The sequence below is a fragment of the Brassica napus genome, chromosome C3, assembly GCF_020379485.1.
Source record: "Brassica napus cultivar Da-Ae chromosome C3, Da-Ae, whole genome shotgun sequence".
NCBI lineage: Eukaryota > Viridiplantae > Streptophyta > Magnoliopsida > Brassicales > Brassicaceae > Brassica > Brassica napus.
This window is the reverse complement of record NC_063446.1, coordinates 44,758,963-44,830,102: the sequence shown is the minus strand read 5'-3', so window position 1 is coordinate 44,830,102 and position 71,140 is coordinate 44,758,963. Positions and strand designations below refer to the sequence as shown.

Below are 71,140 nucleotides of genomic sequence, written 5' to 3'. Positions count from 1 at the left end.
TGCTTATTGGATATTCCGCATCTCAAAAGGGATACAAGTGCTTTGATCCCACTGCTAGAAGAGTCTTGGTGTCTAGGGATGTGAAGTTCATGGAAGATAAAGGGTATTATGAAGAGAAGAATTGGGAGGAGCTTGAAGAACTTTCTCAACCATCAGATAGAGCTGCTAGTTTGAGAAACATACTAGAAGAACTCGGTATTGGCGTGTCCCAGGATCAGAGCAGGCGTGAAGAGCCTACTCAAGTGGCCGCTGAAGAACCATCCCACTTTGAACATGAGGGGGGAAGTGAATCTGAAGCTGAAGGGTTAAAAGATCAAGGCTCAGAAGAAGCTGGAGGTCTAGAAGATCAAGGCTCAGATTCTCCTGTCCAAAGTGGAGATGAATTAGTAAGAGAAGTTCAGAATGAAGGTCAGGAAGCTGGAGAAGAAATCCAGATACAAGAGGAAGCTGTTGAGGAACAAGTAGAAGTTCCTTTGAGAAGAAGCACACGGGTAAGGAGGGATGCTTCCGAGTGGGCAAACACGAGAAACTGGGTAAACACGAGAGTGTTATACAATGCCCAGGCTGTGGAACATCCTTCCCAAGCTGTGTGCTCCTTTGCTGAGTTTCCGGAAGAGCACTACTCCTTTATGGTAAGCTTAGATGAAAGCTATGTGCCAAGAAGCTATGAAGAAGCAATGCTGATTCAAGAGTGGAGGGATTCAGTCAATGATGAGGCTGATGCCATGATTAGAAATGATACATGGTATGAGAGTGAGTTGCCTAAGGGGAAGAGAGCTGTGTCATGCAAGTGGATCTTCACCATCAAGTATTTACCTAATGGGAAGATTGATAGGCGTAAGACAAGGCTGGTAGCAAGAGGTTTCACACAAACCTATGGAGAGGATTACATTGATACTTTTGCACCTGTTGCAAAGCTCCATACCATTAGGATTGTACTATCAGTTGCAACCAACCTTGGGTGGGATCTTTGGCAAATGGATGTGAAGAATGCTTTCCTCCAAGGAGAGCTAGAAGATGAAGTCTATATGCTACCACCTCCGAGTCTTTAAGGAATGGTGAAGCCATGAAATGTTCTTAGACTGAAGAAAGCCATCTATGGATTGAAACAATCACCTAGGGCATGGTACAATAAGCTAAGCACAACACTGAATGGTAGAGGCTTCAGGAAGTCCGAGCTTGATCACACTCTCTTTACTCTCAATACTCCCTCAGGCATCATTGTTTTGCTTGTGTATGTGGATGACATCATCATAACATGCAGTGATAAGGAAGGAATCCGAGCCACCAAGGAGTTTCTGAAATCAGTATTTGATATAAAGGATTTGGGAGAGATGAAGTACTTTCTTGGGATTGAGCTGTGCAGATCCAAGGAATGGTTGTTTATCTCTCAAAGGAAGTATGCATTGGATCTCTTGAAGGATGCTGGTGTGTATGGAGGAAGAACAGCCAAGACGCCCATGGAGGATGGGTACAAGGTTCCACGTGAGGGGGAGATTGAAGACATCAAGTTGTTCCATGATCCAAAGCTGTATAGGAAGCTTGTGGGGAAGCTGATATACTTGACCATCACTAGGCCATACATTTGTTTTGCTGTGAATCAAGTGAGCCAGCATATGCAAGCTCCAAAAGAGCATCACTGGCGCATGGTGGAGAGAGTTCTCATGTACCTGAATGGAACTCAAGGGCTTGGTATATGGATGGGCTGCAATAAAAGCGCTGAAGTTGTGGGTTATTGTGATGCTGATTGGGCAGGTGATAGAGCAGACAAAAGATCTACAACAGGCTACTGCACTTTCATTGGAGGAAACATAGTTACTTGGAAGAGTAAGAAGCAGAAGGTTGTATCATGCTCTAGTGCTGAAGCTGAGTATAGAGCTATGCTAAAGCTTACCAACGAGTTGGTATGGATCAAAGGGATTCTTAGGTACTTGGAGATTGAGCAAGCAACACCAATGACTATGCATTGTGACTATCAGGCAGCTATTCACATTGCTACAAACTCAGTGTTTCATGAGAGGACAAAGCACATTGAAGTAGACTGCCACAAGGTGAGGCAGATGATAGTCTTGGGAGTGATCTTGCCATGTTATACAAGAAGTGAAGATCAGTTGGCAGATGTGTTCACCAAGGCAGCTAGACAAAAGACTATGGAGTCCATCCACATCAGATTGGGACTCATAGATCTTGGGAAGAGAAGAAGCTGATCCCCTAAGTCATGAGGTCTTTACTCTTTTTCCCTCATCAAGGTTTTGTCCCAATGGGTTTTCCTTGGTGAGATTTTTAATGAGGAAGATCTCATGGCTATCCAAGCTTAGACTTTCACAAAGATAAGCTTGAGGGGGAGTGTTGAGATGAGATATATATATATATGGGAAGAGAAAGACATGAGGAGTTGAGTATGATAAAAGAGGCCGTACATGGCGTAGTAATACTAGTTACCCGAGTAACTTCCAAGGGTTAAACCAAAGTTACCCTAGTTATCCTAGTATACTAGTTATACTAGTTACCCGGGTAACTTTGGATGAAGAAGAGAAGCCATATTCCCTTTGCTAAGGCATCAGACCGTTGCAAGGGAAGAGGAGGCACGTGTGACAGGCTGGAGAAGAGCTGGATAAAGCAAAAGGAGCTTTATGCACAAGGAAGAAGCTCATTGGATGGTTTGAATTACCTTATCTCTTGTAATAGTGTCTCTTTATGAAACCCTCATCCTAGTGTTGCCTCCTCATATATATTGTAAACTCTGATCAGATTAATAATTAAGAAGTTTGGGATTATCTCTCTAAACTCTCTCTCTTGTTCATGATGATTCTTAAATACTCTTAAACATGATTACTACCTAATCTCTCTACAAATCTCCCATTAATCTTCTCTAATCTTCCTTTACTCTCTCAATACCTACTCTATTCTCTAAAATCATAAGAATGTCGATCGATATTTACGTAGACAGGGCTAGGCGGATGTGGGTGTTTTTCTGCGAACTCTGCGTGAGTCATGATCCTCACGGCTTTGTAAGATCCGGTTGATTCTGTAGGTGTTGTCGAGCGATGTCCAGGTGAGGACGTCGATCGATTTTGAATGACCTCGGTAGAGCGATGTTCGTGGCTTGGCGTCGGTCGACACCAATGTGATCCGCCAAAACTCATCAGACTTTCTACTTCGAAATCTACTTCTCTTCCTTCACCACTTGCCAGAAATCATCCTCAATGATGGCATTCACGTGGTGTCTCATCACATCAACTTCTACCCCTTTTGTTAAGGCTCCCTGCCTCTTAACAGCTTCTCCTGTCTGAACAACCTGCATCTCTAGCTTTTTCACATGAGTGCTCAAAGTTTCAAACTTTGTGTTTAGGTTGGTGTAGACAGAATCAATCTTCCCATTGAAGTCCACCGTCATGCGCTGCTGTCCCTCCAGGACTCTTTCAAGCATTTCCGCAATCTTGCTCTCTTGAGTTGGCGGTGGTGGCTTCTGGTAGTAGGAGCTTCCATAACCCCTGTTGTTGCTATAGTTGTTGTTGTAGTTGTTGCTGTAGGGTTTCTGGTACTGCGAACTCTGGTTGAAGTTACCCCTATTTCCATAGGAGTTTCTGTTTCCTCCCTGGTTCCCCGAACCTTGGAATCCGGTTCCACTGATGAAATTGACATCTGCTTCCTCTGCTCTACCCTCTGTGCCTACAGCCTCTGCTTCTTCAACCAAGCAGACCTACTTCCTGAGAAGCTTGTGAACACTGTCTAGCTTTGCCTTCACCTCATCCATCTGATCATTCCAAAGGATGATGGCAGATTTCTTCCTCTCAAAGTCAGTGTTCTTGGTGCTGCTGCTAGATGCTAGGTTCTCAATAGCCTTTATTGCCTCCTCAGGATTCCTGGTGTTGATGTTCCCATTGCTGGAACCATCAAGAGCCATCTGGTACTGCACCGCGATGCCTCTGTAAAAAGTACTGAACAGCTGTACTTCATTGAATCCATGGTGTTGACAGTCTCTCTGATAAGACTTGAATCTAATCCAGGAGCTTTTAAATGGCTCTGCAGGCTCCTGAGTGAATGTAGCAATCTTGCTCCTCAAGTCTCCAGCACGCGATTCATCGAAGAAGTTGCATAAGAATGCATTCTTGATGGCGCCCCAGGATGTTAGAGATCCTGGTGGTAACTGCTTAAGCCAATGCGAAACATCTCTAGCAAGTGAGTACTTGAAGAGCTTGTATATGAGGTAATCTTCAGAGACTCCCTCGACTTTAATAGCAGATATAAGATCCTCGAACCTCTCCAGATGGTACATAGGATGCTCGTGAGATAACCCATAGTAGGGTGTCTGTCCCACGAGTGTGTAGTATTGTCGCTTCAACTCGAAATCCCTCTTAATGGTGGGAGGACGAATGGCTGATCGGTTGGTGTATAACTGATCTGGATGGTTGTAGTCAGCCAACGTTCTAGTTCGAGCAGCCTCATCTACAGGTAGAGTGGCTCCTGTAGCATCAGTATCGGACTCAGAGATTGCAGCCCCCTGAGCATCTATCTTCTGACATGCTGCATTATGCAGATGACCCTCTTGGTCATGTAGGTTTCCTTTGTCATCTCGTACAAGTATCAAAGTAGCAACCATGTCTCGCGACTCAGTATCGATCGATGTTAGGATTTTAGTATCGATCGATGTCGGATGGAAGATGTCGGTCGACGGAAGATGAGTGTCTTCGGTCGATAATGGTGAGCGAGTATCGGTTGACGGGACTAGTGTCTGGGTCAATGATGGTTGACAGAAATCGATCAATGAGCAAGTGGTGTTATCGATCGATGTGGAGCGTGCCTTTTTGCGGATTAAATGCTCCAAACTTGCAGGATCTAGTGATAACAGTAGTTGAGTCTCCTTGTTGCTTCTAATACTGCTGGGCATGTACCTGAAAATCCAAGAAAATTTTTTATGTCAGAAACTTAATAAAAAATTAAATCAATAGGCGATCAAAGCTCCCCGGCAACGGCGCCAAATTTGATATCACTCAAATTACCATAAGGAGTGATTTATACTCTCTCAAATAAGAGGTCGAGTTGTAGTACTTAGGGATCAGATTCACAGGGAGCTAGGGAACCTAATGGATCTAATATGATTTGTTAAGTAAGAAGTTTTTAAGATTTAAAATGTAAATTTGCAGTTTTGGTTGACCAAGTAATAGCTCGATTGATTGGTTGAGGTTTTGGTGCTTAAAAGGAAATAGCTTGACTTAGGGTTTCTATTCAGGAAACTTGGAATTATAATCCTACAGATGCCTAATGAGTTGGATGCATGATAATGTAACATGTTTGAACTCGTCTATTAACTAGATCTAATGATCCAAACAAATGTGTTCGATCAATAGCAGTGTCGATCGATAATCCTATAGGGATATCGGTCGATACACCTTTCGCTCCATCGATCGATTATCCAATATGAATATCGATCGACGCGCTTCTAGTTAAGCTTTATGCGCGGGTTGAATGAATGCTTACTAAGCTCATTAGATCAGCTCTCGCCTTACTCTTAGCAAGAAACTCAGCTCAGTTAGAATGTTTTCAGGATGAGAATGAAGCTCTCACTTTTATCTATCAATCCTAGGGCAAGTTCTAGGTAGCTAATCTAGAAACATGCATTAATGAACAATCCTAATGACAATTACCACAACTCAGCAATCTATAGTTGGGGCTAATCCCTTATAACCTTTTAAACCCTAAATCTAACAGTGGAACTACTCAGACATGGCCAAGCAATTCATGGAAGCAATTAGGTTAGAAAACTTCATAGAATAGTAAAATAGATATTAATGGAGTTCCAATCACAAATTATAACTTTGGATATTCTCTTCAATCTATCACATTCCTAAAACCTTTTGCTGAAAGTAATAAAACTAAAAACACAAAAAACACACTTTGCCTCTAACATGGTGGCAAATTTTATATAGTTAGGTTAAAACTCGTCAGGGGTAATCTTGTAAATTGGTGAAAACTTGGGCTTCAAGTCGGCTGTGACCAAACGGGCTTTCTGCGCGCTTCGCTGTTGATCGATGTTCAAGTGTGAACATCGATCGATATTCTTCCTCAAATATCGACCGATGGTCGAGCTCGATGGTTATCTCGGGTGCTTACTCCAAATATCTCCAAAATGCTCAAAAATCACCACTTATTTCCAATTCACTCCTGATCTTATAAATATAATAAATAGACTTTATAATATAATATAGATAGTAAAAACACCTATAAACCATAGACGAAAATGAGTCAAATCCATGGTCTATCACTAGGGTTATGGCAGACCATCTGGGTTTGAAGGTGGAGCCTTCCAAGGAATCATTCACCTTTGTTGATTGTTCTTAGAGAAGCCCAGGAGGAATTGTAAGAAACCTGGAGGTGCAGATTGGTAATGCCCTAGTTCCAGTTGATTTCCATGTCTTGGATATCAAGCTGAACAGGAATTCTTCTCCGTTGGATGGGAGAGCCTTCTTGTCAACAGTAGGAGCAGTGTGCAATATGCAAACCAACCAGTTGTACCTGACGCTCATAGACCCACGTGTCTACTACGATCCTATTCCAGTCATGAAGCCACATGCGTCCTCCAGAAGAATTGATGATCCATGACTCATCGCAGCATGCCACTGTGAGGCAGAGTACGAGGCAGAGTACTCCGCGTCGATTGAAACTCACACCGCAACATCGATCGACAGTGCCAATCAAAAATTGATCGACATTCCCAAGGAAGAATTGATCGACATTCCCAAGGAAGAATCGATCGACAGTAGTCCATGCGATTGGGAGAACGACTACTACAATCCCATCATGGCAGTACACAATGCAACGCCTGAGATCCGCACTGCTATCTTCGATGAAGAATACAGAAGGGAAGGGATTCTCGTCTATAAATTCCGCCCTCTCAAACCAGAAGTTCAGGCACAAGCAGAAATAGATTCACTTCTTGCAGAAGACTGCGGGAAAGGAACTCGTTTCAGTCAAATAAGTGAAGCAGATAGACGCGCAGCGATCGACAGAGAAAAGCAATAATCGATTGCCAGAGTTCATCGACCGTTGATCGACGACAAACCTCCATCATCGATAGATATTCGTCAGAAACCACCATCCACTGTAAGCGAAAAAGCCAAATATGATAATAAGTATCTAACACAGGATGAGTTTGGTATTTTCAGGGACCAAGATGGCTATGCAAGAGCAATGGATGGACATGCACTGCAAATATCCAGAGAGGACATTGCAGACATTCTTTAGATGGCTAATGGAGCAGACAATCTTTTCATACAACAACGCAACAGTCCAAGACACCAGCAGAGGGTTAGAAACGAGTTCTGTGACACAGCTTGTGGAGTAGATGATCATTTCAAGCCGAAGTATCGACAGCATACTTGACCGTCGATCGACGTTGACAACCCAACATCGATTGATAGACGCCCAGAGTTTGGAAAAAGAGCATATGACCATTATGGCACTAGGAGATTCCACTGGGAGGAGAAAGATGAGTATGGAGTATACAGTGATGATTATGGACACGCCAGAGATGTAGATGGACACAACATCATAGTATCCAAGGATGATATCAGAAGTCTTCTGGAAAGAGCCTCAATGGATGAGCACAACTACCTATGTCTTCCAGAGCATGCTAGGTCATCCAAAAAGACCAAGCTAGTACCAGAGATCTACACCAAGGATGAGATCAATGAAATGTTTTATGGAGTATGTGGAGAACAAGAAAAGAATGAAGGTGACTTCCAGATGATGCTTGATGGTGTCTACTACCCACTGAATGATAGCATCAGTTGGTTGACTACATGCATGGAGGAGATTAGGCAAGACATAATGATATCACTCAAATTACCCTAAGGAGTGAATTACTCTCTCAAATAAGAGGTTTAGATGTAGTACTTAGGGATCAAATCCACATAGACTCTAGGATTACACAATAGATTTATAGTCTTCGAAATGAAGCCAGATTAATAGGTTTTAAGTTGCTCGATTGGTTTGATTTGAGGCTGTTAACGGTTGGGGAATTAGCTAGATTAAGGTATATTCTCAGGTATGATAAATAAATAACTTAATTTGTGGTTTTAGGGGTTTATTGATATTAAATGTTCTCGAACTCAAACTTAGCTATAATCAATTAGATTATCTAATCTGGATCTCGGATTTCAACTCTCGTATGTTAATCGCGAGAAAGTGTCGATCGATGATTCATAAAGAATATCAATCTATACACCTTTCAAAATATCGATCGACAAAACTATCGTTGCATCGATCGACGCTTCTTCTAGAAAGCTTTACGAACGGGTTTGATTAGTGTTCTCTAACTTACTTGACCAACTCTCGTGTGTATCTAGTCAGTTAGATCATACTAGTTATTTTCAGGTATTGAGTCAAGCAATGGCTTGATCTCAATTAATCATAAAATCTAAGTTTAAAGGGTGATCAATCCTAAACTTAGCTTTAAGAACAACTAGATGAAGAACTATATTTTTAAACACCTTAGTAAAAGTTTAAGTCATTGATACATTTATCAACCTATTGAGAAACCTAAATCTAACCGTAAGACTACTCAGACATATTCATAAGGCACAGGGTTATGATGGTCTAAATAATACTTAAATAAAATGAATAACAAGAGTATACAATAAAGTAAGTGAAAGCAAGGGAGTTCAAGATCTTCTACGTTTTGTAGTTCAGATCTATCTCTCCAATCCTAAGCTCTCTCTTCCTCCAATGGTGTGTTGCTTCTCTCCAAACTAGATCTCCCCAAAAAGGTATCTAGGCAAGTCTGCCTCTAAAATAATACAAAACCCTAATAATATAGCCTAACAGGCGGCCATGGGCTTAAAATGTAATTATTGGAACTTTTGTGAAACTTGCAATATTCTAATTTGTCATTAACTCTCGGGTGGCTTCGCCGTCGATCAATGATACAAGCCTTCCCTCGATCGATTGTTCTTGGTAATCGTCGGTCGACATTCTGATAAATAATCGGCTCTCTCTGTTTCCAGCAAAGCTCTCAATAAGTCTCCAAATTACTCCAAATACATCATTTTCGTCAAGTAAGTACATGAACCTGTAATTACTCTAAATAGACTCTATATCGTAGTAAATATACCTTAAAACACCTATATACCATGGCTAATAATAGGTAAAATCCATGGTCTATCACATAACCAGGATACAAACACAGCGTGCGGCGGAGGCAACCGCACCAGCATCGATCGACAGACACCTCTCAACATCGATAGACGACAACCCACCACATTCAAATCCGATGAATTCTCAACCAGATCCCTACACCAGAGCAGAGATTGATCAGTTTGTAGAAGAGATCTACAAAACTCTGGAAACAACAGAAGAGAAATTTGATAGGAGATGTGATGACATATATTTCCCAGTGGACCTTATAGTGAGTTCTTTGACTTCTCAGACAGAAGCAATACAGAGGGAGATAGTAGAGATTCAAAGATACATCGCTCATCGACCATAGGCATCAACATACAGACGCAAAAAAATATCGACCGACAGTCGCAGACGAACATTGATCGACGGAGCTACAACCCGAGGGAGGCTAGTACCAAAGGTGAAATCAGACATGTCTGATACAAACAACCATGAAGAGGAAATCTCAGATGATGCATACGTCACACTCATAAGGAATCAGTTCCAACTTGAGAGTCTTGGAGACAGATTGCAGAAGATAGAGAATGCAACTGCAACAATGAAGGACAAATGGCGCAGAGGAGATGAAGCAATGCGAGACTTCACTGGTACATGGTTCAACAAGCACAGAGAAGATATGGAGATTTGCTTCCCATAAAGTCCCAGCTTTCCACATTACTAGCCAAATCACCTCCAAAGTCAAGCTAAATGACTATAACAAAGCGCTGAGTGGGAGGCAACCCACTATTAGGTAATATCTAATTAATTTTTATTAGTTTAGTACTTATGTTAGTTTTTAAAATTATTGCAGGTCATAAAAAGAAAAACAAAATAAAAAGATCCGAGTACACGATTGCCGTGAGTATCGACCGACGAAACACTGCCGACATCAATTGACAGAACATCACCTGCCGCGACCGATGTCAACACAATTACATCGATCGACATCTAATCCGGTCTGGGATATCGTTCTAACTTGTTACATTGAGTCCTTATGCTTTAGTTATTCACATAACTCCGACTGAATTTACACTGGGGACAGTGTAGTTTAAGTCTGGCGGGATGTTTACTGATATTAGTTTATTCATGAGTCTTATTAAAATGTTTTCAAAAAAGTTTTTATTGAGTCAAGAAGGGGATAATGAACTTGTTTGATTTTTGCTTATTATCTAACCAGACCATTCTAGATTTACTAGTTGCAGATAGCACTAAAGATACCAAAGCGGACAACCTGTCAACTATGTTACACTTGCTGAGAATGTTTGAAGGAGCCAAAGCTGACCTCGAACCTAATTGAGCTCAACTCTGCTTGTCTTGGGGCTTGGTATACATGGGATCGGATTCTTCAAACAAGTCTGGAAGGTAAAGCCTTGTATAGAAATATCACCTCTCTCTCTCTCCCAATTTCGAATTTAGGTTTTTATATTAAAAAAAAAAATTATATTTATAATATAGTTAGAAATAGAAAAACTTAGGTGAAGGATTAGAACATGACTTGGTGGCTACAACCATTAAGGTTTGATTCACAAATAATCGTAGGATATAGGTCAAAAAGAAGTGAACATGATTTGGTGGCTAAAACTATTAAAGCTTGATTCATGGAATTGTCAATGATTTTGCAATATAAGCAGACTTTGAGTGAGAGAGAGATTTGTAGAGAGATAGAGGATATGAACTATTGTTTACCTGCAGTCCAGATACTTGTTTGAGCATCCTTGCATCCTGTGATCGATACCCTCAAGGTTAAGCCTACACTTTTATTTTATGCAAGAATTGAGGTTGGTAGAGGAGATTGTGAGACATGATTAGCTAAGTTGTTGACTGGATGAACTAAGTTGCTAGACTAGGATATGGTATAGTGTGCTTCTGAGACTAGGACTTTCTAAGGTGTTGATTATAAGTTTTTAAAATCTGTGAGTCCCTGCTGTTTTCAAACCTCTTTCAGAGAAACTGACTGTATGTTTTGCTTGAGGACAAGCAAAAGGTTAAGTCTGGGGGAGTTGATAGACTATGGATTTGACCCACTTTTACCCATGGTTTATAAGTGTTTTAACTATTATTTATTATATTCTTGAGTCTATTTAGTATATTTAGTATATTTATAGGATCATGAGTGATTTGGAAGAAAGTGATGATTTCAGAGCATTTTGGAGATATTTGGAGAAATCATCCGAGCTGACCATCGAGCACGACCATCGGTCGATATTGAAGAATAATAGTCGATCGATATTCACATCTTGACATTGATCGACAGCGAAGCACGCAGAAAGCCTGTTTGGACTCAGCCGACTTAGAGCCCAAGTCTTCACCAATTTACAAGATTACCCCTGACGAGTTTTAACCTAATTATATAAGCTTTGCCAACATGTTATAGGCAAAGTGGCTTTCTTGTTCTTACTATTTTCACAGCAAAAGGTTTTCTAGGATTTTTAGTAGATTGGAAAGAAGATCCAAAGAGATTTGTGATTGGAACTCCATTGATATCTATCTATTTATCTATGCAGTTTTTATACCTTATTGCTGTTATGAATTGTTTAGCCATGTCTGCGTAGTTCTCTTTGTTAGATTTAGGGTTTAAATAGGTTATGAAGAATTAGCCCCAACTATAGATTTCTAAGTTGTGATATTCATCTTTAGGATTGTCATTAATGTCTGCTTCTAGATTTGCTACCTAGAACTTGCTCTAGGAGTTGTAGACATAAGTGATAGCTTGCAACTCACCCTGAATCCATCCTAATTGAGCTAAGATTGCTAGAGTAAGGCGAGAGCTGATCAAGGAAGCTTAGTGAGCACATTCAAATCGCACGTTAAAGCTTGACCAAACACGTCGATCGATATTCCAATCGAATAATTGGTCGACGGTTCAACAAGTGTATCTATCGATATTCCTATAGAATCATCGATCGACACTGGTCAATAGAAAAACCTAGAAAGCGAGAGCCTAATGGTTTGGTTACAAGTGTTGAGCTCTATAATATCATGCATACAACTTGTTAGACATCGGTAGGATTATACTCCTGATTACCTGAATAAAAACCCTAAGTCTAGCGACTTTCATCTAAGTACCAAAACACCCAATCAATCAATCGAGCAACTGCCTTGCTCACAAACATTTCTTTTACATTTAATCATAATCAACATAGCTTTATCAATTTAATTAGATTTATTAGGTCCCCTAGATTCCCGAGAATTCGATCCCTAAGTACTAAAACTGAACCTCTTATTTGAGAGAGTAATTCACTCTTTAGGGTAATTTGAGTGAGATCACTTAGGAAGGCGAAATGCTGACATCCAAAAGTTTGCCAGACTATACAGGACAAAACCAATTAACTGTAAACGGCCCGCAAAGGAGAGATGCCGTACATTCCAAGGGACATAGTCTGTTACATACATCTTCTTTGACAGCAATGGCAATCCAAGATATCGAACTGGAAGTGAACCAGCTTCGAAGGGAAACTGATCCAGTATCTTAGCCATAACATCATAATTTACTCCTGCCAGAAATAGTGTCGACTTCTCCAAACTAATATACAGACCCGATATCTTAGCAAACTCCTTGAAAACCTCCAAAATACCTTCAATAGAACTCTTCTTCCCATCCGAGAACACAAGGACATCGTCGGCAAAACATAAGTGGGTGAGAGTTGCCTCCTTAAAGTAAGGATGATAACCTCTACGACTTTCTAATGTAGCTTTATCCAAGAGTTTTGTCAGCACTTGCATACAGATCACATACAGATAAGGCGAGGGAGAAGACCCCTGATGCAACCATCTCTTACTGTTAAAGTATCCTGCGAACTCTCCATTGATCCGAACAGAAGGAAGCAAGCTCAATGCATTTCTTTATCCACAATATGAATTTCTCTGGCAGGCTCATAGCTTCAAGGACAGATAATAAGAACGACCACTGGACTGAGTCGATAGAGATGTCTATTTTTACAGCACATCTTGCTGACAGAGGGTTTATGGTAGCTCTTCACAAGTTCTAAAGCAAATAATAAATTTTCCATAAGAAGTCTATCTTTAACGAATGCGGATTGATTCAAAGAGATGAAAGAAAGAAGCAATCTCTTCAAACATGAATCCATCAGGACAAGGAGCTTTGTTAGTCGGCGTTGCAAACTGAACTTTTTCACCGCTTCCACAGTGAACTCACTCTGTACAAAACTACACTCTTCTGCACTACAACGGAACTCTAGAAGTTCTCGTAGCTCAGCTATAGGCGTTTTTACATAATCACTTGGCTCATGGTTAAGAAAATCTGAGAAAAACTTAACTGCTTCCGTTTTGATCTCTTCCTGCTTATTCACTACCTCACCACTCACACATTGAAGCTCCGTGATCATATTTTGAACCTTCCTGGGCTTTACTTCATTACGAAAGAACTTATTATTTTTATCACCTAGCTCCAACGAGTGTACTTTGGATTTACGCTTATAAAAGTCCTCTTCGAGATTAGCAACGTGAGACCATTTTCCATAAGCCTCTATCTCCACATATTCTCCTCTGTGGGATTTTCCAATGTACTTTTTCTGCCTATCACATAGAGTAATGTGAGCCTCCTTTGCTCATTTTGGGAGACTCCCAGCTTCTCCTTCCCCAAACTTTGTATAACACGTTTTAGTGCTTTCAGCTTTTTGGAAAAGAGATGAAGAGCAGAAGTCGAATAAAACAGAACATCCGTATCCTCCCAATAGAACCTGACTTGCGGCAAGAACTCTGGTACATGACTCAAGGCATTCACATAAGTTGTATTTCCCTCAAATGTGATAAAGCGATTTTATTTTATCGCCGCTGTTCAGTGATTGGTTTGCGTGATTTCATTTATTTTATGAGGTTTGACACATGATTAATGTATCTTCTTTTGATGATATATCCTTTAAATATCCGTTTCTCTATGCAATTTGTAGCCTAATTTCCAATTCATTAGAATATGAGATTTTACTTAACTTTTGTTATTTACCATGTTATAAAAGCCTTCCCTTTGCTTATAATTGTAAAAATTTAGAAATAGAACAGTGTAATTTTTTTTTTGTCTAATTTATTTATTTCCTAAACAAGTTGAGAACTTTGAATTGGATCATAAGAATATCTTTAATACTACTCTCATTTTTATTTAACCCTATTTAAAATAAAATCATCTCCAATAATAGTTAATATTCTACTCTAAAATATGCGTGGACTATGCTTTGCTGCAACATATCACGCAAGCACCGCGCTCTTAGGAGTTGGATACAAACAGAAAACCCACTATTTGGATGTCTATTGGAAACAAGGGTTCGCGAAGGGAACTATCAGAAGTGCATGGAAGTAGCAATGCCGTCCTGGAATTCGATAACAAATTACGGGTACCATCAACTAGGTCGCATCTGGTTTTGTTGGTCAGATTGGGTGGCTGTCACACTGCTCCACAGAAGTGCGTAGATGATTACTTGTGTTTTTCAAATCCCAGCTACCGGCGAGCAGTTCATCTACTCGGCTATTTATGCATTTAATACAGCAGCAAAGATGACTCATTTGTGGAGTGATATTCGAGAAACCCAAGCTGTGTACGCTCATCTGAGATTGCCTTGGATTTTGATGGGCGATTATAATGTTACGCTGTCTTCTAGCGAGCACTCACGTAGTATGGATTACCGATCAGATCAGATCAGCATGCGGGCATTTCAGGAGGTTTTGACGGATTGTTCCCTTGTTGATCTGGTGTATGGAGGGGCTCTCTTTACTTTGTTGAATCTGAGATATGAGGACCCAATAGGCCAAAAGTTGGATAGAGCTTTAGTCAATGGCAATTGGCTGCGATTGTTTCCCAATTCCCTTGCTTATTTTGACGCAGGAGGAGTGTCAGATCATGCTCGGTGTCTGATCAAATTGTCTGACATCCATGATGAATCGAGGAAACCTTTTCGTTATTTCAACTTCCTGGCAGATAACGAGGAATTCATCCCATCCATCCGGGATTCATGGAAATCCTCAGCTCGTCTGCATCATTCCCGTACAGCCCTGTCAGATTTCCACATGAAACTTAAACTGCTTAAGCCGATCCTTAGAGTTATAAACCATTCGCACTATGGAGACATTACCAACAGAACGAAGCAAGCATTCGAGAAGTTATGTGAGTGCCAGAACAGAGTGCTGGTTTATTTTAGTTATGAGAATTTTGCGCAGGTGGCTGAAGCCTCTGATAAGTGGAATACTTGTTTCTTTCATAGATCGGTTCAGATCAGAGATGCTCGGAACTCGATTCGTAGACTGCTAACAGAGCAATGGGAAGTTCTCACTACATCAGGTGATGTTAAAAGAGAAGCAGTCGCTCACTTCCAACGATTCTTGCAGGCCCAAGAGCAAATGGAGGAGATCTCTGTTGCTTCTCTCCAGGATCTTTTCACATTCAGATGTTCTTTTGTTGCTTCGGCCTCACTGGTTTCCCTAGTCACTGCTCAGGAAATATATGAGGCACTTCTTTCTCTACCCAATGACAAAGTGTTGGGCCTGGATGGGTTTACTAAAGAGTTTTATGTGGCAACATGGAAAGTGATAGGACAGGATTTCGTCACAGCTATTCAATCCTTCTTCCTATTTGGGTTTCTTCCATCTGGTATCAATGCGACAATACTTTCTCTCATTCCAAAGACTGAGAACGTTGAGAAAATGAAAGATTTTCGCCCCATTGCCTGTTGTAATCTTCTGTATAAGGTTATCTCCAAGGTGCTTGCAAATAGACTAAGAGTCATTTTCCTAGACGCCATTGAACCAAATCAGAGCGCCTTCATCACCGACAGACTACTTTTGGAAAATGTGTTAATAGCATCATAGTTGGTTAATGGCTACCACAGCCTACCACTACGCAAAGAAGTGCTATCAAATTTGACATCTCAAAGGCTTTTGACACTGTCAAATGGTCTTTTATAACTTTTGTGCTGAAAGCTATGGGTCTGCCGCTTCAATTTGTTCATTGGATGGGTCTGTGCATATCCACTGCAGCATTCTCCGTCTCAGTTAATGGCAGTTTGTAGGGCTTCTTTACCAATGCAAGAGGTATCAGACATGGGTCCTCACTATCTCCCTATCTTTACGTCATACTTAGTAATATCTTGTCTAAGATTCTCAACAAGGCAGCAGCGGCAGGAGGGTTTAATTACCATCCTCAATGTCAGGGAGTTAAAATTACGCACCTGAGCTTACAGTATCTTCGCTAAAAGGGGTCATGGAGGTAATGAGGGATTTCATGACAATATCGGGCCTGCATATTAATGCAACTAAATCTACTATCTTTGCAGCAGGACCAGACTTGGACACCCTTCTAGCAGAAGCTACGTCTCTGGCAATCAGTGTTGGCACGCTCCGAATTTGTTACATGGGTATGCCGCTGACAACTAAGTCCCTCACATCGATTGATTATGAACAGTTGATTGACAAGGTGCGCCGTAAAACGCTAACTTGGTCCAACAGAAGCTTATCGTTTGTCGGCCGTCTTCAGCTTATAAATTCTGTGGTTATAAGTATTGTCAACTTTTGGAGTTCAAAATTCATTCTACCTGCAAAATGTCTCGATGCTATTGAAAGTATGTGTTGTGCCTTTCTTTGGTCAGGATCTCCCAACCAAACGCATAAGGCTAAGGTAAGCTGGGCAGATCTCTGTTACCCTAACGCTGAGGGAGGTTTGGGTGTAAGAAGACTGAGGGATTCATCTAAGGTATTTGCCTTAAATCCTATTTGACACCTCTTTACACAGTATATGTCATTGTGGGTCTGTTGGATCAAATTCTATTTGCTCAAGGGTAGCTCCTTCTGGGATGTGAGAGACACACAGAAAGGATCTTGGATGTGGAGGAAACTCCTCAAACTTTGAGATATTTCCTATGATTTTCTCAGGTTCGAGGTCAAGGATGGGAAATCAACCTTCTTCTGGTTTTATAATTGGCTGGATAAGGGGCGTTTGATCGATGTCACATGTGCAGCTGGTACTACCTACATTGGGTTGCCTCGACGTGCCACTGTTAGTGATGCGGTTAAACAGAACAAATAGGCAATTCGAGGACAGCGGAGGTGCCACTATCACGAGCTTCATGCTGCCATTACTGCTGAACCAGTGCCTGGAGCTCAGCATGGGAGAGATGTGGTCCTATGGAAGGTTGGAGATGACGACTATCAAGACAACTTCTCATCTGCGAAGACATGGCAACAAATTCGTTTGAGAAAGGAACCAGTGAGATGGAGTAAAGTTGTTTGGTTCACACAAGAGGTACCGCAGTTCTCGTTCATCACTTGGCTTGCAGTCAAGAATAGACTATAAACTAATGATAGGATGTGCTCATGGGGGATGATCCAAGGATGTATGTTGTGTGGAGAAGTCGACGAGACAAGGGATCATTTGTTCTTCGCGTGTCCATACTCCTTTACGGTTTGGCATGGGTTGGCAAATCACATTATTGGCTCTCATACTGATCCGGATTGGCAGCTCACGCTTGACTACATGGAGGAGCTTTGAGATGGGACATTGGATACTATTCTTATCAAAATGCTCTTTCAAACGACTATATATCATATTTGGAGCGAACAAAATACGAGGAGGCACCATACTAGTTGGATGACTGCAGAAGCTATGGGCAAGCTAATTGACAAAGCGATTCGGAATCGCATCTCATCTCTTAAGTACAAAGCAGGACACAAGCTTGAAGGACTGATGGGCCGGTGGTTTGTCCACACTATGTAGTCATGATTCTACTTGTTTTTCTCTGCTACTCATAGATTACACATATTCCAACATAGCATAGTAGTTAAAAGTAGATTCTTATTCTTTTGTAAATGTTAGTTCCCATAAAGGATGAATAAATTTGAAATTTCATCAAAAAAAATATTATACTCTAAAATAAAATGTAAAAAAATTATAAATCACTGTTTGATGAGTTTATTTTAAGATGGAAAATAGCATACATTAAATTAGACAATATAAAAATCAGAAATAATATATTAAAATAAGAAAAAATATATTAAAACCACATAATCAATAACCAACAATGAATATAAAATAAAAGAATTGTTGTTTCAAAAATAAAACTTAAGACAACATAAACTCGTCACTTAATTCTTTTGTAGATAGATTCCAAATGCATTTATTGTTCTATAGAAGTGGATGCAGAAGGTTCTTTTTGATCAACCCTTTTTCTTAATATTCTTTTTTGTTCACTTTGAACGTAAGCACGGATATTTGCATCTTGTATGGAATTCAAGTCTTGAAGTAAAAAAATATTTTCTTCCTTGAATTTTTTTAATGCAAAATTCTTACTTTGAATCTCCATGCAATGTTGTATGTGTGCACTTGTCTTCTTCAAATGTTCAAGAAGTTGTCTGTTTCCTTCTTTTAAAATCTTGATTATAGCCGATGTTCGATCATCGCTTCTTCTTTTCAGTGAAATTTTTTTTACTCCAATAGGTTGTTGAGATAAGGATCCACCAATAAGATCATCTTTGTCACCTAAGTTAAATGAACATGACGATACACTTGGAGATGCTTGTATCTCAGAATTTGTTGTTGGATTTTCTGAATCTGAATATGTAGACTCGAAACCGCAAGAATCTGATGGCTTTCTAGAATAAGTAACACCATGTTCAAACTTTTCAGAAGTCTTAATAATGTTCCACACATGATCAAATTTCCACCCAGATTTGTATTTTGGATCTTCCATTAACATTTCTTTAGCTTGATTGCACTATATACAATTTTAAAACAAAACCAGTAAATAATCAAATAACAACAAATAAGTTAAAGTTTATAATTTAATACTTACAATATTAACATTTGAAACACCATTTGAATGTTTGTTTTCGCATTGTTTGATGCATGCATGTAGTTTCTTTGTTGCTCTCTCGATTGTTTGAAATCGACATTGGAGAGATTTTTTTGAACGTTCACTCGAAGCTTTGGGTTTCCCATTCTTGAAAGCTTCTTCCACATGATCCCAAAACTGATCGGCTGTTTGATAAAAACCTTTGATCGGATTTTGATAAACTTTCATATAAACTTGACATAGAAGTTTATCTTCTTCTTTAGAATACCCAACAGAACGAGAACCATGTTTAGGCATTCTTGTAAAGAACATAGAAATATGGAGAGGTGTAGAGAAAATTATAGAATGATTCAATATTATGAATGAAAATAAAAATCCAATATTCTATTTATAGATGTTAACCAAAATTCACGTTTCTAAATCCAATATAAGATGATTTGACTGAGGAATTTGTTCAATAATTATCAAATTTCACAAATAATTAGGAGAATTTTAAAACAAAATGAAAGTGAACGCAAGGTTCTGATGTTTCTAAATTTATTTTTTTCAGATTTAACAATATATCGAGTGAATGATTCTAATACTGCAGTTACAAAAAATGATTCTAATACTGTTACATATTTTAGTGAAGCTATAGTTAGAAACGTCAAAGAAAAATATATAAATTATATGACTTAACCCACATATAAGAATTATTATTGGATCAAATTAAATTCACTTAGTTTTGAAATATTCTAAATTTAGTTTGACAATTGAAATTAATCATTAGAAATGGTCTAAGTTAAGGAAATGATCAAAAATTCGTTTCTTCCATGAATTTAAAGAAAATTTATGGAAAAATTAATTTAGATGATATTAATAGTTATATATATAGTTGCAATCACACTATTTTAATATTAGAATTTTTTTGTTTGATAAATATTTGCTAGACAAGTTATTCTTGAGGTATGGAACTCATCGGATCTCCCGACTAATGAAAACATAATGGAGCATATATCTTGTCACTTGGTATACCATGAATATTATTAATTTTCAGCCATTCTATATAATTGTTTAGAATCTATTTTAGGTGTTTTGGAGTCTTTTTTGAGTATTTTCAGGTCCATGTATGTTTTGAAGCAATGTGGAGATTATGGAGCATTTTGGAGCTAAAGATATAATAAACTCGAATACGTTCAAAAACCAGCCAAAGTCGACATTCGGATAGACTGTCGATCAATACAATCTCTGTAGTCGCTTGAAAATGACGCGCGTAGACGGGCTGACCGTCTTATTCGAGACGGACTTGAGCCTAGATGATCCACATAATTACAAGACTACCCCAAGTTGGACCTAATATTTATAGTGTTTGCCATTATTTGGGAAGAACACTACGCTTTTAATTTCTATCATTCACATCAAACACTTATAGGATTTTTAGTAGGGTTTGAGAGAAGATCCAAAACTCTTTCAGACCTTTGTAATGGAACTCCATTTTTTCTTACCTTATTCTTTTTATGCATTCTATTCAGTTTATTATCATGCTTTTCTTGATCATGCCTGAGTAGTTTCTCTTGTTAGACTTAGGGTTAATAGGGTTTTGATGGATTATCCAAACATATAGGACTGCTAGGGTGCATTCATAAAACATCTTTCATAAGAATTGTTTTTATTGCCGGTGTTCTAGATTAGCTAACTAGAACCTTGAACTAAAGATTTAAGACAACTACGACAGTAGGTTCCCTTCCTGCACTAATTTTGCTGAGTTAGGATTGCTAGAAATATGCGACAGCTAATCTGGTGAAACTAGTGAACAAATCGATCAGATCGGCAACTCTTGCCTAAGGCAGTGTGGATCAACACTCATTCGATAGCATCGATCGAACATTGAGTTCTAGGATTGTCATTCACACACCCTTATCTTTTATAATACTAGAATACAGATTGCTTGGAACCCTGGATCTAGGTATTTGATCTCATATTTGCAAACCAAACAACCAACTACTTTGTTCTGCTTTATTTATGCTTTTATAATTACTTGCCTAGCTTAATCGTTATTGCATTGAGTTTATTGTTTCCCCCATTTCCTGTGGATTTGATCCCTAAGTACTACAACTGAACCTCTTATTTGAGAGAGTAAATTCTCTCATTGGGTAATTTGAGTTATATTAAATTTGGCGCCGTTTACGAGGAGCATTGGATTGCTATTAGACTCAATTTATTTGATTTAGTCTAGGATATTTTTCTCATTTATTTTTACTTACGAATTTTTTTTCCTTAAATTTTCAGGTAAATGCCTATCAGTACCTGAAGCAACAAGGAAAAAAAATCACTTTTATTCTCAGATCCTGCACATTTGGAACGTTCAATCTGCAAAGAGAGACATGCAGTATCGATCGACATCAACTCAATTTCGTCGAAGGATACCTGTGAGCGACCGACTATCGACACTTCAACCTGAACATCAATCAACATCAACTCGCGAGCAGACATGGTTGCGACTCTAGTGCTGATACGTGATGAGATTGGCGACCTGCATGACCAGGATGGTCATCTGTGTAATGCAGCATGTTAGAGGTTAGATGATCATGGGGCTATAATCCCTGATCCTGAAGCAGCTAATCAACAAGCTGCTGATGTTGAGAATGCTGCAGCCAATACTCAGGCTGAAGAGAATGTCCAGGCCACTCTACCCAGATCTTTGGCTGACTACAACTACCCATATCAATACTACGCCAACAGATCTGCAATTCGTCATCCTACTTAACATGGGCACGATTCGAGCTGAAGCCTGCATACTTTGCACAAGTGGTATAGACACCATATCATGTTCTTCCACATGAGCACTGATATAACTCAAATTACCCCAAAGAGTGACTTTTACTCTCTCAAATAAGAGGATCAGTCGTAGTACTTAGGGATCGAATCCACAAGGAGCTAGGGCACACAATAGATCCTAATTAGTTTAGGATTAACCTAGGCAAACAGAGTAAATCAATAAACAGCAGAGGTGAACAAGATAGTTGTTCAGTTGATTGATTGATTGAGGTTGTAACAGTTATGAGAAAGCAGCTAGATCTAGAGTTTTAGGTAATCAGGATTATAATGATATAGAATGCTTAGGTTGTCAATCTTAGAACTCGAATTCTAATGAAAAAGTATTCCAGCTTCCGCATGTGAATCAATCCTATTGACTAAGGACAATATCTTAGCTTCTGCTTGTTGATACAGATCCAACGTCGATCAATGCTATGAGATTAACGTCGATCGATGTTTCCTTAGGTAAGCTTTAGCGAGTTGATCGATAGATTCACTAGTCTTAACTAAATAAGATGTCACTTGTTCTAGCAATCATAGCTTAAGGGAATCTATTCTAGTGCAGAACCTACCGTCGTAGTTGTCCACAAACCTAAAATCAGGGTTCTTGTTTGCTACTTTAAACACAAGCATTACAAGAAATTCCTTGAAGGATGTCTATCACCTTAGCAGTTATATAGTTTGGGCTAATCCCTCAATACCATAATGAACCTTAAATCTAACAAGTGAATTACTCAGATATAATCAAGCTAGACATGATATAAATTTGAATAGAAAGCATATAATAGAATATAGTAGAAATACTTGGGTTCCAATACAAAGCTCTGAAGGAGTCTTGGATCTTCTCTCCAAACTACTAAACATCCTAAATATGTTTTCTCGGAAAATATGAAAGTACGAAAAGCGTGTGTTGCCCAAAATAATGGCATAGCACATAAATATTAGATTAAAGTTGTTCGGGGGTATATATGTAATTGTTGTGGAACTTCGGCTATAAGTCGGCTGGGAACCAAGTCGGGCCTTGCGCGCTTTGCTGTCGATCGACGACATGAGGTTTTTGTCGATCGACGTTTGACTCTGAATGTCGACTCTGGACTGGTTCGACAGACGAGTTTCTTCTAACTTTATCTACAAAATGCTCCAAAATCACCACATTGCTCCAAAACACTCATGAACCTGTAAATACTCTAAAAAGACTCGAAACATAATAAATAGGTTCTAAAACACTTATATACCATAGCTAAAAACTGGTAAAATCCATGGTATATCAACTCCCCCAGACTTACTCTTTTGCTTGTCCTCGAGCAAAACAAGAATAATCCTAATGAAAGAGTTTTTTAAAACAACAAGGACTCACATAATTTAAAATCACTACATGTAACATCTTGGGAGTATCGATCAAAGCATACATGGAATTAACTGAAGCAAGTATCTGGACCTACAACCCCTTTTCTCTGAATCCGATTTGTGTGTTTTTTAAAGAGTATATATAGTATTACAGGGAAAAGCTTTAGGTGAATAGTGGGATCATCGATAATGTTTATACTCTCTAAATTTGATATGGATAATGTATCTAGCCCTCGCTTCTAATCAATGTGTGATCATTCTATTAGAGTAGAGTAATGGGGTCGCGGAAAACATTCCTACCCCTCTAAACCGCAATGCAGAGGCTGTAGACACAGAGGGTAGAGCAGATGAAAAAGAAGATGTGAACTTCATCAGTGGAACTGGATTCCAAGGTTTTGGAAACCAGGGTGGAAACAGAAACTCCTATGGAAATAAGGGTAATTTCAACCAGAGTTCTGATACACTAAAAATGAGTCCTTGCTACTGTCAAGTTAACAGTGGTGATTGTAATATTTGAGATTCAATCCAGAGGACCAGTTTACTCTTTACTCTAATGAGTTCAATATTAAGCTGGGAAACAAGTGGAGTTTTTAAATCAATGGTGACGCAAGTAACTAGAATACTTAGAGATTGAAATTCGATTTAAATGAAAGCTGGCTTAGGGTTATTCATCAGGTGTCAATGCGGAACGGAACAACTATTCAAGTGCAATGAGGTGCAGTCTAGAACTCGGATCACTCGACTAGAACAATCCACTATCGTGGACTTGTTCCCTTTGTTGATCGGTCTTGAGTCCTAAGCTCTCACTTGGAACAAGACGCGATAACAAGCTCAGAGATCAGGTCCGATTAGTTCACTTAATGCCCTAATATCTACTCTCGCTGATTAGGGACATGAAGCTCATTCAATATATGTCGATTTATCTCCTAAGCGGTTAGCTAGGTGATTAAACTAGAGATCGAACATTAAGTGATCAATTCAATGCAAGCAGTAAGAACAATATGAATGAAGAACAGTTAAGATCACTTATTTGTGTTCAGCTCAGCTATTGACACCCTACAACCCTAAGCAAGCTTATCCGACTACTCAATCATAAAGCAAGATGACGCAGATATGGTTTCTGAATAATACTGCATATAAAATAAAGTAGAAAAACAAGGGTTCAGGATGATCTTCTCTTGAAAATGAGAGATGGAGCCTTCTCCCTTACAAGTTGCTCAATCCAAATCGTTCTAGGTCTCTCGTAAAACTAGCGTAAAAAATAGAAATGATAGCCTCCGCTTTTTATATGGAGGCGCCCGTGGTAAAGAGAGAAGAGAAGAAATCTAGGTCAAACTTCCGAAATTGGAAGTTTCCTTAATGATCGGGAACAGTCAGACGCTTGTTCTCTTCGGGAACAACCTTTGGATTGATCTAACTGGCTGTTCCGCATCGAATATTCCAAAATGACATCTGACTTCATGAAACTCTCTTCTTTGCTCTTTCACCTGCTCCAAACCTGGAATGATACCAATTAAGCACGAATTAGGACTGAGAATTAACTCAAAGCACACATATAATGGCATTAAAAACATGATATATCAATTCCCCCAGACTTAGATCCTTGTTTGTCCTCGAACGAGGCCAAGCCTCAAGAACAGGGAGGAAGGTTTGAAAGAGTGGGAACTCGCTTGATCTCAATAACCATACTCTTACCACACATCTCTGAACCATACAAGCTGTAGACTCAGACCACACACCCTTACCAGAACACCCACGATCGCTGTTCGAGAATCAGCTCCATACTCTGTATCTCATACCTGAAAAAGGGTACACTATCGAGACAAAACTCCTTGAATTCAATTAAGAACAGCGTGAGCTTCTCATCACAGGCACTATTCAGGGTAGACGGGCTAGGTAATAAATAGGCTATTTCATGATGGAGCTAAGAGTGTTTAGGGGCTACCAAATGTAAGTGGATGCAGGAAATCGCGCAAAATAGCAGGAGAGGACGGATTCATTGATGTCCACAGCCCTTACTCGTTTATGCTTCACGGGTGCAGTTGTTCTTTCCTTCGGATCAACCGTGAGACTGTTCTTCAGTTCTTTACTTCCTTTGCCTACTCCTCAAAATTTGGTACCAACTCCTTGCTCAACCTTCCCAGTGGCGTGTGTTTTTTTTTTGGATTCACCTTCCCCATCTCCATCACCATAAAATAGATAGAAACAATATATAGATTTTTTTTTTTTTTTTTTTTTTTGAATATAAAAGGTGATGGGGTTGCGAGGGAAAGGCAACAGAATGAATGTTTTGCAGCCGCTGATGGTCTATTCTTTTGTTTCTCACTGGTCGCCACTGTTCCTCTGGTTAGAACATGCACCCTTAGACTGTTCTCTTGTTAGAGCATGGTCTTATCGACTGTTCTCTTCATGCTTGATCTCTCTTCTTTGAATGTGTGGCACTAACGAGTAAGAGGCTGCGTCGATCCTTTCCTTTCCAACCCTTTTGCACATATCTGCACATATGACACTGCAAAACAGAGTGCATGAGGGTAAAAATAAAGGGTTAAGCGCAAGGTGGGAACTAGCTAAAGAAGAGCTAGCCACTCAGGATCAGCAAGATTGGCAAAAGGAGTAAGAAGTTTTGAGTGTAAGTCTCGTTTCCCTGATCTAGTGCCCATAACAATAAGAATTTCAGTCAAGATTAGGTTCAAGTTAGGTGGAGTTGAGTCTACCCAGTGTAACCTGATCGGTTGAGAGCTTCTGGAGAATCAAATGAGATAAGTCAGGGGTGTTCTAGGTCCAAGTGTGGGCCTCTCATCACTGCTAAGGTCACTGGATAAGAATGTTAGAGCACGAGATGGTTAAAAGATTATCGCAACACAAGGTCCTAATTCCCACAAGAGTTTTAGCTGACTCGATCCTAAACTGACTCAATAAAACATCCAAATGACATAAGGACTGACTCAGAAATAAAAAAATAGAGTTTCAGCACACAACAAGTGCTTCCCCCAGACTTAATTTACACCATCCCTGGTGTGAAACCAAGTCGAGGTCAGCCAAATAACAACACAAAGCATAAAAGTAAAGCATAAAAAATAAAGAGTTCAGATGGATAGAACAATGGATAGAGAATAGTCCTCGCAGACTCAGTCGGACTCGCCGATCTCGGCCGGATCAACCGAACGTCTATTGCGCGAGCGATGAACTTCCTCAGTTGACGGGCCTGTTCCCATAGGCGCCTTTCCTGGACGGTGCGATCGTGGAGTCTGGTCTGCTGGTGACTGTCGCTGGTTACTTCCGCCAATGCAGCCGCTGCGAGTCAACCATCCAGCGTCGGAAAGCCTGATCATCTGTCACATCCGCCAGCTCTCAGAGGTCGTATGATGGGTCAGCGTCTGGGGTAATATCCTCGACATCTTCCATATCCGCGTCAGGTGCAGCAGCACGAGGATCAGTGCATAGGAGCTCGGGTGGTGGGAAAAAGCGTATGTTGTCAAACTCGCTGAGCCTGGTGATCTCAGGGTGAGGCAGCTTGACGAACAGCTGGGTACCCTCCTTGTCAGAGACGCTGTAGGTGTCCTCATCTCGCATGATGTGGCAAGCCATAAGGTACCTGATGTCGAGGTACTGAATCTCTGTGTTCACCTTGTACTTGCTGAGATCAATACCGAAATGCTTAAAGAGCGGTGTGAGCAAGCTACCGCTTCTGTCCTTCTTGTTCGTGCCATGCATCAGACAGAGCCTCCTCTCGCAAAGCATGGTGATGAAATGAAAGCCTGGGTTCGTCTTGACCTTCGTGATTGGAATGCCAGACCCTGAGGCGCGTATCTCATCCTCAATACCTGCATACAGGGTTTGCAGCTTCCCGTTTGTCACTTTGGAGGTCTGATCCTTGGCAAACAGGAGGTTTGAAATGATCTTTGCGATGACTCTAAGTTCCGGGTTCCTGATGTGTGACTGGTAGGCCTTGCCGGGTGTGAAGTTCCCAGTCGTAATGAGTTCCCAAAAGGTGTTTGATGGGGCGAACTTCTTCGCCACTGCTACCCCTCTCGGCTCATTCGCGATCTCATAGATTTCATTGAGTTTGTCGAGGGACAGGGAGCAATACTCTCCATCAGCCATGAATGAAAAGGAGCAGTTGGCGTAGGAAGGAGCAGAGCAGTCCTCATAGCTGATTGTGGCAGTGGCGAGCACTTGGCGGACTAGATCAGGGTAGAGCTCGTGCGTAGCGTAACAAAGGGGAGAGATCCCCATCGCTTGCAGTGTCTCGAATACATCCTCATCGATACCGAGCTCAACGAGAGTCTCGGCGTGGCAGAAACAGGTAGGTAGTATCTCGACCTTGAGGAGAGCATTGTACCGACTAGCTGTCTCCTTGTCCCACCCGTCGCAATTGAAATCTAGAAGCATAGGGTCATCGAGATTGATTGGCTCATCCTCCTGTTCTCGCGGCCATGGGTAAGAGGCGGAGATTGGTTGTTGTGCTCGCGGTGGCGGGGTGTTGTTTGTTTTCTTTGTTCTATTGGCCGATTGCTTGGTGCGTGGAGGCATCTGCAAGGGAAATAAAAGTTCTTTTATGAGTTCCATTCTCGGTTGCGTAGAAGAAAAGGAATCAAAGTAATCAACTTTTAGGAACTATTCCGTTTTCTTTCCAAGCAACCCGTTTTCAACAAACCAGAACAACCACTCGCCGAATCAGAACATTTCAACTTAGCACAATCACAATTCATATGTTCAATGTATATCAAAACCGCGATTCTCTAGGGCTAAGAGACAAAAAGGTCCACTTCTAAAATCAATCCTAACAGCAAAAAGGGGGGGGGGGTTCGAACCAAGCTATTTCTAACAATAATCGAACTATCGAAATCGTTTAGAAGGGTGAGTTTTTCAAACCGAAATCGCGATTGTATGGTGATTGCTGAGCCTCTTACCGCGATAATCAGAGCAAATGGACTGCAAAAACAGAGAGAACTCGAAAATCCAATTGGATTAGAAGCAAGAATCACTTAAAAAGAATGAGAATTTAAGTTTTGGTGATGGCTTCAAAATCGCAAGAGAGGGAGGAGGGTACGGTTGAGTTAAAAGGGAAAGTGGAAGGGTGGAGCCTTAAATAGGCGAAACCCTAACCGCTCTCCATTATCTCTCTCTCTCTTTTTTTTTTATTCTTTTTTAATTTTTTTTTGGTCCGGAACACTTACCTGGAACAGGCGATGAGTTGTTCCACCAGAAGAACACTCCTTCGGTTGTTTTGACTAAAGTGTTCGGATTTTTTTTTTGTTTTTTTTTGACCTGCTAACTAAATCTGAAAAGAGATAAAATAGACTATAGAAAACAATATATACACTCACCAGTGGGTTGCCTCCCACCAAAAGCTTAGTTAAAGTAATTAGCTTGACTTGGCTCAGCCGATCATGCTGATGGGGGATCGCTTAGGGGAATTTCTTCACCCTCTGCGATAGTGGAGTCAGCAAGGTAATGCTTGATGCGCTGACCATTGACGACGAACTCGTCTCCCTTTCTGTCCAGCAACACAACAGCTCCGTAAGGGCGGACTTCCTTAACGGTGAAGGGTGTGGACCATCTAGATTTCAGCTTGCCTGGGAACAACCTAAGTCTGGAGTTGAAGAGCAAGACCTTATCGTTTGGTTTGAAACGTTTGGCAATGATTCGCTTGTCATGGTAGGCTTTGGTCTTCTCCTTATAAATTTTGGAACTCTCATAGGCGAGGTGCCTTATCTCTTCCAGTTCATGGACTTGGATCATGCGCCTCTCAGTTGCTGGCTTGATGTCGAAATTCAGTAACTTGACCGCCCATGCAGCCTTGTATTCGAGCTCGACACGAAGATGACAAGCCTTACCGTAGACCATGTGATAGGGGGTGGTCCCTAGCGGCGTTTTGTAGGCTGTTCTGTAGGCCCAGAGAGCATCATCCAGCTTAAGTTACCAGTCCTTGCGCGAGGTATTGAAAGTTTCCTGGAGAATGTTCTTGATCTCCCTGTTGGAAACTTCAACCTGTCCACTCGTCTGGGGATGATAAGCGGTTGCCACCTTGTGTTTCACCCCATTCTTCTTCAACAGGCCCTGAAATGCCTTGTTGATGAAGTGTGTTCCGCCATCGCTAATGACCACTTAGGCACCCCAAATCTCGGAAAGATGATGGAGCTGAACATCTTGGTCACAAATTTTGCATCATTAGTGGGACTCGCCACTGCTTCTACCCACTTGGAGACATAGTCAACGGTGACCAGGATGTACTCGTTCTTGAAGGATGGATGGAATGGTCCCATGAAGTCGACTCCCCAACAGTCGAACACCTCAACTTCTAAAATGTAGTTATGAGAATTTCATTCCTTTTGCTGATGTTCCCAAGTCGCTGGCATGCATCGCATCGAGCTATGTAGGCGTGAGCATCTCTGAACACTGTTGGCCACCAGAAACCTGCTTGAAGGATTTTTGAAACCGTTTTGAATGTAGCGAAGTCGCCTGCGTAAGAAGAACCATGGCAATGATCTAGGATCCCTGGAATATCTGCCTCTGGAGCACACTTTCTAAATATGCCATCCTTGCAATGTTTGTACAAGTACGGTTCATCCCAAACATACTGCCTCGCTTCTCTTAAAAACTTCCTCTTCTCGTTTCCAGTGAACTTAAGTGGTTGCTTTTCAGCAGCAAGGAAATTCGCAATCTCAGCAAACCAAGGGAGGTGAGAGTACTTCTTTTGGATCGCGGCTACTGGTTGTTCCGTTATGCGAGAACAATCGGATGTCATGCTCAGAGGTTGTTCCGCGAAGCGCAGACCAATCGCGTTGACGTGTTCCACTGTGTGTTCTTCATCAAGAGCTGTGTCGTCCTCAATCTTCATTCTGGAAAAATGGTCTGCAACCCCATTCTCGACTCCCTCTTGTCTTTTATCTCAAGATCAAATTCTTGGAGAAGAAGAATCCACCTCAACAATCTCGGTTTTGCATCTTTCTTTGTGAGCAAGTACTTAAGAGCAGCATGGTCTGTGTGCACAATCACCTTCGATCCCACCAGGTAGGATCTGAACTTCTCAAATGCAAAAACAATAGCCAAGAGTTCCTTCTCAGCCGTAGCTTATCTGCATTTAGCTTCATCCATGGTTTTGCTTGCGTAATAGATTACATGAAGTTTATTATCTTTGCGCTGTCCAAGGACTGCTCCAACTGCAAAGTCGCTAGCATCAGTCATGATCTCGAAGGGGAGATCCCAGTCTGGCGGTTGTACAAAAGGTGCGCTGACTAGAGCTCCTTTGATCGTGTGAAATGCTGCTAAGCACTCGCTATCGAAATCAAACTTGATCTCTTTGTAGAGCAGTTTGTTGAGTGGTCTCGCTATTTTTGAGAAATCCTGGATGAACCTCCTGTAAAACCCTGCGTGACTCAAGAAACTTCTGATAGCTTTGACAGTTTGTGGTGATTGCAAGCTCATCATCACCTCGATCTTTGCCTTATCCACCTCAATGCCTTTCTCGGAGATCTTATGCCCTAGAACAATGCCATCTCTGACCATGAAGTGGCACTTCTCCCAATTTAGCACCAGATGTTTTTCCTCACACCTTTTGAGTACCCTGCACAAGTTTGACAAATAGACACTAAAGGAGCTTCCATAGACACTGATATCGTCCATGAAACCTCCATAATGTCTTCAATGAGGTCAGTAAAGATCGAAATCATGCAGCGCTGAAATGTTGCCGGCGCATTGCACATGCCGAATGGCATTCTCCTGTATGCGTACGTTCCGTATGGGCATGTGAACGTCGTCTTCTCCTGATCGTCTGGATGGATAGGGATCTGAAAGAAACCTGAATAACCATCTAAAAAGCAGTAATATGGGTGGTTAGCCAATCTCTCAAGCATTTGATCAATGAAGGGAAGTTGAAAGTGATCCTTTCTAGTGGCTGCATTTAATTTTCTGAAATCAATGCACATGCGGTGTCCTGTCACTGTTCTAGTAGGGATCAATTCATTCTTTTCATTTGTGATAACAGTGATGCCACCTTTCTTAGGTACTACATGAACATGGCTAACCCACTTACTATCAGATATGACATAGATCACACCTGCTTCAAGAAGTTTCATTATCTCTTTCTTAACAACATCTTTTAGATTCGGGATTAACCTCCTCTGATGTTCAACAGAAGTCATTGATTCATCTTGTAGGTGTATCCTATGCATGCATAAATCAGGTGAGATGCCAGGTATGTCAGCTAGTGAATATCCTAATGCCTTACGATACTTCCTAAGCTCACACAAAAGCAATGCAGTTTCCACATTATTGAGTTCATCGTTCACAATGACAGGGTAAGTGGAATTCGGACCTAAGAAAGCGTACTTGAGCCCTTTGGGAAGGGGTTTTAGCTCAACCTTGGGAGCCTTTAACTCGCTCCAGGGATCATCAGGTAGGTTTGGCGGAACATGCGAGTTCGGTAAATGGGTCGCTCCAGTTGGAGTGTTCTTGTCCTTGTTGCTCTCTTCCCCCAGACTTAGACTCGCCACCATTCTTCTCATACTCCTTGCGGAGTCAAGCATCTTAGCATACCCATCTGCGTCAACGTTCTCGACACTCTGCTCGGCCTCAGCTCTTACTAGTGCAAGCTCGAGTGGATCTTCTGTAAGAATCTCCTCGATCATCCCTTTGCGAGGTTGTAGCGGATCAATCCCTTCATCCACCTCGAAGGTCTGTCCATCCAGCATCGTCTTCTTTAGCAGCTCATCCATCTCGAACTGCAGGACTATGTCCCCCAGATGGAGATCAATCTTCCCTTGCCGCACATCAATGATGGCTCCAACAGTACATAGGAACGGTCTTCCTAAAATGAGAGGATCTTTGGATTCCTCTTCTAGCTCTAGAACTACGAAGTCTGCTGGAACAGAGGTGTTCCCGACTTTTACTTGGAGATCCTCTAGAATACCAACCGGGGACTTGACTGATCTATCCGCAAACACCAAGGACATCCTAGTTGGTTTAAAATATGTGTATCCCAAACGTCGTGCTATAGAGTAGGGCATGAGGTTTATGCTGGATCCCAGATCAACCAAGGAGCATGAGAAAATTGTCTTCCCAATTTTGATAGAGAGGACGAACATGCCAGGGTCTCCTCGCTTCTTTATCTGCTTGTTCTGAAGCACTGCGCTGCACTCCTTAGAGGCAGTCATGAATTTGCTCTCCTCTGATGTTTTTCCTGAGATCAATCCCTTCATAAACCTGCGTATGGAGGGCATCATCTGGATCGCATCCATCAAAGGGAGTCGGACGGTTAGGTCCTCCAGCATCTTTCTGCACTTCATCTCCTCTCGGTCCTTACGAGTAGCCTTTCCTGGAACCAGGTAAGGGACTTTAGGAGTGTATTCGCGAGCAGGAACAGGCTCTGGAATCGGGCGGACAGCCTCAGCTGGTTGTTCTGGTCCTGGCGAATTGGTTCCAACTGTTGGTTCCCTATCCTTCTCAGCTGCCGGGGCATCGGCTGGTGGTTGTTCCAACTCTTTCTGCTTCTTCTTCTCAGCCGCAGTGAACCTCTTCTTTACGGCTCAGAGAGTTTCTTTCCACTTCTCAACTCAACCGCGTTGCACTCCTTAGGGTTTTTGTCGGTTTTCCCAGGTAGAGTACCTTGTTGCCTCTTGACGCTCTCAATAGTCTGAGCAATCTGAATGTCCATCTGCCTCATATGACTCGCGACATTGTTGTATTTGGTGCTCAAATCGCTGAACATATGGTTTATTCTGGTATTGATCTCAGTAGTAACCTTGTTTAGAGCCTTCCCTTGGAGCTGTTGTCCTTGGAGCAGTTGCTGCAACATAGTTTTTGTCTCATCTTGCGAAACAGCGACAGGGGCGGAGGTAGCTGGCTGAGTGTTCTGGTGTTTCTGCATCTGAGGTGGATTGTTCTGCGGTTGGTTTAGAACATAGGTCCGAGGTTGGTAGTTCTTTTGATACCCGGCATACTGACCTTGGTTACTCTGAGCAGGATCAGCTGGTTTGTCTTGCTTAGGCCAGAAAACCTGTGGGTTGTTCCTCACGTTAGGGTTTGGGTGGTAGTTTTTGAGCTGCCATCCTTGCCCATTCACGTAGCTTACCTATTGCTGATCGTCTCCTGATATTTCAGCATCAAACGCCAGGTCACCGGCACTCTTCTCAGGAGCTGCTTCTTCCATTATGAACACTTGGCTTTGGTTTCCCTTAAGCAGTTGATCTACTTTTGCAGCGAGATCATCTATGCTGTCCACACTCTTCGAGTGGTTATGCTCCTTGTTCTTGTTTAGTGAACTTGAAGCCATGTTCTCAATCAGCTCGAACGCACCAGGTGTGGTTTGAGTCATGAAGTCTCCATTACTGGAAGAATCAAGGGTGTTTCGAAACTCGTAGCTCACTCCATCATAGAACACCTCCAATATATAGTCATCATCAAACCCATGGTGCGGGCATTCTCTCTGGTACTCCTTGTACCTCTCCCAAGCTTCATGGATAGGTTCATCGAACTTCTGCTTGAAATTGGAGATCCTGTGCCGTAGAGCCGCGGTTTTAGACTTCGTGTAGAAGTGGGTCAGGAACGCTGATCAGACCTGGTACCATGAGGTAAGAGAACCGGTCGGCAGAGATTGGAGCCAGCGAGAAGCTTTCCCTACAAGAGAGAATGGGAACAGCGTGCATTTGACATAGTCTGGTGGCATTCCGTTAGAACGAGAGAAATTGCATTTTCTGTCAAAGGCTTCGATGTGATCCATCGGGATGTCACTAGTGAGACCGCTGAACGTGCTCTTCTGCACCAGACTTATCAGTGCAGATTTGATCTCATAGTCTTGCTGAGTGCAAGGAGGAGGGTTGATGGAGGAGCGGTTAGTAGCGAAGTTCCGCGGAAGGTTCCGCTCCCCAATAGGAGCACCTCGCTCTTCTCGCGCGGCGTTCTCAGCTACTTCGTGTGCAGCTTGTTGCTGATTTTGGATGGTCTGCTGCATCTGCAACATCTGTTGTTGCTGAGCCTGCATTTGTTGTTGAATGATTGCCAATGCAGCAGTGAGGTAATCTTGATTGCCGTGATCATCCATGTTGGTGTTGGTTGTTCTCGGCTGTTGACGGTTCTGTCTTTCTAATCTTGCGAGTTCGTCGTTGGTCAGTTGATGTAGCGGTCCTTGCGCGTTGCTCCGAGTATGTCTACTGGTCATGCACTTGGATCATCTGTTCCAACAAAGAATTAAAAGAAAGTTAGATATCTCAGACTAAATATTAAACGAAAAATAAAGGTAAAAGTCTGTTCCCCGTCGCAACGGCGCCAAAACTTGATACACTAAAAATGAATACTTTCTACTGTCAAGTTAACAGTGGTGATTGTAATATTTGAGATTCAATCCAGAGGACCAGTTTACTCTTTACTCTTATGAGTTCAATATTAAGCTGGGAAACAAGTGGGTTTTTTAAATCAATGGTGACGCAAGTAACTAGAATACCTAGAGATTCAAATTCGATTTAAATGAAATCTGGCTTAGGGTTATTCATCGGGTGTCAATGCGGAACCGAACAACTATTCAAGTGCAATGAGGTGCAGTCTAGAACTCGGATCACTCGGCTAGAACAATCCACTATCGTGGACTTGTTCCCTTTGCTGATCGGTCTTGAGTCTTAATATCTACTCTCGCTGATTAGGGACATGAAGCTCATTCAATATATGTCGATTTATCTCCTAAGCGGTTAGCTAGGTGATTAAACTAGAGATCGAACATTAAGTGATCAATTCAATGCAAGCAGTAAGAACAATATGAATGAAGAACAGTTAAGATCACTTATTTGTGTTCAGCTCATGCTAATGACACCCTACAACCCTAAGCAAGCTTATCCGACTACTCAATCATAAAGCAAGATGACGCAGACATGGTTTCTGAATAATACTGCATAAAATGAAGTAGAAAAACAAGGGTTCAAGATGATCTTCTCGTGAAAATGAGAGATGGAGCCTTCTCCCTTACAAGTTGCTCAATCCAAATCGTTCTAGGTCTCTCGTAAAACTAGCGTAAAAAAATAGAAATGATAGCCTCCGCTTTTTATATGGAGGCTCCCGTGGTAAAGAGAGAAGAGAAAAAATATAGGGCAAACTTCCGAAATTGGAAGTTTCCTTAATGATCGGGAACATTCAGACGCTTGTTCTCTTCGGGAACAACCTTTGGATTGATCTAACTGGCTGTTCCGCATCGAATATTCCAAAATGACATCTGACTTCATGAAACTCTCTTCTTTGCTTTTTCACCTGCTCCAAACCTGGAATGATATCAATTAAGCACGAATTAGGACTGAGAATTAACTCAAAGCACACATATAATGGCATTAAAAACATGATATATCAAGTTCGCAGCACCAGAAACCCTACAGTAACAATTACAGCAACAACAGAGGTTATGGAAATTCCTACTACCAGAAGCCACCACCACCTACTCAAGAGAGCAAGATTGAAGAGATGCATGATAGGGTTCTTGAAGTACAGCAGCGCATGACGGTGGACTTCAATGGGAAGATTGATTCTGTCTACATCAACCTGAACAAAAAGTTTGAGACTTTGAGCACTCATGTGAAGAAGCTGGAGATGCAGGTTGTTCAGACAGGAGAAGCTGTTAAGAGGCAGGAAGCCTTGACAAGAGGGGTAGGATATGATGTGATGAAGCACCACATGAATGCCATCATTGGAGATGATTTATGGCAAATGGTCAAGCAAGAGAAGCTGCAAGAAGGAGATTTCGAAGTAGAAAGTTCGATGAGTTTCGGCGGATCGCACTGGTGTCGATCGACGCCAGACATCGAACATCCATCAACGGATGACAATCCAAATTGATCGACACGCTCTCCAGAGCATCGATAGATGACACCTACGGAGTCAATCTTATCTTGCAATGCCGTGAGGATTCTGACTCACGAGGAGTTCGCAGCAAGACACCCACATCAGCCCAGCCCTGTTTACGTAAATATCAATCGACATTCTGATACTCCCGTCGATCGACAGCAAGAGACCGCCATCGATCGAAAACCTCCAGCGCCCATCGGTCGACGATCACATCTTACGTAACGAGTGCAGATGCCAAAGATAGATGTTGCACGTCTAAATGCACTCAGGCCCAAAACCAAACCTTCAGAAAACCCACCAGAGACCATCAGGATACCTTCAGATGATGGAGCGGATCCTATGAAAGTTGATAGGGTTCCTATGGGAAGAACCATGAGGAAAAGAAAGGAAAAAGTGGTGAAACATCTGAAGAAGGAGCTAATGAAAAGGAAAGAGAAAGTTTCCAAAAGAGAGTTTTCAGGATTCCTTTAGAAAAGCCATTCGAGGAGGCCTATCTTACCCACATATTGTGAATGTTCTTCAGAGAAACAAGAGAGACTGAAGAAAACATTAGGAGAATGTTCTGTGAAGCTAGAGAAAAGATGAGGAAGAGGATTACACTGAAGAAGAAGAGTGATCCTGGGCAATTTGCAATACCATGTACGGTGAAGGGTATTGAGTTCCCACATGCCTTATGCGACACAAGAGCATCAGTCAGTATCCTACCTAGGGTTATGGCTGACCATTTGAGTCTACAGGTGGAGCCTTCCAAAGAATTATTCACTTTTGTGGATTGTTCTCAGAGGAGCCCAGGAGGGATTGTTAGAGACCTAGAGGTGCAGATTGGAAATGCCCTAGTTCCAGTTGAGTTTCATATCTTGGATATCAAGCTAAACTGGAACTCTTCTCTATTACTTGGGAGAGCTTTCTTGTCAACAGTAGGAGCAGTGTGCAACTTGCAAACCAACCAGTTGTGCCTGACGCTAATTAATATTCATGTCCACTACAACCCTATTCCAGTCAAGAAGCCACATATGTCCTCCAGAAGAATCAATGATCCAGGAATCATTGCAGCTTGCCACTGTGGAGCTGAATACGAGACAGAGTACTCGGCGTCAATCGAAACTCACACTGCAACATCGATCGACCGACGCACCAAGGGAAGAATCGGTCGACAGTAGTCCAGAAGATTGGGAGAACGACTACTATAACCCTACTATGGCAGCATACACCAGACACACCATGCATACAGAGGAGTATGATGAAGATTATGAGGAGGAACGAGCTACAGAGTACATAGCCATTCTTGATGAGGAAGACAAACTTCTACATCATTCCTTTTGGAAGAGGAATGCACCATCGATTGACATAAGATTCTCAACATCAATCGACACTCAACCTCATCAGAGAAACAAAAAACGAGCATCGACCGACATCGCCTACTACCCATCGATTGACACTGGAGTCGACCGTGTGCGAGGAGGAGACTACTCGATTGGCAGCTGGGCAGATGATCACCATCACGAAAGCTATGCAGTATAAATGGCAATTCATGAGCCAGGAGCAGATGAACCTCATGAAGGTTTCACATATGAGGAACTTCTCAACATGCAAAAGACGTGATGAAGCAGATCAACATCAATCAGAAGCTGCTGGGGAAAGAACACGTTTCAGCCATTCTATCTACAGAGCCACCTGCCCATCGATCGCTGAAAAGCCTCCATCATCGATCGATATCCGTCCAAAACAAAAATCCACTATAAGCGAAAACCCTAATTTTAAAACCAGTATCTAACACCAGACGAACTTGGTATTTTCAGGGACCCAGATGGCTACGCTAGAGCAATAGATGGACATGCACTGCAAGTATCCACAGAGGACATTGCAGACATCCTTCAGATGGCTAATGGAGCAGATAATCTCTTCATGCATTAACACACCATCCCAGCACATCAGCAGAGGTTTACAAAAGAGTTCTATGAAACAGCTGGTGGCATAGACAATCACTTCAAGAAGAAGTATAGACATCCTACTCGACCGTCGATCGACGCTGAAGTCCCACCATCGATCGATGCTGACGTCCCACCATCGATCGACAGACGTCCAGAATTCGGCAGAAGAGCTTTTGACCTTTTTGGAACCAGAAAATTCTACTGGGAAGACAAAGATGAGTATGGAATCTACAGAGATGATCAGGGATGTGCAAGAGATGTGGATGGACACATCATCAATGTGTCCAAGGAGGATATCAGAAAGCTAATTGAAAGAGCTTCGAGAGATGAGCACAGCTACATAGGTCTTCCAGAACATGCTAGCTCATTCACACAGACCAAGCTGGTACAAAAGATCTACACCAAGGATGAGATCAATGAGATGTTCTATGGAGTCTGTGAAGCCCAAGAAAAGAATGAAGGTGATTTCCAGATGAAGCAGGACATAGCCAAAAATTCAGCATTCGGCCGACAAACATCGACCAACATCGATCGACAGACACCACTCAACATCGATCGATGACGACCCAAAGAACTCACATCCGATGAGTCTCAACCAGATTTTCACACTAGAGCAGAGATTGATCATTTGGGAGAAGAGATCTACAGAACTCTGGAAACTACAGAAGAGAGGCTTGACATGAGATGTGATGACATTTATTTCCCAATGGACCTTAGAGTGAATGCTTTGACTTCTCATGTAGAAGCAATATAGAGGGAATTAGTGGAGATTCAGAGTTACATTGCCCGTCGACCAGAAGCATCCGCATCGATCAACAGACGCAACAACAAATCGACCAACATTCTTAGACAGACATCGGTCGACGACGCTACAAATCGAGGCCGGCTAGTACCAAAGGTGACATCAGACATGTCTGATACACATAACCAAGGAGAGGGGATCTCAGCTGACACTTACGCCACACTCAGAAGACATTAGTTCAACCTTGAGAGTCCTGGAGATAGATTGCAGAAGATGGAAAACACAACTGCAACAATGAAGGAAAGATGGCGCAGAGGAGATGAAAGAATGCGAGACTTCACTGGTACATGGTTCAACAAGCGCAGAGAAGAGATGGACACTTGTTTTCTAACAAGTTCCAGCTTTCAACACTACTAGCCAAATCACCTCCAAAGTCAAGCTAAATGACTATAACAAAACGCTGAGTGGGAGGCAACCCCCTATTAGGTAATACTTAATTGGTTTTATTAATCTAGTATTTATGTTGGTTTTTATTTATTTATTGCAGGTCATAAAAAAAAAGATCCGAGTAGACGATTGCCGTGAGTATCGACCGACGAAACATTGCCGACTTCGATCGACAGAGCATCACCTGCCGTGACCGATATCAACACATTTACATCGGTCGACATCCATTCCGGTCTGGTATATCATTTTTACTTGTTACATTGAGTCCTTATGATTTAATTATCACCATAACTCCGACTGAATATAACCTAGGGACAGTGTCGTTTAAGTCTGGGGGGAGGTCTACTGATAGTAGTTTATTTATGAGTCTTATTAAAATATTTTTAAAAAATTTTTATTGAGTCAAGAAGGGGATAATGAACTTATTAGATTTTTGCTTGTTATCTAACCACTCTTTAGCACCATTTTAGACTTACTGATTGCAGATAGTACTAAAGATACTAAAGTGGATCAACTTGTCAACTATTCACACTTGCTGAGATTGTTTGAAGGAACCAAAGCTGACCTCCAACACTGAACTTGACACAACTGCTTGTCTTGGGGCTTGGTATACATGGGATCGGATTCTTCAAACAAGTCTGGAAGGTAAAGCCTTGTGTAGATAGATTTATCACCCCCTCTCTCACTTTAGGAAATGTGGTTAGTAATAGCGGACGAAAAACGCTATCATTTTGGTTTAATAGCATTTCCTTGGACGCTCTGACATCACCCGTTATAAAAAGTCCAACCCTTTTAATAGCGATTTTCCTCTGTGCTATTAGTAAGTGTATAACAATAGCGCTTTTGTGTTCGCAATTGTTAGTATTTATAATAACGTTTAATAAATGTTATTAGAACCAAATAATTTGATTTTTCCTAGTAGCAAAGATAGCAAATGTTTCGTGTTATTAATTAGTTTTATAATTATCCCAAAATTAATTAATAATAATTATTGAATTGATTTTTAAATAATTAATTCGAAAATATGAAATAAAAACAATATAAATTATTAAAATTCCAAAAATCAATATAATTATTCAAATCCCATAACACAACATTATCACATTCATACAAACCATCACACAAGCATACAACATATCATCAATCTACCACTAATAAACCTTCACAATCATCCCTAACATATACACTATCATCATCCATATCATCACCCATATCATCAACTTCTTGGACAGGTAAAGGAGCACCACCTAAATCCTCTTCTGTTTCCAACTCATGATAACCTCTAGGTGGTGCTCTCATAACAACATACCAATTTGAAGCATCATCCTCCCTAGAGTAGAAAACCTGTTTCGCTTGAGAAGGTAGAATGAATGGATCTTTCAAATAGGCTGCTTGGTTCATATGAAGGTTAACAAGAGTGAAGCCATCTTCTTCCTTCACACCATTCGCTGTGTTTGCCCAGTTGCATCTAAAGAGTGGCACTTTGAACATGTGATAGTCGATGACCAAAATCTCCTTTATCACTCCATAGTATGTAATCATATCCGCGACCTGTCTCATATCTCTTGCACTTGATCTACACATGCTAAAGGCTTCATAAGTTACTCCACTGTTTTGTGTCTTCAGCTTGACCGCATCAGTATGAAACCGTTGGCCATTGATGATGAATCCTTTATGTGCTAAAGCAACATTTCTTGGTCCAAATGCCAACCACCTTATCTCCTTAGAATGACTATCTTTTGAGTCTAAATGAATCTGCCGCAGGAAATCAGAGGATTATCATCAAGCCGAGGTACTTAAATTATAATCAAAACATGATAATATGTACCACGAAACCAATCATCAATCTACAAGCTAACCAGTCATCAAAATACTAAAAATCCAGACAGTTTCATCAAGCTATAAGCTACTCAGACATCAATTCGCTAAAATATGGACATGTTCTTCAAGATACAAACCAGGCATCATGATACAAGCTAACTAGTCATCACCAAACAAGCTAACCAGTCATCACCAAACAAGCTAACCAGTATTTACAATAATAATCAAGAAAAGAATTTGGAGTTTGTAACCTTATTTTTAAGCCATTCTGTAAAGTGTTCAGTATGGTTTTTCCATAACAAAGTTTCATTTTTAGCCAATCGAGCATCCTTAGCTTGCAACTCTTCCAAATGCATCCTGATTTTAAATTAAACAACAGTATATGAAAATGAAATTATGAGTAAAACAAGTAGAAGAAACATAGAGAATTACTTACTCAAGAAAGGGATCCAAAGATGCCATGTTCATTAGCACATATCGATGTGCAATGTCTCTATCTTTATCTGACAGGGTAACCTCTATACCCTTCTGCAGAGGTCGGCCTTCAACCACCATTCTATCAGCCTCAACATCTTCATTACGATTAACTGCTTCTTGAACTGGTACTGATTCTTTAAGGAACTCTAAACAAAATGCAACACATTCTCCAGCTAAATACGCCTCAGCCATACATGCTTCTGGCCTTGCATAATTCTTAACAAAAGCCTTTAGTGTTTTCATGTACCTATAACTCAGGAAATATGAATATTAGTCAAACATCATTGTGGGAAGTGGATATATTGAAGAGAGATGTTGATCAAACCTTTCGAAGGGATACATCCATCGGAAGTGAACTGGTCCTCCCAACCGTGCCTCTCTTGATAAATGTAGTGGAAGGTGAAACATGATATCAAAAAGGGCTGGAGGGAAGAAGCGCTCCAGCTGACACATTGTCTCCACAAACTCTGTCTCCATGGATATAAGTTTCTCTGGGTCAATGATGCGCTGACACAACCTGTTGAAGTAACTGCATAATCTATTTATGGCTATCCTAGGACCCCTATGTAACAACCCTCTTAATGCAGCTGGTAACAAGTTCTGTACTAAGACATGATGATCATGCGACTTTAAACTACCAATATTTGGAGGGTTAACTGAAACACTATTCGCAATATTACCACAATAACCATCAGGGCCTCTAAACTTAGCTAACCTTTGGCAGAAAATGGTCTTCTCTCTCTTCGATAACCAGTAGGCAGCAGGAGGTAAGTATGTTTTCTTTCCCCTCACCTCTGTGTGCAAGTGCTTTCTGATTCCAATATCTTCTAAGTCTTTTCTTGCTTTCAACCCATCTTTTGACTTCGCACTTTGCATCAACAGAGACAATATAGCATCGGACACATTCTTTTCTACGTGCATAACATCAATATTGTGACGAACAGGCAACTCCTAACACATTAAACAAGAAACTGTTAGACATATTGATCTCTTCTTCCAGTAATCAGATAATATAGGTCAGTTACTATAGTTTACCTTCCAGTAAGGTAGATCAAAGAATATTGATCTCTTCTTCCACCGCCATAGTTCATTTGATTCTTCACACTCTTCTTCTTGTAACCTCTCATCATCTTCCAACTCTAGTCTTTTCCTTTTTTTTTCCTTCTCTAGAGGTCTACCAAAATCATTCGTAAAAGCTTGTAGTGTCTCATATATCTCAGCGCCTGTTTGTATCCTATTAGCATTCCCTTCCTCCACAGTGTTGTCAAACCAAGCTTTTTTATATCTGTAACGATGGCCAGGCGGTAGTCTCCTTCTGTTACTCATGTAGACAAACTTGCGGCTAAACTTAAGCCACCTTGCAGGTGTATCCTTTCCACATACATTGCAGGCTTGTTTCCCCTTTACTTTACATCCAGACAGTGTTCCTAAGGCTGGATAGTCACTGATACTCCAAAGCAGCAAGGCTCTGAGATTAAAGTTCTCCTTCGCAAATGAGTCATACACTTCAATACCCTCAGCCCACAAATCCTTTAGATCGTCTATCAGTGGTGCTAGGTAAACATCAATGTTGTTACCAGGAGCAGTAGGACCAGGGATCAACAAAGTCAGCATTATATTCTCAGCCTTCATACACATGGTTGGAGGCGTGTTATAGTTCACTAACAACACTGGCCATGTGCTGTGATTGGTGCTTTGCATGGAGAAAGGGTTCATCCCATCTGTAGAAATCCCAAGTCGAAGATTCCGTGGATCAGCAGCAAAGTCTGGCCATTTAGCATTCACTTGTGCCCAAGAGATAGAATCAACAGGGTGCCGCATTGTACCATCTTCAGTGGCATTGGTATAGTGCCAACGCAGATCTTCAGCCATCCTTTGTGATCTAAACATCCTCCTAAACCTGTCCTTGATTGGAAAATATCTAAGGACCTTTGCCGGAATCCCCACCTTTAACTCATTACTGTGCTTATCCATTTCCCATCTTGAAACTTTGCATCTTGGACAGCTTTCTAGGTTCTCATACTCCTTCCTATACAATATGCAATCATTCTTGCAAGCATGAATACTGTCGTAGCCGAACCCAAAGATCTTCAGAAATTTCTTGATTGCAGCTAAACTCTTGGGAAGAACATTGTCTTCAGGTAGCAAATCCTCAAGTAAAACCAACAGCTGATCAAAGTAGTTCTCCGACACACCACTTTTAACCTTGAATCTGTAAAGTCCCATGATAGCTGAAACCTTTGTGTGCTTGAGACAATCCGAGTATAATGGCGTTTGAGCGTCTCTGAGCTTTTTCTTAAACTCAATTTCCTCTGGTGCTTCATCGTCTTCGTTGTCAGTTGTCGGGTTTGGACCACCTTCGTCCATGGAGAATATTGTCTTAAACAAATCAAACGCCTCTGTTTCATATTGAAGAACACTGTCTTCTGCAGAATCTCTTTTTTCTCCATGAATACTCCAACGAGAACTCTTATACTTCTTATCCATACCCCTAATCACCAAATGCTCCACAATTTTATCCAGTGACTGATGGCTCAGATTGCGGCAGTCTCTACAAGGGCATAGCATTTCAGACAGACTTCCCAATCTTTTTGCGGACGAATTCACAAAATTAGTTGCTCCTTCTGAATACTCGTGGCTATTCCTACAAGAATCAGACAAAAGAAGTTAGCTTTATTTCAATCGGCGAGTAGAAATGAGATCGAGGGATTTTAGGTTATACCTTGGAAGCCAAATCCACGACTTATCCATTTGCTTACTTTCAATCGGCGAATACAGGAACAGCTGGTTTGATTTTAGCTCGAGAGATACATGTGCTTTCTTTAGGGTTTTTTCGATTTTAGATCGCGAGACAGAAAGGAGTTTCGACAGAAAGAGAGATGTTGTGTTCTGAAATTTTCCGAGTGCAAACAGAGACAGAAAAAAATGAACGGTTGTGATCAAAGATTTGGAGAGAAATCGGACGGTCTATGATTAATCCGAGTGCAATCTTAGTAGTTGCTCCTCATTGGCTCAAAAAATAAAAAGAATGGCTAAGATTGAAGTTGGGAAGACACATCCATCGGCATATGGTTTGCCACGTCTGCAATCTTGGAGGTTACTCCTTATTGGCTCAAGGTATTAATTTCGTTTGAAATCTGGAAATTAATATATAAATATGATTTTGAAGCAAAAAAAATTAAATTAAATCTTAAAAATCAAATATTCAGTTTTCCAATTTTACAAAAAAAAAATTGTATGAATATAAATTTTTTATGTGAGCTTTTATAAGATTGATCAATCTAGCTCATATGTTCATAAACACTACTACTTATTTGTATGTACAAAGGCTTTAGGGTATAGGGTTTGAACAAATGAGTGTTTATAAAATTTATAACTAATCAGTTTTGTGAAATTAAGATTACAATATCCTTTTAAGAATGAACAAAATTGTGAAATCAAGTACAATTAGGGTATAGGGTATAGGTTTGTACTTTAGGGTTTAGGGATTTCACTTTAGGGTATAGGATTTTAATTTTTGGTCTTCCCGTCTGTGGATTTAATTTTTAAAGCTTATGGTTTAATGTAAAATTATGCACTTAAGGGTATAGGGGTTAACAAGCTAAACATTTTCACACATAACCTTATATCATAATATAACACATAATTTTTGTTTTTTTTTCTGCTAACTGTTACATAATATCATACATGATTTCAACCGAGTAAAAAAGTACCTAAACATTCGATCACACACTAGAAATACATAGCCGATGAGAACCAACTTGAAAAATGTTTCAGACGACAATTTTAGACAAACTTGATTTTGTCATTTGGCCATGCCACAACCGAACCCATTGCATCAGATATGTATTCAATCTCTGAATTTGGCCTCCAGACTTTTGCATCACCGATCTTAGCCACATCAATCCACACCTTGCTTGCATTTGGACCTAGGGGTACAAAGTGGCACAACTCATTCGGATCCGTTGAAGCTACCCTTCCTTCAGCTACCTTACGTCCAGAGTTGTTGCAATCCAAGAGAGTGCACTTCTGCTTCGGACTTCTGGTCGAACTAGTGCTGCCTGGACTCTACAACTCAAACAAGATGACAGAAGCAAGTTCCAACATCAATCAAGGACGCAACATCAATCATCAGGCAAATAAAAAAATTTAACTTCATGTCAATTACATACCACTGCTTTTTTCTTGGCTGGCTTCGAAGGTGATGCTATTTTCTTCCCTGCACATTTAGTTGGTGTTACTTCTGTAGCGGGTGTAGGCATGACTTCAACCTTTAGGACTGGCCATGCTATTTTCTCGCTAAGTGCATCACCAATCAAGAACATATCAGCGGTTGGCCTCCACAAATATGCTTGATCATTGAACACCTTCACTACTTCGACACTAACAGCATTGGGACCCAGAGGTATGTTGTTAACCATGTCTTTGGATTTTGAAGAGCACACGAGACCTTCAGCAATGACCTCGTCCTCATCATTGGTCCAATCATATATCTTGCATCTTCGATATTCACCTTCCTTGCTTTGCTAAAACAAGATTTGAAATTAGAAATTTTAGTAATGATTAGAGATGACTCAATTGTTGTAAGAAGAAAACAAGATTTGAAAATTTACCATAGATAAATCTTCAGAACAGTTTGGATCCTTATCCAAAATCACTTTATCCATTGGCCAAGATATCTTGTATCCCACAGCTTCATCAAGAGTTAACACATCCGTAGTAGGCCTCCAGAGTGAAGCTGATGCGCTTAGTGCATACTTAACTACGATAGCCACTGCATTAGGACCAATTGGTATACGACCAATTTTGTACTTCGGTTCAGCAGAGCAGAATTCTCCTTCACCAACAACAACATCCTCTGATTCAATCCAATCCAGTATTTGTACTCTGACTCCTTCTTTGAATCCACCACTACTCTCAGATGTTTCAGCATCAACATTACTTTTCTGAGAAAAGGCAACGGAAATCGTAAATGTCTTAAAACTAATTGACCAAAGGTAATGAAAAGGATTACCTTCTTCTCAGCTAATTCTCGCACCATCCCCTTTAACTCTTCAATCTCACTTTTCATTTCTGCAATCTTAGCGTCTCTAAATTGCAGATATGCTAGCTTATTAGCTGTAATCCCTCTACCAAAGCCCCTTACTCGTCCAGGTTTGTCTTTTCCCAAAACCTTGCTCACAGCATCTTCCCTTATGTTATCAGCAGCTGATGTGGAGTCCATCCGACTGTCAAGTGACTGTATTTGTTCCTGATACAATCATTTAAACACAAAATCATTCATTGCCATAGTCTATTAACTATACACAATATACAACTTCCATAATGCTTACAATAGTCTCAGCAAACTGGGGCTTCACAGGTCTGCCATCAGCATGAGTGTGTCCCGCAATCCAAACCTTGGATCTACTCACCTTACTTGGGTCTTTACTCTTTTTTTTCTATATGAAAACAAACATATCTCACTACCATTTTAATCTAACAAGCTGATGTACAATATGTAGATGTTTGACTACTCTTTTACCATATCATCAGCTAAACGAAGCATTCCTTTGCGGCTGGTGGTGTGAGGAATCTGATTTCTTCTCATCGCTCTGTACTTGTTACTCGTTTCCTACAATATAAATATGACATTGATTATATCCATCAGACATGACCTTTAAGGATGAAACTTACTTAGTTGTAGATAACTCACTGTGAAAGATTTGGTAGTCTTACTCTTAACCCAAGTGTTCCACAGTTGAAGGGATGGGATGTTGCTCGGTTTTAAAGCTATTCTCTCAGCTGCAGTCTTCGCCACACGTACTTGTGACACCAGCCTCGACTTCCCAGCCCTCCACACATTTCCCAGCTGCTTGAAAATAACAGCTTTCTGCCACTCTTCTTGCAAGTTAAACCTCCCCTGCATCACAATAATCAAGTTAAACATGTTTATAATTTCATCTTGCGGTTAAACAAAACATACTAATATATATACAAACCTGAATTTCTTCCCACATTGTTGCTTTAGTCGCTGCATCAAGTTTTCTCCAATCGGCAAGTGTAACCGGAACATGTTCCCTCACAAGAGGACCAAGAAACGACGATAGGGTTACTGAACCAGGTCCAACATGCTCACCAATGTCATTGAATGTGACCATAATCTTATCATTGGGATTTTCAGCCACTCTACGCAACTTTGTAGGTCCTCTTTTTTTTTTTTTGAACTTCCTCCCCTGCTAGCTCAACTCCTTCAGTACTAGGAATCTCATCATCTTGCGCAGTGCCATCTTCTTCCATATCGCGAGCTTCTTCTTCGCAAGCTTCCTCTTCGTTCCCTTTCTCATTAAGAACTCCATCATCTTCCATATTGGCCGGTTCTTCTTCATTCTCTTTCCCATTGAGATCTCCATCTTCTTCATTCTCTTTCCCATTGACATCGCCATCTTCTTCATCCTCTTTCCCATTGACATCCTCTTCATCGTCTTTATCTTCTTCAGACATTGACTTCTCAGCCTGATCATCCTTATCTTCGGGTGTTACATCTTCTACTTCATCATCCTGAGCAGGTGTTACATCTTGTACTTCATCATCCTTAGGAGGTGTAACATCTTCTACCTCATCATCGTCAGATGGTGTTACATCTTCTATGTAATCATCTTCAGCAGCCACTTTCTTGATTCTACTACTTCTTCTCGTTGGCGTTAAAACTAAATTCTTTTTAGGGGAAGCCGTTTTCTTTGCTGTTCTTTTCTTCACTTTTAGTTGCGGTGCCTTGTCCTCTTGATCTACTACCTCCAAGCCTTGATTACGTCTACTCCGACGAGAACTAACTTGTCCTCTTGTCTTTGCCATTTCTGAAACTGATAAACAAATCCAAAATCAAATCAAGCCATACGATCAAAAAATCTAAACCCAAAATCAAATCGAAACCTTCAATCATATTCAAAATCAAACTGAAACCCACAATCATATTCAAAACCTAATCAAAACCCACAATCATATTCAAAACCTAATCAAAACCTAATCGAAACCCACAATCAAAATCGAATCATGTGTTAACGCGGACATGCATGTGAAAAGAGATTTGAATCAAAGAGAAACCCAAAATCAAAGAGATTCGAATCGAGAGAACCAGTCTCTATTCTAAACTCAGAATCAAATCGAAACTCATACCAATTGAAGCTTCGACTCGAGAGAACTCTGAAGAACTTCGATGAGTCGGTTTTGATTTTGAGGAATGTGAAGAGAGTGAAGTGAAGAGAATGAAGTCTAGGTTTCCATTAATACTTAAGTTATTTTTAATATATTTTTTCATATACGATAGCATTTAGTTTTTGATTTGCAATGGTAAGGCGCCTCCACTTACAAAATTAACGCGGCTGAATTATTTTATTTTCCCGCGACTACAAAGATAGCTTATACATTTCAAAAAGGCTATTATAAAGGCCCGTGTTTATATACAATAGCAGAGAAGCAAAAAACGCTATGCTACGACGCTATTAATACCCACATTTCCTGTAGTGTCTCTCTCTCTATTTTTGAAATATAGATTTTAAAATATATATATCTATTAGAGATTTATTAAGAAGGGATTCGAACAGGATTTGGTGGCTACAACCATTAAAACTTGCTTCATAAGAATTTTATAGGTAAAGGATTAGAACATGACTTGGTGGGTACAACTATTAAGGCTTGCTTCACAAATAATCCTAGGATATAGGTCAAAAAGAAGTGAACAGGACTTGGTGGCAACCATCATTAAGGTTTGATTCATGGAAGTCTGTCCAATCTTGGTCAATGATCTTGCAAATATAAGCAGACTTTGACTAACTAATGTTTGCCTACAGGTCCAGATACTTGTTTGAAAATCCTTGCATCATGTGATCGATACTCCCAAGGTAAAGCCTGCACTTTTATTTATGCTAAGAAATGAGGTTGGTAGAGGGGAATGTCAGACAAGATTTGCTAAGTTGTTGGCTAGGTGAATTTGGTTCCTAAGTTAGGATATGGTATAATGTGCTTTTGTGATTAGGACTTCTTAGATGTGGATTGCAATATTGTAGAGGTGATGATTGTAAGTTTTAAATCATGTGAGTCCCTGCTGTTTTCAAACCTCTTTCAGAAAGACTACCTGTTTGTTTTGCTTGAGGACAAGCAAAAGGGTAAGTCTGGGGGAGTTGATAGACCATGGATTTGACCTACTTTTACCCATGGTTTATAAGTGTTTTAGCTACTAATTATTATATTATAGAGTCTATTTAGTATATTTATAGGATCAGGAGTGATTTGGAGATAAGTGACGATTTTGGAGCAATGTTCACATCTTGACATCAATCGACAGCGAAGCGCGCAGAAAGCCTGTTTGGTCACAGCCGACTTAGAGCCCAAGTTTTCACAAATTTACAAGATTACCGCAGACTAGTTTTAACCTAATTATATAAGCTTCGCCAACATGTTAGAGGCAAAGTGTGCTTTCTTGTTTTACTGTTTTCATAGCAAAGGTTTTCTAGGATTTTAGTAGATTGGAGAGAAGATCCAAAGTTATTTTGTGATTGGAACTCCATTGATATCTATTTACTATTCTAATGCAGTTTTCATACCTTATTGTTGTTATGAATTGCTTGGCCATGTCTGAGTAGTTTTCTTGTTAGATCATAGAGTTTAAATAGGTTATGAGGGATTAGTCCCAATTATAGATTGCTAAGTTGTGATATTAAGCATTAGGATTGTCATTAATGCCTGATTATAAATTAGCTACCTAGAACTTGCCCTAGGATTGTTAGATATGAGCGATAGCTTTCATCTCATCCTGAAACCATTCTAGTTGAGCTAAGATTCTTGCTAAGAGTAAGGCGAGAGCTGATCAAGTGAGCTTAGTGAGCACATTCAACCCGCACATTAATGCTTGACCAAGAGCGTCGATCGATATTTAAATAGAATAATCGGTTGACATTTCGAATAGTGCATAGATCGATATTCATATAGAATCATCGATCGACACTGGTCAATAGACGAACCTAGAAAACGAGAGCCTATTGGTTCGTTTATAAGTGTTGAGCTCTACAATATCATGCATGCAACTTGTTAGACATCTATAGGATTATAATTCCGAATTTCCTGAATAAAAATCCTAAGTCTAGCTATTTTCTTTTAAGCACCAAAACCTCAACCAATCAATCGATCAATTACTTGCTCAAACAACTGCAACTTTACATTTAAATCATTAAACCACCTTACTTAACAAATCCAATTAGATTTATTAGGTTCCCTAGCTCCTTGTGGATTCGATCCCTAAGTACTACAATTGAACCTCTTATTTGAGAGAGTAAAATCAATCCTTAGGGTAATTTGAGTGATATCAGCAAGTTGCATACTGCTCCTACTATTGATAAGAAATCTCTTCCAAGTAATAGAGAAAAGTTCCAGTTCAGCTTAATATCTAAGACATGGAAATCTACTGGAACTAGGGCATTACCAATCTGCACCTCAAGGTCTCTCAGAATTCCTCATGAGTTCCTCTGAGAACAATCCACTAAAGTGAACGATTCTTTGGAAGGTTCACCCTTCAAACCTAGCTGGTCTGCCATAACCCTTAGTAGAATGCTGACCGATGCTCATGTGTTGCATAATGCATGTGGGAACTCAATACCCTTCACTAATGAAGTTCACATCCTCCTCTACTCCTATTATATGCTCTGTATCTACAACATCTGCATCCTCTACTAAGCAAGCTTGCTTCCTGAGAAGCTTGTGAACACTGTCCAGCTTTGCTTTCACCTCATCCATCTGCTCCTTCCCAAGGATGGCTGCAGATTTCCTTCTCTCAAAATCAGTGTTCTTGGTGTTATTGTTGGATGTCAAGTTCTCAATAAGTCTCACAACCTATTCTGGATTTCTAGTGTTGAAGTTCCCTTCGCTAGAAGCATCAAAAGCCATCTGATACTGCACTGCGATGCCTCTGACAAAAGTGCTGAGCAGCTGCACTTCATTGAATACATGGTGTGGACAATCCCTTTGGTAAGACTTGAATCTGACCCAGGATCTTATGAATGACTCTGTAGGCTCCTGCGCGAATGTAGCAATCTTGCTCCTAAAGTCTTCAGCGCGTGCCTCATCAAAGAAGTTACGCAGGAATGCGTTCTTTATATCGGCCCAGGATGTCAGAGATCTTGGTGGTAACTGCTTAAAACAATACGAAGCCTCTACAGCAAGTGAGTACTTGAAGGGCTTGCAGAAAAGGTAGTCCTCAGGGACTGCATTGACTTTGATAGCAGATATAAGATCCTCGAACCTCTCCAGATGGTCTATAGGATGCTCGTGAGATAACCCACAGTAGGGTGTTTGTCCCACGAGTGTGTAGTACTGCGGCTTCAACTCGAAATCGCCCCTCTGGATAGCTGGAGAACGAATAGCTGATTTGTTGGCATAAAACTGATCTGAACTGTTGTAATCAGCCAACGTGTTGGGTCGAGCAGCCTCATCTACAGGTTGAGCAGCTTCTTTAGCGTCAGTATCGGGCTCAGGGATTACAGCCCCCTGAGCATCTATCCTCTGACTTGATGCATTACGCAGATGACCCTCCTGGTCATGCAAGTCTCCATTCTCATTTCGTACAAGAACTAAAGTCGCAACCATGTCTCGCGGCTCAGTATCGATCGATGTTCGGGATGAAGTATCGATCGATGTCGGATGTAAGATATCGGTTGACGGAAGAGTAGCTTCGGTCGGTGGTGGTGAGCGAGTGTCGGTCGACGAAATTGGTGTCTGGGTCGACGGTGGTTGGCGAGTGTCGATCGACGAACTAGTGTTGTTGTCGATCGATGAGGAGCATCTTTCTTTTCTAGCTTGCAGGATCTGATGAGAGTAGAAGTGGTGTTTCCTTGTTGCTTCTCGTACTGTTGGGCATGCACCTGAAAAGACAAGAAAATTTTATGTCAGAAAGTGGTTTAAAGAAGTAACCTAGACTAAATCTATAGGCGGTCAAAGCTCCCCGGCAACGGCGCCAAATTTGATCTCACTCAAATTACCCTAAGGAGTGAATTACTCTCTCAAATCAATTTTATTACTTAGGGATCAAATCCATAAGGAGCTAGGGGGCCTAATAAATCTAATCAGAGTGATTAAGCTAGGTTGATTATGATTAAATGTAAATAGCAGGTTGTGAGCAAGGTAGTTGCTCGATTGGTTTAATCGGGTTTTTGACACATAAATGAAATAACTAGACTTAGGGTTTCTATTCAGGTAATCAAGATTATAATCCTACAGATGCTTAACAGTTGTATGCATGATATTATAGAGCTCAATCACTTATGAACAAACCGATCGGCGTTCGCTTTCTAGGTTTGTCTATTGACCAGATATAAGTGTCGATCGATAATTCTAGAAAAAATATCGATCGATACACCTTTTGCACAGTCGATCGATTATTCTATAGGAATATCGATCAACGCGTACTTGTCAAGCTTTACGCGTTGGTTGAATAATGCTCACTAGGCTTACTAGATTAGGTTTCGCCTTACTCTAACAATCCTAGCTCAATTAGGACAGATTCAGAGTGAGATTCAAGTGTTAACTTGTGCCTACAACTCCTAGGTTAAGGTTCTAGCTAGCGAAACTAGAAACATGTATTAATGACAATCCTAATGATGAATATCACAACTAGCAATCTATAGTTGGGGCTAATCTCTCATAACCTATTTGAACCCTAAATCTAACAGTAAAACTACTCAGACATATCTAAGCAATTCATAACAACAATAAGGTATAAAAACTGCATAGATATTAAATAGATAATAATGAAGTTCCAATCACAAATCTCTTTGGATATTCTCTCCAACTCTACTAAAATCCTAGAAAACCTTTTGGTGTGAAAACTAGAAAACAAGAAATCACATTTTTCTAAAACACTTTGGCAATCTAATAAATATTAGGTCAAAAACTCGTCAGGGGCAGACTTGTAATTTGGTATGTCTTGGGCTCTAAGTCGGCTGGAACCAAACGGGCTTTTGCGCGTTTCGTTGTCGATCGATGTCATATGGTGTGCATTGATCGATGATTTCTTCTGAATATCGACCATTGGTCTTGCTCGATGTTCAGCTCGGATGTCCTCTCCTTTTAACTCCAAAAAATGCTCCAAAATTTTCACTTTCTTCCAAATCACTCCTGAACCTATAAATATACTAAATAGACTCTAAAACATAGTAATTAGTTATTGAAACCTTTATAAACCATGATTAAAAGTGGGTAAAATCCATGGTCTATCATTGCCTTTTGTGCTTTTATGTGTTTATGTTTATTTCATATTTCTGACTTTCGGTTTTATGTTGTTATCAATATTTGCGGACTTTATTATATATTTATATGGTATTGTAGTTGACTTTGTAATTACGTGGAGATTTTGTAAGATATATATATATATATATATATATATTTATACATATAAAGGAGATTTTCAAAGATTTTGCTTATTTTATCTCGAAAAATGCAGGTGTAACAATTTTTTGTATGAGAGCAGGTTTCATTCCCAAACCCAAAATACTAAACAAAAACCTAAACCCTAAATTTTAAACTTTAATTCTAAACTGTAAACCCTAAACTCTAAACCTAAAATTATAAACCTAATGTCAGCGTTAATGTTAGCGTCATTCCTTTAAGGTTTAAGGTTTATATGGTTTAAGGTTTAAGTCTTAGTGTTTAGGGTTTAGGGTTTAAGTTTTCGGAGTTTAGAGTTTAGGGTTTATGTTTTAGTTTTAAGGGTTTAGTGTTAAGGATTTTACTGACGGCTACGTAGGTGTCGTTCCTTTTTTCAGCTATTTTTTAAAAAATTTAATTATGTTTTATTAATCATACGTGATACTTCGATTGGGTAATAAGATATGAAGTGAATTTGACCGTTCAGCGTAGGGGGAGCACAAGTATTGTTCGTCAACGAATACAGATGACATAATCTGGCCCATATTTAATATTTTGGGACGAAACGAACCACATCCGCCACGCAAATAATATGTAACCTCTCCAGTCAAAATCGAATAATGAGACATCGTCAACTTAAAAGACGACTTGACTTTTGTTTTATTCTGACTGACCCGCGACTATTAAAAGAGAGCTCTATGGACCGAAAAAGAGATGGGCTTTTCTCCAAAGAATTAAGAGACATAAAATTAGTGACCCTGATTTAAATTATAGCGACCCCTAAACGATATATTGAATAAACACTTTGAATTCACTATTCAACATGTGGCGGTCTGAGGAAACAAATCAGGAATCTTTTTACGCGATAAAAGTATTTCGAAAATGGGAGACCTATCAGGCCAACTCCTAAAGAGAGGGAACGACGACACAACATCCATCACAAAGAAAAAAATACCTCTCGAGATCCTTTTTCCCTCAAGCTACTCCAAAAGTGATAAAACTCTAGCTCCGGCCTACCGCTTTGGCGGCGCCAGAGACTTCATTCCTCTTTTCCCTATCTTGTTTTTCTTTGCTTTACTCCTCCCATCTCAAACCTTGTTGATATGTTTTCTTCTTTGAGTCATCGGATTCTCTCCCGGAGCTGTGCTTGAGGGAGACGACCACTGACCTTGTTTGGAGAGACGACGAGACTGTGGTGTGGCTGTGGAGTGGAGAGTCACCTTTTTAGGACCGAGGGTCAGGTCAGATCTAATTTTCTCCTTCTCAGATCTTGGCCAAGACCTTCTCAACGGTGGCGCGTGAAGTGGGTTAGACGAATCCTCTATCCTGGATGAACTCCCTGTTATGGCGTTGAGATGGGGTGAATAGAGGTACGACGAGTTGTGTTAGAGGGTGAATCCCTCGAAGCTTTGAACAAAGATCCGCTCATATCACCATCGTTGGGGTCCGTCTTTCAATCCAAATTCTTGTCCGGTTTTGGCCACAGAGAGAGACAAAGATTGACGGCAGTATGAATCGAACCCGGTATGCGCCTCCCAGGCGATGGTACTGTTGGGACACAGACTCAGTTTGTACACGTCTTAGTCCCGTTTTTGGCTTATGGTTAGCTATGAAGCTCTTGACCCTCGTCTTGCGTGGACTTTGTAGGAGCTTTCTGCAGTTTTGGACCTTCTGTCCGTTCGTGGCTGAAGACCGGAGCAGAAAACACCAGTGGATAAAGCCTTTCTCGGTAACGCACCTTGGTGTAGATGCTATTGGGACATGATCTGAACTATAATCTTCCGAGACCATAGTTTGTAGATGATACGTTATACTGGTCTAGGTTCTTGTGTTTAGCTGTGTTAGTAGTAGCTTTCGAGTCTTGTGGTCGAATTTAGTGGTTTATGAGATGAGTCTCATTTCTGAGTTGTGGAGTGAGCTCATTCTCACTGTGGTTGAAAATGCAATGGTGATTTGGTTGGGTAGCGTTGAATCCAAGTAGTGTTTCAGGGTTATACTAGACTGCAGCATTGCATTTGTGGTCAAATTCTGTAGAGGTCAATCTATTGTACCTTTGGAATTGGTGAAATGAATGTTGAAGTTGAGCCAAAAAAAAAGAAAAGGAACGACGACAATGAAACAGTAGATATCAGTAGGGATAGATAATCCACACTAGGAACTAACTGCTAGTTCTAAGTATGGTGAATGCTAGCCTAGAAGGAGATTGTAGATGAGAATAATCACCTCGAAGGTACTAGATTCTTGAGAGAGATAACACAGAGAGTTTTAGTGATTTGGAAATGATATTATTCTGATGAGTTTCTTCTACTATTGCAGGGGTACAAATACTAAATGACAAAGAGCAGCTAACGGTCTAACAATGACCTGTCTTAACAGCTGGAAAGGTAAAGTGAAAGCTAAAAGCAGAAATGAGATAAGCATCTTGCTTGGATATTGTTTTGTGATAAGGATGTCATGGATGACTCATCCTATGACAATACTCCCTCCTTCAGATCAACCTTATCCTCAAGGATTAAAAAGTGGGTACTTGGCGGTAAAGTCTTTGTAGAACTCCCAAGTGGCAGTTTCAGGTGATTTTCCTTTCCACTGAACCAGAATCCTTGTGACTGCAGTGTTGCGGCGTTTAACAGTTTCTGTCTGCAGGATAGCTTCTGGTTCCTTCGAATTGCCAAGGTCAAGCTAGTACTGAGGGATTTTAGGATCAGCAGTGGGTGGGGTAGGGCAGAGTTTAAGCTGACTGACATGGAAAGTGTCGTGTAGTGCAGCCTCTGGTGGAAGTGAAAGCTTGTAAGCAACCGAGCCCACACGGTCAGTGACACGAAAAGGTCCATAGAAGCGAGGAGAGAGCTTATGTGGAACCTTTCTGTTCTTGAGTGTGTTTTGGCGATACGGTTGAAGCTTGAGATACACAAAGTCACCTATCTGGAACTCACGGGGAGAACGATGTGCATCAGCATACTGCTTCATTCTGTTCTGAGCACGGAGAAGGTGGAACTTCAGCATACTGATCACTTCTTCACGTTTCTGTAAACTGCGGTCTATGATAGGGGAGGAGCTTTCGCCGGGGAGATAGGGGAGGTGTAGGGGTGGTGGTTGACCGTAGATGATCTCGTAGGGTGTTGATCGTATAGCAGAGTGGAAGTTTGTGTTGTACCACCATTCAGCAAGGCTAAGCCACTTGCTCCATGACGAGGGTGTCTCAGCGGTCATACAGCGAAGGTAGGTTTCCAGTGTCTTGTTTGTTACCTCGGTCTGGCCGTCGGTCTGAGGGTGATAGGCTGTAGAGTGTTTAAGATCAACGCCATGTACTCTGAATAGCTCTTTCCAAACCTCACTCATAAATGTTGGGTCGCGATCACTGACTACATCCTTCGACATCCCATGGAGTTTAAAGATGTTGTCCAAGTATGCCTGAGCAACCGTGAGAGCAGTATAAGGGTGGGATAGAGCAATGAAATGAGCATTCTTGTTGAGCCTGTCAACGACTACCAGGATACAGTGCTTGCCATGAGAGGGTGGGAGTCCTTCGATAAAGTCAAGACCGATAGATTCCCATACGCCCGCTGGGATAGGGAGAGGTGGTAGGAGACCAGGACTAGCTGCTAAGTCGTATTTGTTCTTTTGGCAGACAGAGCAGTTGCGTACGTTGTTCTGAACCTCAACGTTCATCTTTGGCCAGTAAAACAGAGATTTGATGCGGTTCAGAGTTGCATCACGACCAGAGTGACCCCCAACAGCAGAATCATGAAGCCATTTGAAGATATGCGTCTTGATGGTATGGTCATTGCCCACTACTAGCTTCCCTTTTCTGCGTAATTCATTGTTGCAGAATGTGAACTGAGGGTAGGATGATTTGTCTTTCTGTAGGTCTGAGACTATCTTCTGAAGATGTGAATCAGTTTCCCAGACGAGCTTCAGAGAGTCATAAAACCCGGTGTGAGCTTGAGATAGGGTCATAGATAGCAGCTCAGAACCAGAGACTCGAGATAAAGCATCGGCCACAACGTTTTTTTCCCTTGTTTGTAGCGTATTTCGAAGCTATAACCCATCAGCTTGGATATCCACATATGTTGAAAGGGTGTTGTGATCTTCTGCTCCATAAGGTATTTGAGGCTGCGTTGATCAGTGTTGATGATGAACGGTGTGTGGGCGAGATAAGCGTGCCATGACTGGACCGCATGGACAACAGCCATCAGTTCTTTCTCGTAGACTGATAAGTTCTGGTGTTTCGGACCCAAAGAGCGACTGATGAAGCAGATAGGGTGGGAGTTTTGCATTAGAACTGCACCAATACCCGTGTTGGAAGCATCTGTTTCCACCGTGAAAGTCTGATCAAAGTCAGGGAGAGCAAGCACTGGTGTAGAGCAAAGTGCTTTCTTCAGGTTTAAGAAGGATTCAGATGCTAGTGAAGACCAGAGGAAATTTTTTTTTTCAAGAGGTGACTGAGAGGTTTGGCCACAGTGCTGTACCCTTTGACGAAGCGTCAGTAGTAGTTTGCCAGTCCCAAGAAACTCTGTAGTTGCTTCTGTGTCGTAAGGACTGGCCATTTACTAATCACTTCGATCTTTTTAGGGTCAGTACTGACGCCCTCTGCCGAGATGAAGTGGCCAAGGTATTCGATCCTTGTAGCGCCGAAAGTGCATTTGGAGAGCTTGAGGTACAGCTGCTGATGCTTCAGGAGCATGAAAACTTCAGTGAGATGCTCCAGGTGTTCTTCCCAAGTTTTTCTGTAAACGAGGATATCGTCGAAGAAGACTAGGACAAACTTGCGGGAGACGTCTTGAAAGACATGGTTCATTAGGATTTGAAATGTGCAAGGAGCATTTGTCAAGCCGAAAGGCATGAAAAGGTATTCAAAGTGCCCATTGTGGGTCTTGAAAGCTGTTTTGTAAACGTCTGCTTCAGACATTCGAAGTTGATGAAAGCCGGCTCGCAGATTAAGATTTGAGAAGTACTTAGCTCCACCGAGTTCGTCCAGGAGATCTTCAAGCAGAGGAATAGGGTATTTATCCTTTATTGTCTGCTTGTTTAAGCCTCTGTAGTCCACGCAAAGTCTCCAGGTACCGTCTTTCTTCTTGACTAGTATGATATGAGAGGCGTAGGGGCTAGAGCTATGCTGAATGATCCCTTGAGTCATCATCTCTTTGATCATCACGTCGATATTGTATTTTTGCAGGGAAGAGTACCGGTAAGGTCTCAAGTTCACAGGGTTTGAACCCGCAAGGAGAGGAATTTGGTGATCAAAGCCTTCGTGAAAAGGTGGGAGAGATGATGGTTCCTCGAAGATGTCTGAGAAGGAATCAAGGAGATACAGCAAGTCAGGGTCATCAGCGTTTGTTGTTGCAGTTGCTGAGATGTGGGAAAAGAGTAACTCGGAGGTGAAGTTATCATCCTGAGTGTGCTCAGTAGTCACTTCTCGAATCCGTATCAGAGCGATCTGCGGCTCTTGCAACAACAGTTTGTTCAAGCTGGAACCTTTGATGACCTTGCCACGTGTCTTGACAACACCACGTAGCACGTGCTTAGTACCCAACAAGGTGAATTCCATCCTTAAGTTTAGGAAATTCCAAAGAATGGGCCCGAGGGTGCAGAGCCATTGAACTCCCAAAACAAAGTCACAGCAGTCGAGAGGAACCGTTCTGATCTCAGTACTGAAGGTGGATCCTTGAACCGACCATGTGAAAGCATAGCGCTTGTATTTAGTGATGAGAGTTCCACCTGTAGCGGCTTTGACAGACATAGGTTTTGTCGACTCAAGCTTGCAACCAATATGGTTAGCAATGTTGATGTCCACGAAGTTGTGAGTGCTCCCCGGGTCGACCAGAATGTGGAGCTTTGTTTTGCCATATTAACCTATCACCCTCATGCAGTTGTAGGATGTAGAACCGTCCAAGGTGTTGATAGATATGACAGGTGTGTCTTCAGGTTGTTCATCAGTTGGAGCAGGGGTTGCCACAACTTCGTTTTGCTCACTCTCTAACGAGCTATCATCATCCTCACACTCCATGACGAAGATTTGGGACCGTATGTGGTTAAGCTGATGACCTGGTGTGAAAGTTTCATCGCAAAACATACAAAGGCCTTTGGATCTTCTGTCTTGCATCTCTTGGTAAGAGTATTTGCGAGGAGGTTTATCTGAAGCGTTGCGGGGAATGAAACCGGTTTTGGTGGTCGTTGAGGTATCAGTGTTTTGTAACAGGGGTGTGGAACTGGATGGTGTAGAGGAGCGTTGGTAAGGGGAAGGATTGAAGGGGGCTCTTTGTGGTTTAGTAGGGGCGTGGGAAAGGGAGGATTCGTGTAACGCAGCGATCTTAGGAGCACCAGAGATGGTAGTGACCTCAAACTGTCGTGTGTGAAGTGACAGGTGAGGGTTCATGTTGGCTAGGAAGATGCTAAGGGCGTGGGCTTCAGGTAGGACAAGGCGCATCCAAGCTGTCTCAAACTTGTCGCGGTAGTCAACCACGGAGTCAGATCCTTGTTTTAGTGCGACGAGCTCAGCAAGGGGGTCGTCAAATAACTCGCAGAAACGAGCGGAGATGGCGATAATGTAGTCCGTCCAAGAGAGGAACAAGCCAAACCTAGTGGTCATGTAGTTGGTATGCCACTGAGTTGCTTTCCCTTTGAGATGCATAGCAGCCAAACGAACTTTGAGTTCCTGCGGTGTGCCATCAATGTCGAAGAACTGTTCACATTTAGATAACCAGTCACGGAGTTCGGTGCCATCGAACGCCGGGAAGGAAATCTTGGAGAGGCGAGAGGTTAAGCCGCCGTAGTTTTGTCGTGGTGGGGGTGGAAAAGGGTCAGGGGGATCTGGGAGATGGTGGGGACAGTGGGTGAAAGGTGTTGGTGGTGGGTTTTGGTCGGGGTTGTTAGGGATGGGTGTCGGAGGGTGGGAAGGTCCAGGGTCCATCGGGGCTTTTCTGGTGGCCTGAAGGGCGGAGATGTGGTTGAACATCATTGCTTCAAGTCGGTCGAAGCGTGAGTTCATGGAGTCGGACTGGGTTTTGACTTCAGTGTCTAAGAGGTCATGGAGGGATCGGATCTCGTCGACTTGCTCCGTCAGCGACCGCTCCTGAAGTCTGATTTCTACCATCGTCGTAGGTCTGAGAACCGATGAAATCTGATACCAATGAAACAATAGATATCAGTAGGGATAGATAATCCACACTAGGAACTAACCGCTAGTTCTAAGTATGGTGAATGCTAGCCTAGAAGGAGCTTGTAGATGAGAATAATCACTTCGAAGGTACTAGATTCTTGAGAGAGATAGCACAGAGAGTTTTAGTGATTTGGAAATGATATTATTCTGATGAGTTTCTTCTGCTATTGCAGGGGTACCAATACTAAATGACAAAGAGCAGCTAACGGTCTAACAATGACCTGTCTTAACAGCTGGAAAGGTAAAGTGAAAGCTAAAAGCAGAAATGAGATAAGCATCTTGCTTGGATATTCTTTTGTGATAAGGATGTCATGGATGACTCATCCTATGACAGACAACATCATAAATCACAAACCCCACTACGCGGAGTCCATCGCTCACAACGGCAAGTTACTTTTGGTATCATAACATATTTTAAATTTTTAGTTTTTGTTTTCATGAATTTTTAAGATATATTTGGAGTTTTGGATATATTTTGACAGTATTATATTTAAATTTCTGGTTATTCGAGTATATTTTTGCCCTTTGGTATTTATAGATTTTTAGTAGTTTCAAGTATATTTGTTGTATTTTCAAGTATTTATAGTTTTTCCTCGGGGTTTTGTCTATATATATATATTTTTTTTTTTCATTTTGGATTTTAAATATTTTAAGTTTTCTCGAATTTTAGAATATTTTTTAAATTTTTTTTGTAAATTTTTAGGTTTTTGGGATAAATTTTGCAAAAATATTACATGTGGTAAGTGATATATAACTGAATAGAAAATGTATATGTGGTATTGATTAAGGATTTTTTTTTTAAATACTTAATATTATTAATTAACCGGTTAAACCGGAATTTAAGTTTTGGTTAAAAGTTTAATTCAACCAAAAAATTTCTACATCAAAACATTACAAGACTAACTTTGCACGTCCACTTAACCGACACCATCCGCTAGACTGCTCCGCAATCTTTAGAAAATCATTCCAAGTTCTCCGCAATCTTTAGAAAATCATGCCAATAGAGGATGTTCTTTCCCGGGTTGACTCGGATGCCGGACTTCTCGTGACATTGCAAGAGTGGCTAGCTAGGTATTGATAATATCCTCAACCTTACAACTTGACTGGTAAATAAAGCTATTGACGCGAAGATTAGAGGAAGGGAAATAGCAAACCTTGCTGGAAGCCACCTGTAACACCCCCAAACCGTTCTAGGCATAGGTTGAACCACCAGCCAACAATCAAACAAGAACATGACCGATGGGCCGACCGTCTACCAAGGTTCGGGAGCGCTACATGACGGGTTAACGGGCGATCCGGCCAAGGTCACGAAAAGTGCAGTTCGCAACTAGGCCAGTCCGCCCACTAACACGTCCTGTCAGACCAAAGCCTAAGGCTTCTCAACCTGTACCCCAATCTGACGTTGTGTTAACCCTGGACAAGCTAATATCAGAAACAACAAGGCATTTACACAAAATATCGCTTTATTTATTTCATATGGTTCGCAACACACAAAATATTATACAAGCGGTGGCATGCCAAGAGTGAAAAAGATACATACTTATAGTCTGAAAATGCTTTAACCAAAAAGATGCAAATCTACACCTGCCAGCCTAGCCTACTGGTCACCTGAAAACAACGAGTGAGGAGTGAGTAATCTAGCATTACTCAGCGAGTTACAATCCCCAACTAACAAATACAACCCCTCGCTATCCCACCCCAAACAATCTAAAGCGAGAGGTTCACATAATAGCACAATTCAATAACATACGCAATATCAGAAATACGCAGCAGTAAACGATAGGAAGATAACTAGCATTATGCTAATTACTAGCTCATCACCAAACTCAACCTCAACTTAAACCAGGGTTTAACAACCCACAACACGATATAATAAATATAATTAACTCGGGCTCTGGTGACGTTAAGTTCCTCCTTCACTATCGGCAATATCCTATCTCCCTACCACAAAGGCCAGAAGAAGGAACTTTCAACCAACCGCGGCCCACAGTCCTTCGGGTCACCGCGCGACAGCCCACAGTCCTTCGGGTCACTGCCACATTACACCGTCGTGTAATCACTCAGCCATAGGCCATCACCCCGTCTATCTGAGTCTTCCCGATCCATCGAATAAGGGGTTTCCTTGAATCCGCCAGGTACGAGGTCTGAAGGAACACTAATTCACCCCAATATGCCTAGCATTGTGGGTTACACAAATGTTGTCGGCCAATATATGACTAATACTAAACCCGGTAAAATAACACAAGGTTCATAGTAATAGTCACCACCCAATCAACACATTCCACCTCAAACACGCCTAGCATTGTGGGTTACACAAATGCTATATGGCCAATATATGATTAATACTAAACCCGGTAAAAATAACACAAGGTTCCTAGTATTAGTCGCAAATTAACACAATCAATCATATTCCAGAATCTAGCATAAAGACTAATTCCAGAATACCTAACTATCCACAACTTAGCGATATCATCTCAGCATTCCGCATTCGCTAACTAACCAATCAACTTAACCATTAGCATGCTACTACGATTCTCAAGTAATAACAAGCATGCTATTAACATAACCTCAATTATTAACTCACAGTTTTTGGTTGACCGTGGCCTTGACCCCAAACCCGACTTCTGCGATCTGAACCCTATCTCGACCTTCTCAAATAGACCCACGTCCAGAATGGTCTTGAACTGGTCTCCACTAGATCTGATCTCTCTTCACTTGAACAGAACCTTCTCCCGGTGATGACTCAAAATCGGAAGAGTAGCTATTCTCGAAAACTGCCTAAATCTCTCGAAAACTATCGAAACTCGATCTTTCTTTCTTTGCTTTCTCTCTCATGTTTTGAACTGACTTTGATGTGTTCTGGATGTGTTGAAATGAGAGGGGGCCGTGGGCTATTTATAGACATGAGCAGCCAATCAGATTCAAGCCATGTGGCTGCCCGTGTGTCACTTCGCATGGCTCCGGACGCATGCGCGGCGACACCTCGTGCTCCACATGGCTGGCTGCATGTCTCAGTCTCATGCAGGATGACACCACGCCCTCTACCTGTCTGGATGCATGGACTGGCTCCATGCAAGGAGACAGCACGTCCTCCACATCTCTGGCCGCATGGCCTGGTCGCATGCATCGCGACACCTCGTGATTGGCTGATCCACCTCGTGCTCCACATGTCTACTTGCATGTACAGGTTTCATGTACTGCAGCACCTCATCCATCCCTTGACACACACACTGCCAGGAGCTTGCCACCACGTCCTGAACACACACACCTCAAGCCACCTCGTGCTTCTCGATCCATTCGTCTGATTTTGACATTTCCGGTGAATTTTTGTCCCGCGATCAATCTCAAATATTTTTCTACCCTGTTCTGATGCACAGAATATTTTTAATAAACTCCACTTGGACTCTGATCTTGAAGGAAAATATTTCCCGAGCCTCCGACTTTCCAAAAAAAAATTCATAATACCGAAATTAGGGTTTTTCGCCCAATTCCGGGTCTTCCCTTTGCGCTTCCAAAAGTGTCATACAACATTGTCGTGGGAACCGAAATTCGCACTGTCGATTTCTGTTTAAATTAGGAAATTTAAAAAAATCCTAATTTCTCAGAGGTCCCGGATATCTGCTAAACCACGCGCCAAGCAATCAGAACACGAAATAAAGACGAGAAAAATAAGAAATCGTAAAAAGAGAGCAAAAAGAAGTCTTATTCCGAATTTGCGTATGAGCGTTACAACAAGGTAAAAGCCTCGGCTACGAGAGCTGTCGGCGAGATTCCTAGCTCTAACAACGTAAGACTGCAAAACCTAGTTGAGTCGCAGCTCAAAATAACAAAAACGGAAAGTTGCCTAAATGCTCTAAGTGCTAAGTTTGCTCTGAAAAAGTTCTCTCCTTGTGCCTCTCGCCTAGAACTCCTTATATACTCCCTCCAAGGTCGGTCTGAGATTTCCTCTTTAACCCTTAAGCCGTCATAACTCGAAAATGGAGATATTCTATTTTTCTCGATCTTCATGATTATCCGCGGAAATTTAACATTTATCTGCGGAAATTTGACATTTTAACTTTTCTTGCGGACTAAGTATAAACCGCCATAGTATCGATGGGCTTTTTCCTTAAAAATTGTAAGTGGGTTTCTAATCTCGTTTTAGACCAATTTGGGCCGTCTTTCGATTCGAAACTTTTATTATGATTTTTATTGATAAAACTAAACTTTCCGCAATTTTTATCGTAAAATTTAAGTGATAACTCCAATCGATGGGAGTGAGAAATGATATGGCTGCGGTACATAGGAGCTAGCATTAAGGAACAGACAAGAATGCATGGATTTGGGTCGTACCCGTAGATCGACGTTCAAGACAGTTCGGTCGCTACGTAGCGACCTAATCCGCTCTGGATCGGTTGCTACGTAGCGACCGAACGAATGGCTCGGTCGGTCGCTACGTAGCGACCGACTCATTCGCGGGTCAGTCGCTACGTAGCGATTGACCGAGGGGCTTGGTCGGTCGCAACGTAGCGACCAACTCGTTGGCGGTTCAGTCGCTACGTAGCGACCGACCGATGGGCTTGGTCGGTCGCTACATAGCGACCAATTCGTTCGCGGGTCGGTCTCTACGTAGCGACCGACTGAGTGGCTTGGTCGGTCGCTACATAGCGACCGGCTCGTTTCGGACCGGTCGTTACGTGGGGACCTTGTTTGGACCCTTTTCGGATGTTTTACGAACGTGTTCTTGGACTATGGGAGTTTAGTTTCGATGGATCAACTGAGATTAGTGCAAGATTTCACCTCAAAGTTCCTTGTAAAGATTTCTTTACGAAGAATATTTTTCTTAAAGACGTTCATGCTGACTTTTACGGATATTTGGATGTTAACTTCGTCGTGTCCGTTTTTGACCCCAACAGTTAGCCCCCCCAGCCCGTTAGAATCATGGATTGCGATGAGATTCGAGCGCGCAGTTTGGCGATTTAGGCAAGATAGGCGTATTTGGACGAAGTTTACATTCAAAATTCTGTAGAAGAAATATATATATATAATAAATCTAAATCTTAAGCTCATACTTCTGTAAGTGAGCTCCCATCTTTCATTCCCTTCACACCTTCCTCTCTTTCCAAATTCTCTCTAGCTTCATTTCTCACTTTAACTCTCAAGATGTCTTCCTCCCAAAACGACAAGAAGAGTTCTGATGCTGAGATGGTTGAGGCCTCCTCCCAGACGCCGGAGTCAAACCCTTCCGACAATGCTCCAGCTTGTGTCGCCGGCTTCCTTTCTTTCCGAGAGAAGATGGCTCGTCGTAAAGCTAAGAAGGAACCCATCCACGTTTTCGCCGAGCCTCCGTCTTCCCCTGCTCCGGTTGTCACTCCAGCCGTCGATCCTGTGGTTCAGGCTCCGCAAGATGCGGGGGAACAGTCCGGGATGGGCATTTTGTGTGTTTTGGATGCTTTGGCCCAGCCTTCTGGTTCATCTACAACTCCGATCGTTGTTGACGATAAGGAGAAGGTCACTGAATCGATGCCTCCGCCTCTAACCAGAAAGGAAATCGTCCTGGCGTTGCATGCTCCCAGCGCTACTCCGGCTGTTCCAGTGAGGAGTCGGAAGAGGAAATGTACGACGGGAAACAATGGGGAGCCTTCGCACCCGGAAGGGTCGATCCTGGCGTCGGGACTTCGTGGAAAGGTTCGTTCTTTACTTTGGCTTTTTATTCTTAGAGCGTTGGATTCTGTTTAGCCTTGTTTTGCTTTGTATCTCTAATTGTTATCTTATTTAGCAGTTTGTGTCGCTGATCGATGGGATGATCAGCGAATGCGGCTCCGAGGTCGGTCGTCTTGCGAGAGATCTGACCGAGATGCATGGCAAATTATATGAGTCTGAAGCCATGCTAAAGGCTATCGCGGATTCTCATTTTGAAATGGTGTCTAAGCTCGAGGTTCAGATTGGGGAGCTCGAGAGGGACCTTGGGAAGACGGCAAGTTCTTTGCTCAAGGAAAAAATTCTAGGAAGACCAAGTCCTCGGAGGTACGTCGACTTCAGCGTTAGATTGAAAGTGGTGAAGGGTCGATGAGCCGTGGGATCGAGGAGGCCAAGGATGTACTCCGCGTTGAGTTCCTGACCCGTTTGGCAAAGATCTCCGACTTTCTGGGTTCCCTCGAGTGCATTCACAGCAGGGATTTGGCCCTGGTGACTATCGCTGGTGGGATGGCTGCGGTTCAGGCACTCCAGGGTGAAACCCCTTCGTCCTTAGATGCCGAGGAAGCCAGGTTGTCCGCTTGCAAGGGAGGTTTGGCGACCGTGGACGGGAGTTTCGACCTTATCTTGGCTGACCTTAAGTCTGAGTGTTTCCTTCTGATGTGTTCGGAAGACCCCGAGGGGCAAGATCCTGTGGTCAGGGAAAATGGAGGCAGTGCGGCCCCGAGCTTGGATGAGGCGATGGGTGAAAGGGAGGTTTAGATTCTAGATGATGATCAAGGTTACAATCTCGCTTGAGAGATTTTTTTATGTTATGAATTAGTACTTGCTATGGCCTTGTATGGCCATGTTTATGTTTTGGGAGTGGCCGCTTGTGGCTTTGAATCCCTGCCGCTTTACGGCTTTTTATGAATGGACGATCAGTTTGCGTTCAGATGTGAGCTATTTGGATGGTGTGGAAGGAAGACTATGAGTTGTCATCTCATATCTTTCTCCGCGGTGAGATGCTAGATTCGTGATCCGTTTCGAGAGTTTTCCGCAAAATCATAATTTTGCGGGATATCTAAGGACGTTAAATGTAAGCATAGAGGCATGTTTTAGGATCACATATCTTTGATATCATACCTTGAGATGTTAAAGACCAGTGTGCTGGGTTTAGGGTAAGACCTAGGTTTACTTTTGGTTTTAGGGGGTGCGATGACTAATTCGACTTACGTATCCCGTTATAGTTTCGACCTGATTCCATACCGATTTAAAGTCTGCGATAGGTTCTCGGCTTATATGACTTGTCTGGTTGGAATCGAGTATCTCTCCAAGGACAATTTTTAGGTCTCCTGGAAGTGCTGACCAAAATTTCAGATTGTTTTTTTATAGCGCTGTTACCCTTGTGTCGGATGTATAAGAGTCATCTTTGTGAGATGGCTTAGTCTGTTTAGGACGTTGGGAGTTCGATCTGATCAGCAACAAACTTGGTGGTAGACTTTACCATTTGGATCTTCGCGAAGAGTACGTGTTTGAGAAGATGTTAATGCGTATGATAGTTCCTTTTTTGTTTAGACTAGGATTTTGTCTATGCGATGTCTGGTGGGAAATAGTTTCTTAGGCGTTTTTGCGACGTCTCGCAATGCCAAAGGTTGATTTTTCCCTAGTGACTGGTGAATTTGCGAGTTCTTTTAGGACTCAAATATAATTTGTGGAACAGAGATGATCGTGCGGTTTTGTGGTATTGTTGCGTTGGAAAAGTTTTGAAAATATCGAGTACTATGTCAGATATTTTAATCTTGGGAGTATGCGAGTTTACGTATACGTACCCGCTTCCCCCTTTTTTAGAGAGGGGGGCGGCTGAATTTGTTTTTCGACAAATTGCCTACGTACCCCTTTCGGAGATCAAGTCGTCTCGTAGTTCAGTGGTTGCGAACCGATTTGTTTAGTGATAGTATTTTTTGAGGTGCATTGCGTTCCAAGTCCTTGGAATTTTTACGCCTTGCATGTTGGCTATATCGTAGGAACCCGCTCGAACGACTTTTATGATCTTGTAGGGTCCCTCCCAGTTTGCTCCAAGTTTTCCCGCGTTTCGCTCTGCGGTGTTTTGGAAGACTTTGCGCAGAACTAAATCTCCTTCGTTGAATCGGTGATTTCGAACGTTGGAGTTATAGTATTTTGCGGCTGCATGTTGATAATTTTGAATTCGAACGAGCGTTCGATCCCGTTGCTCGTTGATGAGATCGAGATTGTCTAGGAGCATGGCGTTGTTGAGCTCTTCTCGTTCGGGAAGTAATCTTTTTCGGACGCGGGAAATTTGACTTCTGCGGGAATCATACATTATGTCCCGTACACGAGGGCGAAAGGCGTGCGATGTGACCAGAGGACGTGGGGTCGTGCGATGTGACCAGAGGACGCCCTCAAGTTCATCTGCCCACCTGCCTTTTCTAGCGTCTAGACGTTTTTAATTCCGTCTAGAACGGTCTTATTGATTGTCTCGGCTTGACCGTTGCATTGTGGATATCTGGGAGTTGATTTGTTTAATCGTATCTTCCATTTTTCGCAGAATGCTTCGAATCTGGTGGAGATGAATTGAGATCTGTTGTCAGTTACAATCTTGTAAGGAACTCCATGTCTACATATAATGTTTTTCCATACGAAATTCTCAACTTGGACATCTTTTATACTTGCGTATGATTCCGCGTCCACCCACTTTGAGAAGAAATCGGTGAGGACTAAGAGGAAACGCTTTTGCTTTGAATTGTGGAGGGGTTTGACGATGTCCATGGCCCAGAGCATGAAAGGATATGGTGACGTGATGGAAGAAATAACTTCTGCTGGTTGTCGGATGGTCGGAGCATGCCTCTGGCATTTTTCGCATTTTCGTGCAAATTTCTCACAATCTCCGATCATCGTTGGCCAGTAGTATCCGTGGCGTTTGATCTTCACTGCAAGTGACCTTCCACCGGTATGGTTTCCGCAGGATCCAGAATGGACTTCCTCCATAACGTTTCTCGCCTTTTCTCCTTCCACACATGTCATGAGTGGTCCCGAAAATTTCCATTTGTAAATTTCCCCATCGACTGTTACATCACGCGCGGCATGGGTTCGGATTTTCCGGGCTGCCCATTTTTGGGAGGTAAATTTCCGTCAATGACGTAAGCTCGAATCGTTTCCAGCCATGGCGTATCGCAGCCGTAGTTGGATTGTTCCGATCTTTCTTCTGGCTGTACTGCGACCTCCTTTACATCGTCGTCTTGATCCCTGATGAGGTTGACAATGACTGGTGGTCCGATACTCGGGTGTTCAATGAATTCGACTGGAATCACTCTTTTAAGACCTGGATCTGAACTTGATGCCAGGGCCGCGAGAGCATCGTCGTGGATGTTTTCGGAGCGAAACAGTAGAAATCTTGAGCTAGAATCTGGACCAGTTTGAGATATGCATCCATTCTTTCATCCCTTGCTTCGTATTCTCCGCTATATTGACTCGCGACTAGCTGAGAATCACAGTAGGCATGGATGTTGCGAATCTTCAATCCGTGAGCTAATCGTAGTCCTGCAATGAGCGCTTCGTATTCGGCCTCGTTGTTGGACGCGTGAAATTCCAGTCAAAATGATTGTTCTAGGATTTCACTGGTTGGTGACGTGAGGCAAATTCCGATGCCCCTTAGATGACGATCCGTCGACGTGAAGGACCCATGTCGAATTTGGTTCCTTGTTAGTCATGATTCCCGTCGGCAGCTCTACCAAAAAGTCTGCGAGTACTTGGGATTTTTCACTCGTTTTTGTTCGGTATTCTATATCGTACTCACTTAACTCGACTGCCAATTTGGCTAGTCTTCCCGACTGGCTTGGACTATGCAAAATCGTCCGCAGAGGGAAGGTTGTGAGGATGACGATCGTGTGGGATTGGAAATACGGTCTGAGCTTTTGTGCCGATGTTACAACCGTGTATGCTAGTTTTTTCATAAGCGGATACCGTGACTCAACATCTAGCAAAGTTTTGCTTATGTAAAAAATGGGTTTCTGTTCACCGCGCTCTTCTCTGATTAGGACGCCGCTTAAGGCTGTTGCTGATACTACGATATATAAGAACAAGGGTTCTCCTTCAACTGGTTTTGCGAGAATAGGAGGGGTGGCCAAGTAGCGTTTCAGCTGTTGAGAAGCGTTTTCGCACTCTTCTGACCACTCGAATTTTTTGATCCCCCATAGGATATCGTAGAAAGGTAAGCATTTGTCCGTTGACCGCGAGATGAATCGGTTAAGTGCTGCGACTCTCCCGGTTAATCTTTGTACTTCCCGCTTGGTTTTGGGCGAGGCCATCTCGATGAGTGCATCGATCTGTTTTGGATTGGCTTCGATATCGCGGTACGTCACTAGGTAACCGAGGAATTCCCCCGATGCTACGGCGAATCTGCATTTTGTCGGGTTAAGCTTAATGTTGTGCAAGTTTAGTCGCGTGAAACATTCCTCAAGATGAGACACGTGATCTTCCGCATGGAGGGATTTGACGAGCATGTCGTCGATATATGCCTCCATAGTTTTACCGAGTTGTTCGGAGAACAGCCGGTTCACTGAAATGGACTTTTCAA

The 71,140-nt window shown here is 41.7% G+C and overlaps 6 protein-coding genes, 1 long non-coding RNA gene and 1 other non-coding gene across 8 annotated transcripts; 3 read left to right on the top strand and 5 right to left on the bottom strand.

Moving 5' to 3' along the window:
• The first annotated feature begins 16,366 nt into the window (after positions 1-16,366).
• LOC106373990 lies at positions 16,367-17,188 on the top strand. Its single transcript, XM_013814099.1, has 4 exons — positions 16,367-16,661; positions 16,752-16,820; positions 16,895-16,940; positions 17,035-17,188. The coding sequence occupies exons 1-4, from the start codon at positions 16,367-16,369 to the stop codon at positions 17,186-17,188; spliced, it is 564 nt and encodes a 187-aa protein (XP_013669553.1).
• On the bottom strand, positions 16,929-27,662 carry LOC106373991. Its single transcript, XM_013814100.3, has 2 exons — positions 18,951-27,662; positions 16,929-18,872 (listed from the first exon to the last, which is right to left on the bottom strand). Exon 1 carries the CDS (start codon positions 27,660-27,662, stop codon positions 26,445-26,447), a length of 1,218 nt encoding a protein of 405 aa, XP_013669554.3. The 3' UTR covers positions 16,929-18,872; positions 18,951-26,444.
• An 822-nt stretch (positions 27,663-28,484) lies between these two features.
• LOC125583107 lies at positions 28,485-28,943 on the bottom strand. The gene has a single exon (XM_048749670.1). The coding sequence runs from the start codon at positions 28,941-28,943 to the stop codon at positions 28,485-28,487; it is 459 nt and encodes a 152-aa protein (XP_048605627.1).
• A 4,556-nt stretch (positions 28,944-33,499) lies between these two features.
• Positions 33,500-33,606, top strand: LOC125584801. Its single transcript, XR_007321709.1, has one exon. It is a non-coding gene; the product is annotated as a small nucleolar RNA R71 (small nucleolar RNA).
• Positions 33,607-40,083: 6,477 nt separating this feature from the next.
• Positions 40,084-41,542, bottom strand: LOC125583948. Its single transcript, XM_048751568.1, has 2 exons — positions 41,111-41,542; positions 40,084-40,793 (listed from the first exon to the last, which is right to left on the bottom strand). The coding sequence occupies exons 1-2, from the start codon at positions 41,213-41,215 to the stop codon at positions 40,179-40,181; spliced, it is 720 nt and encodes a 239-aa protein (XP_048607525.1). The 5' UTR covers positions 41,216-41,542; the 3' UTR covers positions 40,084-40,178.
• LOC125583106 lies at positions 41,292-44,087 on the bottom strand. The gene is made up of 4 exons (XM_048749669.1): positions 44,059-44,087; positions 42,372-43,980; positions 41,662-42,287; positions 41,292-41,583 (listed from the first exon to the last, which is right to left on the bottom strand). Exons 1-4 carry the CDS (start codon positions 44,085-44,087, stop codon positions 41,292-41,294), a joined length of 2,556 nt encoding a protein of 851 aa, XP_048605626.1.
• A 755-nt stretch (positions 44,088-44,842) lies between these two features.
• LOC106374973 lies at positions 44,843-46,560 on the bottom strand. The gene is made up of 4 exons (XM_048751567.1): positions 46,351-46,560; positions 45,950-46,282; positions 45,509-45,862; positions 44,843-45,404 (listed from the first exon to the last, which is right to left on the bottom strand). Exons 1-4 carry the CDS (start codon positions 46,558-46,560, stop codon positions 45,123-45,125), a joined length of 1,179 nt encoding a protein of 392 aa, XP_048607524.1. The 3' UTR covers positions 44,843-45,122.
• A 7,314-nt stretch (positions 46,561-53,874) lies between these two features.
• On the top strand, positions 53,875-61,419 carry LOC111204047. The gene is made up of 4 exons (XR_002656469.2): positions 53,875-55,253; positions 55,377-55,458; positions 56,046-56,113; positions 61,062-61,419. It is a non-coding gene; the product is annotated as an uncharacterized LOC111204047 (long non-coding RNA).
• Positions 61,420-71,140: the final 9,721 nt, after the last annotated feature.

Bases quoted from the DNA above. Each gene is read 5' to 3' on its own strand.
- LOC106373990 (XM_013814099.1), top strand. From the start codon at position 16,367: ATGGAGGTAATGAGGGATTTCATGACAATATCGGGCCTGCATATTAAT. The intron at 16,821-16,894 runs GTTTGGGTGTAA...CTCTTTACACAG, and splicing joins TTACCCTAACGCTGAGGGAG to TATATGTCATTGTGGGTCTG. The intron at 16,941-17,034 runs GTAGCTCCTTCT...TGATTTTCTCAG, and splicing joins CAAATTCTATTTGCTCAAGG to GTTCGAGGTCAAGGATGGGA.
- LOC106374973 (XM_048751567.1), bottom strand. From the start codon at position 46,560: ATGGACTCCACATCAGCTGCTGATAACATAAGGGAAGATGCTGTGAGC. The intron at 45,863-45,949 runs GTAAATTTTCAA...ATCTTGTTTTAG, and splicing joins GTTCTGAAGATTTATCTATG to CAAAGCAAGGAAGGTGAATA. The intron at 45,405-45,508 runs GTATGTAATTGA...TTTGAGTTGTAG, and splicing joins CAGCCAAGAAAAAAGCAGTG to AGTCCAGGCAGCACTAGTTC.
- LOC106373991 (XM_013814100.3), bottom strand. From the start codon at position 27,662: ATGGAACTCATAAAAGAACTTTTATTTCCCTTGCAGATGCCTCCACGC.
- LOC125583948 (XM_048751568.1), bottom strand. From the start codon at position 41,215: ATGCATTTGGAAGAGTTGCAAGCTAAGGATGCTCGATTGGCTAAAAAT. The intron at 40,794-41,110 runs GTTACAAACTCC...TTCCTGCGGCAG, and splicing joins CAGAATGGCTTAAAAATAAG to ATTCATTTAGACTCAAAAGA.
- LOC125583106 (XM_048749669.1), bottom strand. From the start codon at position 44,087: ATGGATAAGTCGTGGATTTGGCTTCCAAG. The intron at 43,981-44,058 runs GTATAACCTAAA...TGATTCTTGTAG, and splicing joins TCGTGGATTTGGCTTCCAAG to GAATAGCCACGAGTATTCAG. The intron at 42,288-42,371 runs GTAAACTATAGT...TTAATGTGTTAG, and splicing joins TTGATCTACCTTACTGGAAG to GAGTTGCCTGTTCGTCACAA.
- LOC125583107 (XM_048749670.1), bottom strand. From the start codon at position 28,943: ATGGTCTACGGTAAGGCTTGTCATCTTCGTGTCGAGCTCGAATACAAG.